Source organism: Hyperolius riggenbachi, chromosome 1 (genome assembly GCF_040937935.1).
Source record: "Hyperolius riggenbachi isolate aHypRig1 chromosome 1, aHypRig1.pri, whole genome shotgun sequence".
NCBI lineage: Eukaryota > Metazoa > Chordata > Amphibia > Anura > Hyperoliidae > Hyperolius > Hyperolius riggenbachi.
The window spans coordinates 400,762,145-400,834,233 of NC_090646.1; the positions used below are offsets into that span (position 1 = coordinate 400,762,145).

Genomic DNA, 72,089 nt, shown 5'->3' on the forward strand with positions numbered 1-72,089 from the left:
CAACACCGATCGCCTGGAGAAGATGGTCAAGGACTACATGTCAGATGGCGTAGCTGTGTTGAACAATCCATCTGCACCCTTCAACTATTGGGTATCGAAGCTAGACACCTGGCACAAACTGGCAATGTACGCAATAGAGGTGCTGGCTTGCCCGGCAGCCAGCGTTATGTCGGAACGCTGTTTCAGTGCTGCCGGAGGCATCGTCACAGATCGGCGGCGTATCCGCCTCTCCACAGAAAATGCAGACCGTCTGACTCAAATTAAAATGAATCAATCCTGGATTGGAAACGACTACGCAACACTCCCGGACCCCAACCAAGTAACATGAACAATGAACATCTGTGATGGGTTAGCGTTTCCGGTCCCTGTTTATTGAACCTCTCATCTGTATTAAATTTATGACTGCATGGCGACAAAATGCAAATTGCTATCCGCACGCTTCTTGTCCTCATGCAAGGCCTGGGTTGTTGTGTCTCAAAGCGTGGCCTTCTCCTCCTGCGCCACCCTCCTCCTGTTCCATCACGTGTGCTGCTGCTGGGTTAGCGTTACCGGTCCCTTTTCCTGGAACCTCTTATATGTATTGCATTTATGACTGCTTGCTGACAAAAAGCATGTTACCTGTGCAAAGAAAACAGACATTTCCCGCATTTGAAAGACAGTTTTCCCTTTGAAACTTTAAAATCGATTTTCTCAAAAACTATAAGCTCTTTTTGCTAAAAAATTTTTCCTCTTGTACCCACTCCCAAGGTGCACATACCCTGTAAATTTGGGGTATGTAGCATATAAGGAGGCTTTACAAAGCACGAAAGTTCGGGTCCCCATTGACTTGCATTATGTTCGGAGTTCGGCCATGTTCGGCCCGAACCCGAACATCTAGATGTTCGCCCAACACTACACGTGACCCGTTCGGGCCAATCACAGCGCTAGCCGAACGTTCGGGTAACGTTCGGCCATGCGCTCTTAGTTCGGCCATATGGCCGAACAGTTTGGCCGAACACCATCAGGTGTTCGGCCGAACCTGAACATCACCCGAACAGGGTGATGTTCTGCAGAACCCGAACAGTGGCGAACACTGTTCGCCCAACACTAGTTGTATATCCAGTGCCCACTGCTGTGCCCACTGCATCCTTCAGTGACCTTGTACTGTGGCCACTGCATCCTTCAGTGAACTTGTGCTGTGCCCACTGCATCCTTCAGTGACCTTGTACTGTGCCCACTGCATCCAGTGATTCATTACTAGCAACATGTCTGGCAGGGTTTCGCGGGGTGAGAGGAAAGGGAGTTCAATTGCCTCAGCCACTTCTGGGACTGCTCCACGTCCAGGGAGAGGACGCCCAGCTGTACGTGGTCGTGATGCAGCAGAAAAGGGGGCAGCAAAGCCTGGGCCGAGTCAGCGGACGCCTTTGTCCAAATATTTTAAAATTTCTGGTCCCCGTGTGGTGGTTGAGCAAATGGAACCTGACGTACTCATGGACATTATGACTTCCTCCCAGACCTCTACTGTGAGCACCACTCCAAGCAGTAGCAGCAGCAGCCAACATCCCACGCTTGTTGTGACATCCACCCCAGCACCCACTGGTCAGCAGCCCTCCCAGGATGACAGCGTTCTGTCCCTCAGTCCGGCATCTGGGAACCTGCTGATGCAAGAAGCACAGGACTTACTGGGGACTGATGTGGCAGAGATTGAGATCGGGCCACAATCACAAGCGTTGTTGAGTTCTGGTGATGAAGAAGAGGGGTCTGTGTCTGGGGATGTAGGGACAGAAGAGGAGGCGGGGGAGTCAGAGGAAGAGCTGGATTATGATGATGCTGCTGATGATGACGACGTTGTGGACCCTAACTATGTGCAGCCTGCTGAGTCCGTGGAAGAATGGTCAGAGCAGGATGACGAGTCACCTCGGCCTAGGCAAGGATATCGCCATATGTCAGGCAGGGGCAGGGGCATCGGCAGCAGTGGGCGTGGAGGAAGTAGACAGGACACTGCTTCAGCCGGCACCACCACCATGCAACCCCCGGCAACTACTACCACACATTGCTCCGCTGCACCCTCTGCTAGTGGGGGCCGCAGTAAATTAAAGTCACCAGTGTGGGATTGCTTTGAGGAATGTACTGATGACAAAAGGTATGCGGTGTGCAGGTTATGCAGCAAAAGATTGAGCCGTGGGAAAAGTCTGAGCAAGATGGGTACCTCATCCCTCCAGGGCCACCTGAGAAGCCGCCACTGCCGCGAGTATGCGGACTTTAAGAGGAAGCAGGCACTGCTGGCAGGGGTTCCTGAGAGCAGAAGGCCCACCAGCGCAGCAGCATCCTCCCTCCCTCAGGGTCGTGAATCCCCCACAGCAGCAGCAGTAGTAGCACGCAAGCGCTCTTCCACCTCGGCTGCTCAGGACACAGACATTGAGGCTGGCAGCCAGTGTTCGTCTCTCTCCTCTGTCTCCCCTGCATCCCAGTGTCGTCAGACCCTGCTGAGCGACACCTTTCAGGGTCTGACCAAGCCTCTGCCTCCAAGCCACAGGCGGATACGCAAACTAAATGGCTTGCTGGCCCGGGCCATGGCATCACAGCTGCTTCCCTACTCCCTGGTGCAGGAGGGGAGCGCCATGCGGACGCTGCTCCAATTTGGCATCCCCGAGTGGCAAGTCCCCAGTCGCCACTATTTCAGCAGGAGCGCGATCCCAGCACTCCACAAGTTTGCGGTGGAAAACGTGGCCCGTTCCCTGGACTACTTTGTGGGCAAGCGGGTCCACGTGACCATGGACTCGTGGAGTAGCAGATTTGGGACAGGTCGCTACCTGTCCTTTACGGCCCACTGGGTGACACTGATGGAAGGGAGGGAGGACAAGAGCGCATCAGCCCAGCTAGTGGTGCCACCACGCGGGATCAGGGGGGATGCAGAAGGGTCCTGTCAAGACACTCCCTCAGCACCCGGAAAGCAAGCCCGCCTCGGCAGCAGCAGCGCCAAGCCTCGGCACTGCCAAGCCCTTTTAAAATTGGTGACCCTGGGGAAGGAGAGGCTTACGGCCACCAATGTCCTGGCCACCCTCAGGAAGCAGGAGCGGAGGTGGCTGACCCCCAGAGGCCTGGAAGTGGGGTATGTGGCAGCCGATAACGGGGCCAACCTGGTGGCAGCAGTGCAGCAGGGAAACCTCTAGCACATCCCCTGCTTGGCCCACGTGCTCAATCTTGTGGTGCAGCGCTTCTTGCGCACCTACCAGGGGATGAGCGAGCTGCTGCAGGATGCCCGGGCGGTGGTACGCTTTTTCCGCCTGTCAGCCACTGACTCTGCACTCTTGTCCACCTTACAGCAGCAGTATGGAAGGCCACAACACCGGATGATCATCGACATGCCAGTTCGCTGGAATTCGACTCTGGCCATGTTGGAGCGGCTGTGTCAGCACAGGCTGGCTCTTAGGGCCTACATGCTAGACCCAAGTGTCCCCAGCAACCAGCAAGTCCCCATGATTACTGCCACTCAGTGGACACTGATGCAGCAAGTATGCCTGGTGCTGAGTCCCTTCCTGGAGGCAACCAAGATGGTCAGTGAGGAGCGGGCCTCTGTGTGCCAGTGGGTGCCCTTGGTTTGTCTACTGGAGCAGGCAATGGACAATTTAATTGAGCGTGGGGATGAAGCCCTGAGGCAGTTGGAAGAACAGGAGCAGATGGCAGCACAGTCCAGCTCAGAGGAGGGCTCACAGCAGGTAGTGGAAGAGTTGGAGGTCCCTAACCTGAATGAGGAGGAGGAGGAGGAGCAGAGTGCAGCAGGCGTTGTACGTGGATGGCGGTTTGAGGAGGACAACGACATGGCACAGGAAGAGGACAGGCATGCGTTATGGGACAATGGCGAGGACAAGGAAGATCTTGCTGGCAGGGCCCACTTGTTTCCCATGGCTGTGCACATGTTGCGCTGCCTTCGCAGGGACCCCCGGGTGATCCAGATGCGTTCAAGGGAGGACATCTGGATTACCTTGATGCTTGATCCCCGTCTGAAGGGGAAGCTGGGAGACTTAATGACGCCATCCACCACCGAGCAACGCACAAGGGAGTTGAAGGAGGCCCTTGTGCGCAGACTACTGGAAGCATTCCCCCAGCCTTCCACCCCCACTCTAACTGCTCTGCCAAGCCAGCAAGAGGTGCCTGCCATTGCCACTAGCAGCACAACAACAACCACCAGCAGCAGCAGCAGCAACTGGCGCCCCGGAGACCTGAAGAGCCTAAGCAAGAGCCTGTATGCAGTGCAGCAGCCCAGAACAGAGGTGCCCGCCACAGCATCCACCACCAACCAGCACAAGCAACGACTGACCACCATGGTGTCTGACTATATGGGGTCATCCAGCGGGCTCAATGACACCGACAGCCCCGTGGACCCCTTGGAGTACTGGGTCAAGAGACTGGACATCTGGAGCGAGCTTTCCCAGTACGCCCTGGAACTCCTATCCTGCCCTCCTTCCAGTGTCCTCTCAGAGAGATGCTTTAGTGCGGCCGGTGGCGTGGTCACAGAGAAGCGCTCTCGGCTCTCCCACGCCTCTGTGGACAAACTCACCTTCCTGAAAATCAACCAGGCTTGGGTGGAAGGTGAGTTCCTGGCCCCTATTGTCGGACACAGGGGGACATGAAGTGGCTGCTGCATGTGCTGTTGTTAACTATGCCTGCCTTTATAAAGACATTTACTACCTGCCTAGTGCCTACCTTGGTTAATTTTTTGGTGTTATGGTACTACTACCAGTAAGTTGCCATGGTCCTCCTTCTGAGCTGCTGAACTGACCGCCCGCTTTGTCCTCCTGACTCAGTCGCTACTACACTCTGCGTTCACACTGCCCGGGTCGCCGGGTGCATTTAATTTTTTGGCCAGCACTATGACGCTGTGCTACTACTACTGTGCTGCTGCTGCTGAACTGACCGCCCGCTTTGTCCTCCTGACTCAGTCGCTACTACACTCTGTGTTCACACTGCCCGGGTCGCCGGGTGCATTTAATTTTTTTGGCCAGCACTATGACGCTGTGCTACTACTACTGTGCTGCTGCTGCTGAACTAACCGCCCGCTTTGTCCTCCTGACTCAGTCGCTACTACACTCTGCGTTCACACTGCCCGGGTCGCCGGGTGCATTTAATTTTTTGGCCAGCACTATGACGCTGTGCTGCTACTACTACCACCAGTATGTTGCCGTGGTCCTTCTGTGCTGCTGAACTGACCGCTCGCATAGTCCTTCTCCTGACTCAGTCGCTACCACCACTGCACTCTGCGTTCACACTGCCCGTGTCCACTGACAACTCTGCTGCGATGTCATTGCTAATTGCTGCAAAAAAAAAAAAAAATTACAAAAACCTCTCTGGAGCCTTTTTGCCGTCAGCCACTCATCTCCTCCAGCGGTACCTTCGCCGCCAAGTGCCATTGGAACTCGCCTTCACCTCTTTGACTGCTTAACGCGTATATCCCTTTTTAAAACCACTTATTACCAATTAATAGCCCCATTTAAAGTGTTGATTTCACTTTAAAATCCATTTTCTCTAGAAAAAATTTTTGGGGGGAATTTTTTATGTTGAAGTTATGTTGCCCCTTATCACCTCGATAATCCATGCTATTTGGGGGACTGTAGCATGTATGGGGGCTTTGTTATTAACGTGAAAAGAAAATCCGCCTCCGGGCGTGAATCCGCGCGTGATTACGCCATTCACGGGAAAAAATCCGCGTGGTTGGGTGGACGCGGACGAAAATCCGCATGCGGCAGGGCCGAATGCGGATTTTTTTTTTCAACCACGCGGATTTCCGAATTCGTGGATGAGGCACATCCGAGCATCCCTGGTACGGGCATGGGCGGAGCGATCGCGTCATTCGTGACGCGATCCTCCGCCGGGGACTGGCTTCGCCCCCCTCGCGCTGTAACCCGCCGGCCGTTCGGAAGCGCCGGCGGGTTACTAGCACCCGGATCGCCGCATACAAAGTGTATTATACAGGCTGCCTCCTGCCCTGGTGGTCCCAGTGTCCGAGCGACCACCAGGGCAGGCTGCAGTCACCCTAGTCTGCACCCAAGCACACTGATTTTCCCCCCCCCCTGCCCCCTGATCGCCCACAGCACCCCTCAGACCCCCCCCGCCCACCCTGTTTGCACCCAATCACCCCCCTAATCACCCATCAATCACTCCCTGTCACTATCTGTAAACGCTATTTTTTTTTATTCCCTAAACTGCCCCCTGCTCCCTCCTGATCACCCCCCACACCCCTCAGATTCTCTCCAGACCCCCCCCCCCCCTGTGTACTGTATGCATCTATCCCCCTGATCACTTGTCAATTACCTGTACCAGCAATCTGATCACCCACCCACACCAATAGATCGCCCGCAGATCAGACGTCAGATCACCTCCCAAGTGCAGTGTTTACATCTGTTCTCTACCCTAAACACCCACTAATTACCCATCAATCACCCATCAATCACCCCCTATCACCACCTGTCACTGTTACCCATCAGATCAGACCCTAATCTGCCCCTTGCGGGCACCCAATCACCCGCCTACACGCTCAGATTGCCCTCAGACCCCCCCTTATCAATTCGCCAGTGCATTATTTACATCTGTTCTTCCCTGTAATAACCCACTGATTACCTGTCAATCACCCCCTGTCACTGCCACCCATCAATCACCCCCTGTCACTGCCACCCATCAATCAGCCCCTAACCTGCCCCTTGCGGGCAATCTGATCACCTACCCACACCAATAGATCGCCCGCAGATCCGACGCCAGATCACCTCACAAATGCATTGTTTACATATGTTCTCTACCCTAAACACCCACTAATTACCCATCAATCACCCCCTGTCACTGCTACCCATCAGATTAGACCCCTATCTGCCCCTAGGGCACTCAATCACCCGCCCACACCCTCAGAACGCCCTCAGACCCCAGCCCTGATCACCTCCCCAGTGCATTGCTTGCATCTATTCCCCCCTCTAATCACACCTTGAGACACCCATCAATCACCTCCTGTCACCCCCTAGCACACCTACCCATCAGATCAGGCCCTAATTTGCCCCGTGTTGGCTCCTGATCACTCGGCCAAACCCTCAGATCCCCCTCAGACCCCCATCCGATCACCTCCCCAGTGCATTGATTGCATCTATTTTCCCCTCTAACCACCCCCTGAAACACCCATCAATCACCTCCTGCCACCTCCCTAGCACTCCTATCCATCAGATCAGGCCCAATACAATCTGTCATCTAAAAGGCCACCCTGCTTATGACCGGTTCCACAAAATTCGCCCCCTCATAGACCACCTGACATCAAAATTTGCAGATGCTTATACCCCTGAACAGTCATTTTGAGACATTTGGTTTCCAGACTACTCACGGTTTTGGGCCCGTAAAATGCGAGGGCGGTAAAGGAACCCCACAAGTGACCCCATTTTAGAAAAAATACACCCCAAGGTATTCTGTTAGGTGTATGACCAGTTCATAGATTTTATTTTTTGTCAAAAGTTAGCGGAAATTGATTTTTATTGTTTTTTTTCACAAAGTGTCATTTTTCACTAACTTGTGACAAAAAATAAAATATTCTATGAACTCGCCATATACCTAACGGAATACCTTGGGGTGTCTTCTTTCTAAAATGGGGTCACTTGTGGGGTTCCTATACTGCCCTGGCATTTTAGGGGCCTTAAACCGTGTTGAGTAGTCTAGAAAACAAATGCCTCAAAATGACCCTTAGCGCACCTAGGCTGCAAAAAAGTGTCACATGTGGTATCGCCGTACTCAGGAGAAGTAGTATAATGTGTTTTGGGGTGTATTTTTACACATACCCATGCTGGGTGGGAGAAATATCTCTGTAAATGACAATTGTTTGATATTTTTTTTACAAACAATTGTCCATTTACAGAGATATTTCTCCCACTCAGCATGGGTATGTGTAAAAATACACCCCAAAACACATTATACTACTTCTCCTGAGTACGGCGATACCACATGTGTGGCACCTTTTTGCACCCTAACTGCGCTAAGGGGCCCAAAGTCCAATGAGTACCTTTAGGATTTCACAGGTCATTTTTGTTTCAAGACTACTCCTCACGGTTTAAGGCCCCTAAAACGCCATGGCAGTATAGGAACCCCACAAATGACCCCATTCTAGAAAGAAGACACCGAAAGGTATTACGTTAGGTGTATGGTGAGTTCATAGAAGTTTTTATTTTTTGTCACAAGTTAACGGAAAATGACACTTTGTGAAAAAAAAAACATTTAAAATCAATTTCCGCTAACTTGTGACAAAAAATAAAATCTTCTATGAACTCACCATACTCCTAACGGAATACCTTGGGGTGTCCTCTTTCTAGAATGGGGTCATTAGTGGGGTTCCTATACTGCCCTGGCATTTTAGGGGCCCTAAACCGTGAGGCGTAGTCTTGAAACAAAAATGACCTGTGAAATCCTAAAGGTACTCATTGGAGTTTGGGCCCCTTAGCGCAGTTAGGGTGCAAAAAAGTGCCACACATGTGGTACCGACGTACTCAGGAGAAGTAGTATAATGTGTTTTGGGGTGTATTTTTACACATACCCATGCTGAGTGGGAGAAATATCTCTGTAAATGGACAATTGTGTGTAAAAAAAAATCAAATAATTGTCATTTACAGAGATATTTCTCCTACCCAGCATGGGTATGTGTAAAAATACACCCCAAAACACATTATACTACTTCTCCTGAGTACGGCGGTACCACATGTGTGGCACTTTTTTACACCCTAAGTGCGCTAAGGGGCCCAAAGTCCAATGAGTACCTTTAGGATTTCACAGGTCATTTTGCGACATTTGGTTTCAAGACTACTCCTCACGGTTTAGGCCCCTAAAATGCCAGGGCAGTATAGGAAAATGACAGTACGGCGATACCACATGTGTGGCACTTTTTTGCAGCCTAACTCTGCTAAGGGGCCCAAAGTCCAATGAGCACCTTTAGGCTTTACAGGTGTGCTTACAAATTAGCACCCCCCAAAATGCCAGGACAGTAAACACACCCCACAAATGACCCCATTTTGGAAAGTAGACACTTCAAGGTATTCAGAGAGGGGCATGGTGAGTCCGTGGCAGATTTCATTTTTTTTTTTGTCACAAGTTAGCAGAAATGGAAACTTTTTTTTTTTCTTGTCACAAACTGTCATTTTCCGCTAACTTGTGACAAAAAATAATATCTTCTATGAACTCACTATGCCTCTCAGTGAATACTTTGGGATGTCTTCTTTCCAAAATGGGGTCACTTGTGGGGTATTTATACTATCCTGGAATTCTAGCCCCTCATGAAACATGACAGGTGGTCAGAAAGGTCATAGATGCTACAAAATGGGAAAATTCACTTGTTGCACCATAGTTTGTAAACGCTATAACTTTTACCCAAACCAATAAATATAGGCTGAATGGGTTTTTTTTATCAAAAACATGTTTGTCCACATTTTTCGTACTGCATGTATACAGAAATTTTACTTTATTTGAAAAATGTCAGCACAGAAAGTTAAAAAAATCATTTTTTTGACAAAATTCATGTCTTTTTTGATGAATATAATAAAAAGTAAAAATCGCAGCAGCAATCAAATAGCACCAAAAGAAAGCTTTATTAGTGACAAGAAAAGGAGCCAAAATTCATTTATGTGGTAGGTTGTATGAGGGAGCAATAAACTGTGAAAGCTGCAGTGGTCTGAATGGAAAAAAAAAGGGTCTGGTCCTTAAGGGGGGTAAAGCCCGCGGTCCTCAAGTGGTTAAAATAGACCACCCAAAAAATGTGGATTATCAGCTAGAGTCATTTTTTTTTAAATTACTTTATTGTTAGACACATCTTTATTAAAACAAGACACTTTGGCTTACAAAGCTTGTAAGTAAAACCAGCAGAAATGTATTTTAAATGTGTCAATCAGGACTTCTCTTCATTATTGATTACTCTAAGATCAATTATTTACAGGAAACAAAAATATGGATTTTACACACTACCAAGTGCAAATCATTAGTTTTTAATTTTTCATTATGATGTATTTTCACGATGGTGTTAATTATATATGGAAGGTTCTTCAAGGTTTTAAAGGGTATCTACAGTATTGACACCTAAAGAACTAAGTAGAATATTACATTGTTTTTCTGAAAGAATAAGGAACAGATTTTCTATTTTTTTTTGTTCTTTAGGGTATTTTGACACAAACTGTATTTTTAAAATCAGTAATTGGTAAAAAAAAAAAAAAAAAAAAGGCACCATATACAGCTGCTATTCTAATTTTTGGCTGGTAAGATGGGTGCTAGGAAATAGGATATCTGTAATTTTAAAGATATTCTACTGTCCCCAATCGCTGTCGCTGGTAGTAGAATATCTGTAATTATACTGATATTCTACCATCACTCACTATAACCTAATTTTCACATAAGCCCTCTCCATCTACACCTAAAACTAGCCTCCACCACCTACTCCTAACACTAATCTCCCCCATGTATACCTTACACTAACCTCCCACCACCTACTTCTAACACTAGCCTTCCCCCTGTATAAGCCTAACACTAACCTTCCCCCACCTACTCCTAACTCTAACCTTCCCTGGCATTAAAGCAACAATTTACCCAAGTGCCTTTAAGGCAGGGAACACACTTGTCTTTCAGTTTTTTGCCCGCATTTTTTTGCATGTGTTTTCTGCGCACCATGTGTGTTTGTATGAAAAAAAAATGTGCATTTTTTTTACAGCAGCTAATATAATTGATAGAGAAAATTGACAAGATGTGCAGAATTATCCTACAGAAATGTTTTTTTACCCCCGCAAAAAAATGCATTGAGTGTGAACTAGACTATTGATTAACATCAGTTCTCAGTTTTTCTGTGCTGAAAACACGCACGAAAACAGTCAAGTGTGTTCCCTGCCTAAAACCATTCTTTGAACTTTCCTGATTGTGTAGCGATTCGCGATTAGCGTTTTAAAGTCTGATTGGTCCTTTCAATTAATTTTAATTTTGTTACAGTGTGTGGTAACGTTAAAACGCTAGCAAAATCGCTCCATGCAGGTTTTGATGAGTGATTACGCCAGCGTTTATATACTTTACATTGAAGCGCTAACACTCCCAAAATGCTGCATGTCCTGTGTTTGCGATTTGAGGAATCGCAAACGCTCCAGTGGAAGTTGCCCCATCCATTTACATTAGCTGAGCGTTTTGGCAAAGCGCTAGCGTTCTGCAACGCTACAAAAATGCTCTCAAAATCACCCTTGTGCGTTCAAGCCCTAAGAGTAGGAACACACTAGGCAGAATTGCATATGCGGTTTCCATAGCATATAGTGAAAAATGCATATGCGATTCTGCCTAGTGTGTTCCTAGCCTCAATGGCTGTAGCTTGAGGTGCTTTGATGGCTAATTTACCAGCTCAAAGCTCTCACCCACGGCTGCACAAGCACCATCTTGTTAACATGTTTCATCACCTATTTCATCGAGAAATAATTACTGCAGCATCTACAGCCAGGAATGGCAAGCCCTGAGCAGATAGTTACAGTACTAATAATATCTTTACATGCATCTGTATTGTGCAAGTACAAATGTGCATATACAGTACGGTATAAGTGTACATACTCCTATTTAAAGTGTACCCAAGCTGAAGCTCAGTTACAAAATAAGATACTTACCTAAAGAGAGGGATACTTCAGGATCCTATTGAGGGCCCTTTCACAGTGGGGCGGTGCATCAAATTGATGCACTGCTACCACAGCCTAATGAAACTCTATTGGGAAGTTCATACTTCCCACGTTGTGGGTACACTGCACTGGAATTGCCGCATTTAACGCTAGCGCATACCTACATTACCATGCACCTCCTGTGGTGACAAGCGGTGATCTGTGTCTGCCCGATAGTCATGTTAGTCTATGGGGTTGCAGTTTTTTTTAACCATATTGGCATTGCGACATCATAGTATGCAAGCGCATAAAATGTATTTTTACAAAACACTTCCAGGCACCTTTGCATATCTGAAGCAGGAAGTGACCGCAATCACGTGTTGCTTCCTGCTTGGCTGAAAGCCAGACAGGGAATACCGTGTACTAACGCAGTACTCCATGAAGGCCTGTTTTTGGCAGTGCGATGCGGTGGATGCGACGTATCGCAACGCTAACACCAATATGCAGTGTGAAAACAGGCAGCCTGAGGCTTCCCTCAGTGCTCTGATGCCCCCCATTGCTGAGGCCCCCCCCCCCGTAAAGTTGTTGATAAGGCATTGTCAATCATATCAAGGTCGCGCACCTCCTCTTTCATCAGAGTGGCTGCATGTTAGCCTCACGAGCATGCCCACACATGTGCAATAAGCACAGAGCCACTCTTGTATGAGTGGCTCCATGCTACTGAACATGCATGGCCATGCTTGCGTGGCTACTGCACAGGAGAGGAGTGTGGGCCGTATTGTAGAGGGAGGCCACGCTGAGTAAAGGGTGACCTAGGAGCACAGAGGGAAGCCTCAAAAGAATCCTGAGGTTTCCCTCTCTGTAGGTAAATATCTCTTTTTGGACCAGAGCTTAGGCTCGGGTTTCCTTTAACCTCCCCCTCAGTCCGATTATTTTAGTATTTTTTAAATGTAAAGTAGTACATTCTTTATTGCTCTACATTTAGAAATACTGAAATTATCAGATTACCAGCGTAGGTAGACATTGAGGTCTCCTCCAGTATTGGAAGCCAGAGAGTGCCCCCCCCCCCCCCCGTATAGGTAGCCAGAGAGTGCCCTACCAGAATAGGTAGTCAGAGGTCACTTCCTCCTGTTATGGGTAGCCAGAGAGTGCCTCCCAGTATAGGTGGCCAGAGAGGCCGACATGCTATAGGTAGCTAGAGTGAACATAAAGATAGCCAGACAGTACCTCCAGTACAGGTAGCCAGAGAGTCCCCCCCCCCCTTGGAATATGTAGCCAGAGAGTGCCCCCTAGTATGGGTAGTTGGGGGAAGCTCCAAACCCCATGCAGTAGAGAGGTGTAGAGCTCAATTCTTAGGATCTGGCACTGGCAGACAGCTTCTCCTCCAAGTTGCTCTGTCTCTATGGTGGGCGTGCCGTCTGTCATTAAGTGACAGGCAGTGCTTGCTTCATGGTGAAGATGGAGTACCTAGAATGAGAGGATGCAGACAGGTTGCAAGTGGCACCTGGGTAGGTGAGTTGTACACCCTTCAGCTGCACTCTGCAGATAGCCCCACCCATCAGTTTCTCAAAGTGTGGCTCAAGTTTACTGCTTTTGGGACTTTTATCTAACCCTGAGCCACACTCGGTAATACTGCCGGGAAGGTTAATAATACATTTTTCTTTTTAGCACAGCAGTTGTGAATGTTCGAAAGCTTTTAGCACTAGGCTGGAGGCAGATCACCTCACGATTTCTAGTCCTGGAAAGATTCATGCTTTTCCCTAGCATAACTTGTTACAGGATTCTGTCACTCACTATCCTGGTGCCCAAGCTATGCAATTTTAGAGAGTGTTTTCATAATTCGTTTCAATGCATCTTGAACTTGTATAAAACAAAGCTGAGGCCATTTATTTAAATTTGTTTGACAAGGCCTTTGTTCAATTTAAAAGTTTCATGCAGTCAGAGCATACTTTCAAGTCCATAGACACACACAAACACCCTGACTCAAGCCATTAGAATATGGGGGTGTCTTCCTGAGGCTGGAGAACAGTGGAAAACACAAGTGATATAACAATCCTGGACTACATTGTTTTAAAATATATTTGCCACAAAGAAGAAATACCAAAGGTCTGTCTGCCTCACCTGAGATATATCAGAACTCAACGGAGATTGCTGAAATATCACAAAACTAGAGTGTGTGCTATTGCAGTCACAGGTATGTCCTACAGCAAGAACGTATCTGTAGAAAAAGAGCAACCCTACTTAGGTGAAACGACAGCAGTCTCTTAACTAATTATTACATTTTTAACCTCACCATGTGATATATTCAAGAAAATGCACAAAGCATTTTTTCTGATGCTTACACAAGTAAAAATGTGTCCATAACACAAGAAGAGCAACATGGGTTGTATACACAAAACGTGCACATTACTAGTATAACACACATTATGAAAATGGCACAATGTACATTAATTAGCAAATAATGCTTTGTGTACATACCTGAGCTGTGCTATTTGTGCAAAGTGCACTACATTACTTGTGTAAGTACCGGCAAACTTGTACTGTGCAGATTTGTGAATACACCCCTATGATATTACGGGATTGATGGGTAAAAAAACCCTTCTCATGAGTTACTTTACTTATATTTAAATTCAGCTATAAGGTGAGTTAATTCTTAATGAAAACACATACTAATTCACAGGTTTTGTGAATCAATCCCTACTGAACAAAAGATTGCATCTCTGATCTGAACCATATCAAACAAATGGGTAAAAGATAATGAAGACATCTAGGTTTGCTGGACTACTTATCTTTTCCATTGTTCCCCAAATTTAGCATCTATTGCTTGAAAGCTATTCAGCAGCACACAAGTAATTCTACATAACTCCACAGAATTACAATTATATAACAGTTGCTGTTATCAGCACTGCTACAAAGGCATTTTAAGTGGGGAAGAAAAGTCTGTATGCATTGGGAACATCACACTGATTGAGTGCTTTCCTTGTCTTCAGCATAACGTGGATAGGATTCACCAAGGAGGGGCTGTAGTGCTTCATTTTTCTTGTTTCTGCGGTGAAGAGCACATGTGGTGCCAGCAAAGATTATAGCCACAAGACCCAAAGCGGCTATAACTGTAATGGTGATAATCTCAGTACTTTGCAAAGGACGACCTAAAGAAATAGAAGGCATATTAGATCAATAGATATACCCATGCTTTTCACAAAATCAACACTTCACCTTGATATGACCAATGCTGTATGACACAAAAACTTGAAATCGCTGTTAGCAGATGCATAGTTCACTACTGAAGAGAGTTGGGCCCTTATCAATTATTTCTTTCTCCTAAGTAATCTACTAGGAGATAATTGTTCCTCTTCTGTTAACTTTTCAGCACTCTACAACAGAAAAAGTACCAAAAGTAAGTAAAAAATTACTAGAAAAATTATTCTGAGTATTTTCTTACTTGCTCTGGTTTAACTTCCCTGGCGTTCAATTTCCCCAGGTTTTTGTAAAAAAATAAAAAGTGATCCAAATAATTATCATAACCATTTTTTTCCTGTAACTTGCCAAATGTGTCGAGTAGAGAAGGCCCGAACCTCCGATTTTAGGTTCGCAAACCTCCGCAAACGTTTGTGAACTTGCAAACGTTCGCGAACCGCCATAGACTTCAATGGGGAGGTGAACTTGAAAATTTAGAAAAAATTATGCTGGCCAGAAAAGTGATGGAAAAGATCTTTCAGGTCATCTAACACCTGGAGGGAGACATGGTTGAGTGGGATAGATGTCAAGTCAAATTTTTTTTAATTTTCATGCTAAGCAGCGTTTTAAAGGCAGAAGTCACATTCAATGCTAAATTGCAGGCCTAAACTACTGCATGTGTAATTCCTCCCTTCCTCCCTCGCTCCCTCTGATTTTGTCTTCCAGGGATTTGAAGGCTGTCAAAAGCAAGCTCACATACATTAGCCAGAATTCGAACCCAGGTCAACTGCTTGGAAGGAAGCTATGCTCACCACTATACCACCATTGGCCAGGAATCGAGCCAAGGTCAACTAACATTACAGGCTGAAGCCAGCCATTTCACTCATCTCTTCAACTACAAGAAAGGCCCAGGAGGAGTCTTAGCTACCGTAATATCTAAGTTACGGCAGGGCCCTTATTACACTTTCTCTTACAGAGCTATGGAAATCGTAAAGCGAGGTGCAAAAATTAAATCATGCCTAGCAGGGGATGGTTTCAATCCATCAACCTCTGGGTTATGGGCCCAGCACACTGCCGCTGCACCACTCTGCTGCCACACAGTGAATGCTTCGTTGTAGGAAAAAGTGATGGTAAACTTCTTGGACCAGACTTACTTCCTCCTTCCAAAAGACACACATACATCCCCATAAAATCATTTAGCACCAACTGCATACACAGTGTCTGTGGCACAATTGGTTAGTGCATTTGGCTGTTAACCAAAAGGTTGGTGGTTCAAGCCCACCCAGGGATGGCCTTGACTTTTGTGTTCAACAGTTGTCCGAAGAGAACCCCAGATAGCCATTTAGCAGCAACTACATACACAGTGTCTGTGGCACAATCGGTTAGTGCATTTGGCTGGTAACTGAAAGGTTGGTGGTTCCAGCCCACGCAGGGACGGTTTTGTGTTTTGTGAAGGGAACTAATGTACCCTTCTTAAACTCTAAGATTGTATACAAATGTAAGCAGACTGCAGAGTGGCACAGCGGAAGTGTGCTGGGCCCATAACCCAGATGTTGATGGATTGAAACCATCCCCTACTAGGCATGATTTAATTTTTGCACCTCGCTTTATCGCATGGGCAAAACGGTTTCCATAGCTCTGTCAGAGAAAGTGTAATAAGGGCCCTGCCGTAACTTAGATATTACAGTAGCTAAGACTCCTCCTGGGCCTTAGTGGTGAGCATAGCTTCCTTCCAAGCAGTTGACCTGGATTTGAATTCTGGCCAATGTATGTGAGCTTGCTTTTCACAGCCTACAAATCCCTGAAAGACAAAATCAGAGAGAGAGAGAGAGAGAGAGGGAGAGGGGGAGGGAAAAAACCCCACAAGAACAAGATTACTCGCAAGCAAGCCGACCCGCATATAAGCCGACTCCCCAACTTTTACCTGAAAAACCAGGGAAAAATGATTGACCCTCATATAAGACGGGGGTAGGAAATGCTGTCCGTGTGATTCCCCCCAGTGTGTCCCGGTATAGCTAGTATAGTGCCCAGTAGGGGTAGGTAGTGCCTCAGTATAGCTAGTATAGTGCCCAGTATGGGTAGGTAGTGCCCCAGTATAGCTAGTATAGTGCCCAGTATGTGTAAGTAGTGCCCCAGTATATCTAGTAAAGTGCCCAGTATAGCTAGTAAAGTGCCCAGTATGGGTAGGTAGTGCCCCAGTATAGCTAGTATAGTGCCCAGTATAGCTAGTATCGTGCCCAGCATAGCTAGTAAAGTGCCCAGTATGGGTAGGTAGTGCCCCAGTATAGCTAGTATAGTGCCCAGTATAGCTAGTATAGTGCCCAGTATAGCTAATATAGTGCCCAGTATAGCTAGTATCGTGCCCAGTATAGCTAGTAAAGTGCCCAGTATGGGTAGGTAGTGCCCTAGTATAGTGCCCAGTATAGGTAGGTAGTGCACCCCCCGCTCCCCCCACAGCCGCCGCTGGTATTACCTTAGCTCGGCGCCGCTTCTTCTATTCCCATGTCCTGCTCGTAGTAACTAATTCACAGCAGAGCGCCCCACGGTGGCTGCTGTGATGAGGGAGGAAGCCGTAGAGAGAGCGGCTTCCTGTGTCGCTGTTACTATGGGAACCGCTCTCTCTATGGCTTCTTCCCTCATCACAGCAGCCGCCGTGGGGTGCGCTGCTGTGAATTAGTTAGTGGGGGGGATTTCTATCACGGACCACATGACTCGCAAGAAAGCTGACCCCCCAACTTTTGACCCACTTTTTGGGGGTCAAAATTCTGCTTGCTTGCCAGTATATACGGTAGTTCTCAAAAGAGCAGTTGTGGGGTGCTATTTTAGGAATAACAATCAGCCAGGAGCAAGCTAACAAGCTTAGAAGAGCCTAACTAATCTTACCCTATGACAGTCTGCCAGCATGCTTGCACTTCACTAATTACTACAGGGACACGAACGACTATAATGGCCGGCGCTGCCTGCCTTATATAAGGGGGGGTGGGTGGTGGCTCCTGGAGATAGTGCAGCCTGATTGGCTACAACGGGCCTGCTGTCTGTGATGTATAGGGTCAAAGTTGACCCTAATGGTGCACTGTGGGGGCGAATCAAACTTCCGGAAAAGTTTGTATGCGAACGCGAACCACCCAAAGTTCGCCTGGAACCATTCGCGGGCGAACTGCTCGGGCCATCTCTAGTGTCGAGCAAGGGTCTAGTATACAGTGCAGGAGAGTATTAACGTGTATGCATGTCAATAGTGTTCACAGCATGTTTTGTATTGACGTGTATATCTGTCAATACTGCTAGGGCGGTTAAAAGACATTTTATTGATAAGGTGTGAAAATGTCACCTAGGAGAAAACGTAGTTAATTGAATAAGGGGCTGTGAGTTGTTAAGAGCATGGGAGATATTAAAATGCCTAGGAGTGCTATTATTTATACTAGTCACCCTCTAGAAGGACTTTCTAACCACCATCTATTACCAGATATTACACAGAATGCAGCATTGGCATCATATTAGCACCAAGCTAAAGTAACTTGAGGCTTGATACATTAACTTCTGCACAGTGCACATAAATGTTACTAGTATTTACACAAGCAATTTAGTAGGTGCAAATGGCTCATTGGCCCATATGAAATTAACTTTTTTCCCTGAATTATATCGCATACGGGCTATTATGCATTATGTACACAGCTATTAACATGTGTTTTGTATACTGAACTCAAGCTGTGCTATTTGTACAATGAAAGCTTGTGTAAATAAATGTTTTGGAAATTGTAACTTTTATGTGAGATTGATGAATTAGACCATTAGTTTCAGAAGCCTCTTCTGTGTGTTCCACCAGACAACCCATGTAGCCAATTATTGGGGGACTGGTATGTTCATATTCCTAGTACAGAAAAATCAAATTCTGTGTGTTTACATCTGTCTTTGGCCTGAAGAATGTAGCTTAGTTCTATATTTAACTGATGCCCTACCCTCCTCCAGAAGTCTCTTTTGGCAAGAAACCCCAGTCTGTTATTAATAAAGCATTGATGGATCTTTTGGGTTTCAGGGTTTGGAGATATTGGGGTTGGACAATCTTCCTTCATGTTAGGTGAGGGAAGGGGAGGATCCCGTGTATAGAATTTATATTACAGTGATTATTGGGTAAGATACTGAATCCCTACTCTACTCTCTCAGTAGTAAGGTATTCAGTCTGGCACAGCTAACTGTCCATTCCTTGCTGTTTTAGAAACAGGACTCAGCACTCTGTCATGCCCTGAGGGGGTTGTGTGAGCTTCATGAAGTGATCAATAACAGGCAATCTATCACACATAAAAGTTGTTTGTTAGGAATTCATGTCAAAATAACTATAGGGTGTTCTATATGTGAGCAAGAATCAGAAGCAGTTTTATAGTGGAGAGTACAGAATATTTGTTTCCATTTGCAACTGATTTTCTTTAGCCAATCTTGCCTATCGCCTAAATTAAAGAGTCAGCAGTCTATTAGCTACAGTAATAGTTGTTTAGCATTACAGCTCATCCGCTTTAGGGCTTATTTGAAATAGCATACCAGGGCCCTTATTAAATTCTCTTTTTCTCCTAAGTTTCCTCCTGTGGTATTTTCACAACTTATTTTTTTAGTACTTTTTAACCTATCTTTTGGTACTTTATCAATTGCAAAATGCTGAAAAGTTATTTTAAACAAAATATGAAAATCTCCTTGCAGAAAAGTTAGGAGAAAAAGTGAATTGAATAAAGGTGCAATTGTTCTTTCAGAGTGTGCAGTGGTGGGTGGGGTTTATAGCTCAACTCTGCAGGATCCGTCAGGCACATGTGACCCATATTCATCCTCTCCTCCAAGGTGTTCTGTCTCTATGGTGGGAGCGCCATCTGTCATTACATGACAGGCAGTGCTTGTGGCATAGAGATAGAGTGCCTAGAAGGAGACGATGAAAATGGGTTGCATGGGGCTCCTGGGTAGGTGAGTTTTACACCCCTTAGCTGCATTCTCTGTATATAGCCCCGCCTACCTGGTTCTTCAAGTGTGGCTCAAGTTTACTGCTTTTGGCACTTTTAATCAACCCCGAGCCACACTCGGGAATATTGCCAAGGAGGTAAATACATTTTTCTATTTAGCGCAGTAATTGTGAATGTCGGAAAGCTTTTCACACTAGGCTGGAGGCAGATCACCTCACCCTTTCTAGTCCTGGAAAGACCCATGCTTTTTCCCTAGCATAACTTGTTACAGGTGCTGAACAAATAATCAGGAGGCATTGTGGAATGTCTAATTTTGTTTTATTGTAGAAAGCATGCAAGGGATTTCAGGACATATATTTCTGCATAAGGTAAGATCATCGTTGCTGCAGAAATTAAGACTATGACAAAAAATGTTTTAAAAAGAAAAAACACTCCAAACCTAGTAAGACAAGAACAGGATCTGGTTGTCCATTTTCTCATAGGAGTACAAACCAAGTTTTTAGTGCTTTAAAAACCAACAATTAGGTTAGTTTCTGCAGCCTTAATACTTACTAGGCCACTGAATATCATATGAATATCCCAGATTATCTGGTGCAGTTAAAAACATTTCATCATTTCTCAATGGAGGCCAAAAAGGAACCATGTTGTATTGTCTGTTGTGGCCTATTGGGGCATTTTCCAGTGGATATTCAGAAATATCTGGAAGACAAAAGAAAGGTTTTATACATCACCATCACCATATATCTCTAGGATATACACAGAATAGTCATCCCCCACCCACTGTAGGCATTACATTAAAGTGAACCTCCAGACTAAAAATTGACTCAGGAGCACTGGAAAGGCCTGGTGTTTCTTTAACAGTTTCACACCGTCAGAACTTTTTTTTCTCTTACACAAGCCTCATTTTTAGCTGCACAGAAGAAAACTGCCCGGGCATTTTTCCCCTAATGCTGTGCAAAGCATGATGGGATTTCTGATGTAATTGTTCTCGTTCTGCTGTTTTGGTGCAATTTTTTTTTTACATTTTGAATTTGACATTTGAAGCCTAGCGCATGCAGCTGGGAGGGGTTATCAGGACAATGGACAGTTGGAACTGTGTCTCCTGCTCCCTGTCACCTCCTTTCAACCAAAAAGATGGCTGCCCCATGACAAAGATGGCAGCCCCCATGAATCACAAACATTTGACTGTTCTTTTAAAACGGGGTGGGTAAGAGATTATATTACCTATCTATTCTAATTAACATAACTAATGTAACTTAATAACAGTATGTTTGTTTAGGCTGAAGTTCCCCTTTAAATAAAGCTGGAAAGTGGTGATTTGATGTATTAGTGACTGGACAAAAAAGCCCAAAACCTACATGCATATGATGATGCTGCCTGGTTATTATGAAGTTAAAAATGTATGATAGCAACACAAAGACAAAATACAAAGCTGTTATGCATAATAGAGAGGTGCTGGATGCTGGGGTAACACATGGGACTTCTGGAAAGCTAGGGCAGTGTTGGGAGGAGTTAAAACATAGGGTGCTCTACAAAACTGAAATTGTGGGGGTCAGCGGAAAGTTTTTATTCCTTGAATCGCTACTCCCTCCCCTCCCCCACCCATTATTTAACCACATAAAAAGCACAACATAAAATTTGAAGGGAAATGTTTTTTTATATCAGATATTGTGTTTTGATACTTTTGATTCATTTTTTTTATAGTGTAATTGTTTGTTCCATAACAATAAAACTGTGACAGATGCAAGGGGTTGGTGAAATTTGCCTTCTTAAAACAGAAGGAAATTTGCAATAATTCAGCTATAAGTGAACATTTGTGGCTACCCACAATGCACCACTACTGAATATGCATATTATCTCTTTTTGCCCCTGTAAGCCAGGCAAACATCCAGAACCGCTGGTGTATAGCAAGCCTATAGCTTTAAATATTACACAGCCACACCAACCCCACATGTAGACAGCCTGTTTCAGGCTTTTGACCCTAATCAGTACATGGCAGGGATTGATATGACTGTATGGGATAGGGCTTGGACAAGTACAACAGAGTAACCCAGCAGCTCGGGGTGACCCAAACTAGAGATGGCCCGAACCTCTGATTTTCGGTTCGCGAACCGCGAATGCGAACTTCTGCAAAAGTTCGGTTTGTGCGAACTTTTGCGAACCGCAATAGACTTCAATGGGGAGGCGAATCTTGAAAACTAGAAACACTTTTGCTGGGCAGAAAAGTGATGGAAAACATGTTTCAAGGGGTCTAACATCTGAGTTTTTTTGGAATGCCAAGATCTGGGTGGATAACCTTTCATTTACGCTCTCATCGGGACTCTGCATAGAGAAGAAGGGAGGCGCTCAGGCAGGGGAGTGAGCCGCCTTTCCATTATCAGGCGCCTATAGGCGCATGCCTGCAGTGCCTTATGGTAAATCTGGTCCTGGGTGCAGGTATCTTTACTGCTGATAAGTGACTCAGTGTAGAATGTTTTTCCCCCCAATGTGAAGTGAACAGGTATATCATCTGATCTCCAGAGAGCTCTGAGGCAGAAGGCTGCAAGACATCATAGACTAGGCTAAGCATCACAGGAAATGAGGGTTTACCGTACATACTAATATGCAGCAATATGTAAATATAAGAAGCATTTATGATGCTGAAACCAGAATAATTAAGGTAAAAAAAATGGGTATTTTGAATAATGTATTAAGTTTTGCTATAAATCATCACAGTACTTCTTTAAATGATATAGATTCCATTCATTAGTGGCCACGAGCCAAACTGGAGACAACGAGACAAGTCTTCAATATGCCGCAGTTGAAGGCGACAGACAACGCCAGGTATAAGAAATAGTATTCATGTCTGGTAAAGCTGTAAAGCACTACTACAGTTTCTTCAGGAGTCAGCCTCTCCTGTCCCCATCACTCATATGCTTTACCATGCTGCAGTTATTTTTGGGTTTACCTAAAGGCATATTTTTTTCTTTGTCATAGAAAAATGTGTTTGGAACATGTTTATTTTTTGTATTTAATGTAATATTTGTAAATGTTGTTATATGTTAGTACTTTTAATTTCAAGATAGATAGCAGAAAAGATTGATGGAGAAATTGTAAATAGTGTTAATGGTGCACTCCAGTTCTCTCTGTTACTTGGACAGTAAGTGAGGGCAGGATATGGCTGCTCCCTGATGCTTTGGACACTCCCTTTAGGGGGAGGGGGGTAGGTCACAAACATTTTGGACTTCAAACACTCTTTACCATGTAGTTGCTTTAAAACTTCCTCCATATCCCCTTTTGCATGTCATAGTGATAGGTCATGCCTTATATATGTTACAGGCAAAGTACGAAATCAGGCATTCTATAGAATGCCTGAAGCGATTAGGCAAAGTACGAAATGTCTGTTTCGTTACGTACTTTGCCTAGGCATTCTATAGAATGCCTGAAGTCGTTCAGGCAAAGTGTAGAATACTCGGTTCTATATAGAATGACTGCTTTTTTTCCCCACACCTTGACTGCAACAGCTGCATACCTGTGCTGTCAGTGAGGCTAGTAATGATGATGATAGGTGTGCATGCATGCTGATATTTCACTGTTTGTGGGAAAGTGCTGCTGTGAAGAAGGAGCCTTCAGGTGCTGCCACCAAGGGGGAGCCCATGAGCAGAGGAAAGTGGAGAGTAAAAGCTGGACATGTGAGGGGGGTGGGGGGGAATGGCAGTTAGGTTTTGGCAGTTGAAGGCTAGTAAGGGGGAAGGAGTCTGAAAAGCCCATGATGCAGCAAAAAAATAAAAAATAAGTTTAGGACCTTTCACACTAGAGGCAGCGGTAGAAAAGTCCAAACCGTTGCCTTTGGCTGTCAGCGTTTTGGTGCGATCTGAAGGTGTTTTAACGCCAATGCATTATATCGATAAAATGAGAAACGCCGCAGTCAGCCCTAAAAAAGCGCCGGGGAGCTTCAAAACGCAACGCTCAAAAACGCGGCGTTAAGTGTGAAAGGTAAAATGAAAGTCTATGGACTTTCATTTTACCATGGAAAATGCCAACTATGGCCGTTGTGGTAAAACACCGCAAAAAAGCCTCTAGTGTGAAATAGCCCTTAGAGTCCTGATACAATGCTCTACATGGCAGCAAGAAATAAGCATGATTTTTTTTTGTGAGAAAATAGAGGCAGAGAGACTAAAGAAGAAACCAGCCATTGGTGAGACTGACAAAGCAAAGCAGAGGCACAGACAACAAGAGAGCACTACTGAAAAAAAAAACTAAAGTAAGGAAGAGAAAGAGAGCTGCAGACATAACAGGAGAGGAGAGAGACCACTCACATTTACAGGCGGGTCGGTTGTACATTCACTTTATAGATGTTACAGGAAAAGTACGAAATCCAGGCATTCTGTAGAATGCCTAGGCAAAGTACGTAACAAAAACAGACATTTCGTACTTTGCCGAACCTGTCGTAGGCATTCTGTAGAATGCCTAGGCAAAGTACATAACAAAAACAGACATTTGCCTAAAATGAATTTTGTACTTTGCCTGTAACATATATGTTTCAGCTGCATTGTCATTTACCACTATTTATTATAAAAATTTAATGATAACAATATACTTGTTTCATTATCCACTTGAGGATGCGGCATCTCTGGTTTTTTAAATACCAGACACTTTTGTAAGAAACTATATGTTTCTATCGACAACAACACACCTTTATTCCGGATTATTATTTCTAAAAATTAGCTGTGATTGACTCACAGTGATCACGGGGTCAGGAACCAATGAAATTGGCATAACAGTAAGGCGAGTAAACTGCAGTATTGCAGTATCAAAGCAAACAAAAGGAGCGCATGAACGCATATGTTGAAATCTACACCTTGGCAGGAATAACGAGCCATAAACAGGGCATAGATTTGAACTATAGCCATCCGGAAGAGGTTAAATTACATCTTTATATTTTGCTTTGGACAGTAATAAGACAGATACACCGCAAGCAATGTCACTGGGTCCATTTGCAACAAACTTAATGAAAAAAAGGAAAGGCAAATGCTTAGCTTTGGTTTAGAACAATTGTAAAAACTCAGAGCACTTTTCTTTAACCACTTGCCGACCGCCCACTACCTATTGGTGGCGGCAAGGTGGCACCCCCAGGACCGCGTGGGCGGCCCCTGGGGGACTGATTAGCTGGGGATTGCATGCAGGGATGCGCGCGCATCCGCCGGCATTAGGCTCCGCCTACTCGTGACATCAACCCGCCAGCCAATTAGCAGCGCCGGCGGGTTGTTAACCCTCCGATCTCCAGTGCAAAAGTGTATAATACACTTTATGTATACAAAGTGTATTATACATCCTGCCTCCTCCCCTGGTGGTCCCAGTGGTCAAGCGACCGCCAGGGGAGGAGGCATCCCTAGTTGTTATCACACACGCACACTGATCCTGCCCTCCCCTGCCCCCTGATCGCCCACAGCACCCCTCAGACCCCCCTGATCACCCCCTCAGACCACTGTTTGCACCCAATCACCCCCCTAATCACCCATCAATCACCCCCTGTCACTATCTGTCAATGCTATATTTTAGATTAGGTCCTAATCTGTCCCCTGGGGGCTCCTGATCACCCCCACTCCCTCAGATCCTCCCAAACATCTATTCTTCCCTGTAATCACCCACTGATCACCTGTCAATCGCCCATCAATCACCCCCTGTCACCACCTGTCACTGCCACCCATCGGATCAGACCCTAACCTGCACCTGATCACTCGCCCACACCCTCAGATCGCCCACAGACCCACCCTCAGATCACCTCCCAAGTGCATTGTGTAACGATTGTGGGCTATCTCCGTGGCCAGCGCACAAGATGTGCGCTGACACCGCGGAAGTCCTCCACAAGCGTGTCAAAATAATAGAACCCAGCTTTTGGTGCAAGCACCAGTAGAGGGGAATTCCCACCGGCAGATGCAGCTGTGGAGTGCAGAGGAACAAACCCTCTGCGCTGCCACAAATGCCAGATGGAAATTGTACGAGAGAAGCAACACAAGGCAAGATAGCCCCCAAAGAGAGAGAGCATAGAGACAGAATCAATGTGTGTCCACCAAACTAGTCGCCACCCAGCGACGGTGAACACACAACGGTGGAAACGAAGTGGGAACGCAATCGCAAGAATGGCGATTGCCAAATAGTGACACCAGACTAAGCAGGACAGAGCACGAGAGTAGCAAAGGCACAGCAAACAACAATAAAAGATAAGGAAAATAATAAACGCTAGCTAAACACGAACACCGCACTCATTCGCAACAGCGAACGCGTTTACAGCGCGGTCTCCGCACGAAAAGCACAACAGAGACAAGCACGCCACCCTAACTAGCCACAAGTAACACAAATGAGCACAAACAGACAAGACAGACAAATGAGGTAGCCAGTAGCAACCGCTGCTCCAGCTTACACTCCAGGAACTCAGATCAGAAGGATCCACAGCCGCTACTGCTAGAGGCTAGCGCGATCCAGACAGACAGATGAGGTAGCCAGTAGCAACCGCTGCTCCAGCTTACACTCCAGGAACTCAGATCAGAAGGATCCACAGCTGCTACCACTAGAGGCTAGCGCGATCCACACAAGACAGAGCGATTCGCTATCAACCGCTGCTGGCGACAGCGCAATTGCGACAGACAAGACAGGATAGAATAGGCAGTACAAATTATACACAAACTGACTGCACTAACTAGGAATGCAAGGAGCACTCCCCAAGAATTAACTATACTGAGATAGCAGTGGCTGACACTCCAGGTGAGTCCAGCAGGAACAAACCTCTATGAGCAGCAAAGGACTCTGGGATCACATGGTATTTATACTGCAAGCCTTCAAAGGAGGCAGCTAGGCCGTTTGCATGACAAGTGTATGCAAATTGCTCAGCAGCAGAACAGGTCTGATACTTGCAAAGCACAGGCAGGTCTCTGTTCCAGAGACCTGCAGCCCTCAGACTTAAGGAATGGACAAACAGCTGTCTGCCCATGCAGACCGCTGAGCAGATCGTTACACATTGTTTATATCTGTTCTCCCCTCTAATCACCCACTTATCACCCATCAATCAACCATCAATCACCCACTGTCACCACCTGTCACTGCTACCCATCAGATCAGACCGTAATCTGCCCCTTGCGGGCATCCAATCACAAGCCCACACCTTCAGATCACCCTCAGACCCCCTCTGATCAACTCGCCAGTGCATTGCTTGCATATATTCTCCCCTGTAATCACCTACTGATCACCTATCAATCACCCCGTCACCCCCTGACACTGCTACCCATCAGATCAGACCCTAATCTGCACTTGCGTTCAGCCTGACCCACCGCAGTGACAGAATTTTTTTTCTGATCACTGCAAAAAACACTGTACATTAGCTGTGGCGCTGTAAAGATCAGTTTTGATTTTTTTTATCAAAACTCAGTGACCACAGCTTTCTACTTCACAAGTACTCCCTTTTACTAGGTAGGTGCTCTTTTTCCTGGGTAGTCTCAGAGGAATACCCCCTAAATTTAGCAGTCCACCATGGCAAAAAAGGCGTATTCCGCTGAAGTGGCCGCTGAGATTCTGGCCCCGTGGGGAGAGTACGATTTGAAAGCCTCATCCGACGAATCATCTGGGTCAGAATACGAACCGGTGAACAGCAGTGGCTCTCTGACCGATAGCAATGACGAGGTTGAGGTCCCGGCTAGAGCCAGGCGTACCACACCCCATGTCACTGGACCGCAGGATCAGACTCAAGGGTAGCAGAGTGGTGCTAGCGCTGATACGAGTTTTCTTGGTGAGGCATGCACCAGCAGCATAGCATCTCCTGGACCTAGCAGCAGTACTACCATAGACCCTGGTGAAGTGACGAGCACCAACATGGTGGTAGAAACTGGTTCATTGGCACGTGCATTAAGACCCGAGTTGCAGCCACCAGCAAAACGGGCCCGTACTACCCATAGTCTCACAGAGGTGCTGGCAAATCCCAGTTGGCAATCCCCTGGTTCCGCCACACCCGTACTGCCCCCTTTCACCGCCCAGTCTGGAGTCCAGGTGGAGACATATAATCTAGGATTGGCCCTAGACTTTTTTCATCTGTTCTGCACCGTGGATCTCTACGACTTAATTGTGGCTGAGACCAACCGTTATGCCACACAATACACAACCGCCAATCCGAGAAGCTACCATGCCCAGCCTTTTTGGTGGAAACCACTCCAAGTTTCCAAACTTAACATTTTTTTGGGCCTTCTCCTTAACATGGGTCTAGTCAAAAAGAATGTATTGTGGTCTTATTGGTCTACGCACCCAATACATCACATGCCCATGTTCTCTGCTGCCATGTCCAGGTCACGATTTGAGAACATCCTGCGCTTCCTGCACTTCAGTGCCAATACAGCCTGTCATCTAAGAGGCCACCCTGCTTATGACCGGTTCCACAAAATTCGGCCCCTCATAGACCACCTGTCATCAAAATTTGCAGATGCTTATACCCCTGAACAGTCATTTTGAGGCACTTGGTTTCCAGACTACTCCTTACGGTTTTGGGCCCCTAAAATGCAAGGGAAGTATAGGAACCCCACAAGTGACCCCATTTACAAAGAAGCCACCCCAAGGTATTCCATTAGGTGCATGATGAGTTCATAGAAGATTTCATTTTTTGTCACAAGTTAGTGCAAAATGACACTTGAAAAAAACAATAAAAATCAATTTACGCTAATTTGTGACAAAAAATTAAATCTTCTATGAACTCACCATACTCCTAACGGAATACTTTGGGGGTGTTGTCTTTCTAAAATGGGGTCACTTGTGGAGTTCCTAAACTGCCCTGGCATTTTAGGGGCCCTAAACTGTAAGGAGTAGTCTGGAAACCAAATGCCTCAAAATGACCTGTGAAAACCTAAAGGTACTCATAGGACTTTGGGCCCCTTAGCGCACCTAGGCTGCAAAAAAGTGTCACACATGTGGTATGGCCGTACTCAGGAGAAGTAGTATAATGTCTTTTGGGGCGTATTTTTACACGTACCCATGCTGGGTGAGAGAAATATCTCTGTAAATGACAATTGTGTGTAAAAAAAAATCAAAATATTGGGGTTTTAAGTCTGCAGTAGTGGTTAAAAACCAGCTATGCACAATAATAGTGGTGTGGGTGAGTGGGGCGGCAATTCCATAAAACCTGTAGCAAGACCACTCCCCCTTTGGATTAAATGTAGTTAAATAAGTCTTATAATACTTTTTTTTAAAAAACACAGCCAGGACAGCAACCTTAGAAACCACCCCAGAAAACTGTAAGGATGATTTGTATGGTCCAGTATAGTATAGCATGGACCCATACATAGGGATGCTTATTTGGATTTCGCCAAAATGCAATTTCCGCATTTCCAATGAGAAATTTCATTTCTGCATCGGAATTTGGAAATTGGTAATAGAAGTGCAGTAGGCGGATTTGAGCGGAACTTTTCGTGGAAATTTCTGCCGATTTTAACATTAATTTTCTCAAAAAGTACAAGGTCTTTTTGAAAGATTTTTCCTTGTTTCCACTCTTCTGCTTAACATACTCTGAAAATTTGGTGTTTCTAGTGCCTATGGAGGCTTTGCTATTAACCTCTAAAGTCAGCGGCCATTGACTGTAATGTAAAATGCAGAAAATCTGCATTACCGATATACGGTATGCCGCCAACTTTATAGGTTAATAGCAAAGCCCCCGTAGGTGATGGAAACACAACATGTTCAGGGTATGTTAAGCAGAAGAGTGCAAACAAGAGGAAAAACCTTTCAAAAAGACCTTGTACTTTTTGAGAAAATCAAAGTTAAAGTTGGCGGAAATTTCCATGAAAATCTGCATCGAAATACAGAAATTGGTAGTGGAAAGTGGTAGTGGTAATTGGCAATAGCAGAACGCGGATTTTCCACGTAAGCTGAAATTGGCAATTCCGCCCATCTCTGATACAGCAATGACATGGTGACCACAGTTGAATAAATCTGTACAAATTAGAAATAGCCAGTCTTTCCGTGCCTGGTCTAATATAATGTGTGCAGTATAACAATCAATTTTGTTTGTGTAATGCATGTGTTTATGGCAGTCATAACAAAAATGTATTCAAAAATTCCAGGATAGCCTAAATTAATTATGGAAGCAGAAAAAAATGACTGTGGCATGCACAGAGAATGTTCTAGCCTTTAAAGAAAACCCTTTATGGTCTAGTGACCCAGAAAACAGTTGCAAGCTTACCAATTGCTCAATTTGTATTAAAAATAAATCAAAAACGAATATATTTGGTTTTCTGAGTTACTTATATTATCCAGCTTAATTGCTACTTGACAGTGCTAGAGTTCCAGGTTGTGACTAGGACACTGTCTGCATAGAGTTGCAATGATTTCATGTTTGCATTGATTTTCTCAGAGTACATTTTTTCTCCTACAAACAAATACATATTGCTAGATGAAATGCCTTCCTAAAAGTTTATGCCATTTTTATGCAAATGTTTGTAGCTTGAAAATGGACTTATCAAATGCAGAAGTTGCTTAATTTGATTGGTCCATTTCAAGTTGCATTACATTGCCATAGCATTTGCATCAACTCAGAATTATTCGCATCTCATTAACCATTCTTGTGAGTAGTTACAAAGATAACGAAAAGCTCTCCAAAGGCAACTGAAATCGGATTGTAAAATAGACAGCCTCACAATTCTGTAATGTACAGCATATACATGCTCCAGGATGATACAATATCATATTCAGATCATAGCAATTGCCATTGCTGGGTTAGGTCTCTTTAAATGACCCCACCAATGTGTGTACTGTCTGTATCTTTTTTTTAAGATGACACAAAGCCGTTTGGTTTTGGTGGTAACAAACATTGACGTGCGTAAATGAAGATTACATATTGAGTAGAAAGTCTATCAATCATCAATATGTCCTTTGACCTTTGGGTGAGCTTCTTAGACCAGGGGCGGACTGACAACTCATGGGGCCCTCAGGAAATAGGAGATTATGGGGCCCCGTACACCCGCAAGCCACACCCGCGTGTACGGTGGAGGCATAGCTGCCTCCAATATTGGTAGCCATTACAGTTGCCCGCAGTATAGGTTAGATAGGTAGGTTCCTCCAGTATAGGTTAGATAGGTAGGTGCCCGCAGTATAGGTTAGATAGGTAGGATCCCGCTGTATAGGTTAGATAGGTAGGTGTACGCAGTATGGGTTAGATAGGTCAGTGCCCCCAGTATAGGTTAGATAGGTAGGTGCCCTGAGTATAGGTTAGATAGGAAAGGTGACCCGCATATAGGTTTGAAAGGTAGGTGCCCCATATAGGTTAGATAGGTAGGTGCCTGCAGTATAGGTTAGATAGGCAGGTGCCTGCAGTATAGGTTAGATAGGTAGGGGCCCGTAGTATAGGTTAGATAGGTAGATGCCTCCAGTATAGGTTAAATAGGTTGGTGCCCTCAGTATAGGTTAGATAGGTAGGCTCCCCCAGTAAAGGTTAGATAGGTAGGAGCCCCCAGTATAGGTTAGATAGGTAGGTGCCCGCAGTATAGGTTAGCTAGGTAGGTGACCCGCATATAGGTTTGAAAGGTAGGTGCCCCATATAGGTTAGATAGGTAGGTGTCTGCAGTATAGGTTAGATAGGTAGGTGCCCCCAGTATAGGTTAGATAGGTAAGTGCCCCAGTATAGGTAAGATAGGTAGGTGCCCGCAGTATAGGTTACATAGGTAGGTGCTCCAAATATAGGTTAGAAAGGTAGGTTCCCCCAGTATAGGTTAGATAGGTAGGTGCCTCCAGTATAGGCTAGATAGGTAGGTTCCTGCAGTATAGGTTAGATAAGTATGTGCCCGCAGTATAGGTTAGATAGGTAGGTGCCCCGCAGCGGTGGGGGAGCGGGCATAGTAGTTAAAATCACCTTACGCCGCCGATCCCCCACAGCCTCTATCTCCTTCCTCTCCCGGCATCTATCGCATTGGCAACAGCGCCCAATGTGATGACATGCGGTCACGACATCACAGGAAGGTGCTGTTACCAACGCAATGGACGCCTGGTAGAGAGGAAGGAGATAGAGGCTGCGGGGAGACCAGCGGTCGCCCCCTCTCCCTGCCTCTCAATCTTGCCAGGGGTGGGCACCCTACTGACCACAGGCCCTCGGTCCATGCCCAAGTGCCTTAATGGTCATTCCGCCCCATGTCTGAGATATGTGAATGTTGCAGTAAGATTGTAATTTAAAGAGAAATTCCATCTTTGCTGATAAACAATTACTTTGTCGTTCAGCTCAAGAAATGTCTATGACTAATGCCACAAGTCCTTCTTTCAGACTGGATACCTTTTTGTATATTTAAATTGAAATGCTGCGCAGCTCCATGTTCACCAGAACAGAGTGTATTCAGGACTGTCAGCGTCTTCCTGCCTATCAGTTTGTGCAGGTGTGGAAAAAGGGCAACAATTGTTGCTGGTCAGTGCAATTAATTACTTATGCAGGAAGGAGACTGTAGCTAGGTTGTTTGTGCTAAAAAGTAGCTCAAATACATATTTCAGACTGGAAATGTAATTAAATGTGGGCTGTTGGAAAAAAAACCAGCCAGCTACAAACTGAAATGGAAAGTTAAATTTTAAAAACAATCAACTATAAAATATATACTGTATATACACACACACACCCTGTACATTGCATGTAAAATGCACAATATGCAGTACATTTATTCATGCATTGTGCTATACATGTATATTTGTGAATATATTCCTTGCCACTGAGTTTTAAGATAATTATAAACCTTACCTGGTTTATGCCTTATCAGCCATTCATCAAATACTGCATCAGTGAAGGTATGAAGAAGCACAAAAATTGGATCATTTGGAGACAAATGGGTCTGACCTCCTGTGCCGTTCAGGAATAAGTGAGCTAGATTATGAAGGCTTCGAACTATAGGATTGTATTGGCCGTTAGGTTCACTATAGCCTGAATAAGATAGTAAAAAAAATATATTATTGCTCAGCATGTTAAGGTATCAGTGTTGCGGTTCTAATTATGGCAATTTGTTGTAGAACAAACACACACCTTCAATTGTATTTCGGAAACTGTCAGAAGAGTTTGAAAAGAATGGCGGAGTGTCAAACAAATTTACTTCCAAGCTGAGCAAGACATCTTCCATCTCAGGGAGTCTCTGCACCATGGGTCGGTCAACGTTCCCTGCTGGATTCCTCCTTATTGGGCCACCAGATGTAACTATAGATTTATTAATGTAGTCAAAAAAATATCCAAGTTGCAGGTGGAAGAACAAATGTATACACTGAATAGATAGCCCAACTTTATGAGGAGCAGATAACTGTTTACATTTTCTTAAAATCTCAAAGCAATATTTCCTTGAGTCCAGTACATGTAGCCAGTAGAGGTAGCCATTTAATCTCATTTGACCTCATTCGATCTGCCACCACATTAACCATTAAATAGATCTCTCTCTGATCAAATCTGATTAGAAAGGGATCTATTGCCTCCTCACACAATGCACACCAATTTCCAATAGATTTCAGCATGATCTGATGCAATTATCAAATCAAAAAGTCGATTGGCCTGCTAAATTTAAAGACCTCTTGGAGTTCACAAGAACTACTCAGATTTTGTTTGTGATGCATTTATTTTCTGCTCTCAAACTGAAATGATAAACATTAGGATGTCCAGGTCAGTTTTTATCTGTTTTGCAATGCTAATCATTGTTTAGTTTACATACTGCTGAACATCCTCTGAAGGTTTATTCACAACTGTGATGGCTTTTACTAGCACAGCTGAAGGATTAAAAGATCACCTAATAATGCTGTCACATATATTCTAACATGACAAGTAACTTAGGTAGGGCTTAATAAACTAAAATATGGTATTATTGCTGTACACTCACTCAGGTAACACACATTACGTAATGTAATTAGTGTAATGTGTGTTACAGTAGGAATCCTGACAATACCCATGTGTTAGGGCTGCGTTTATTGCTCAAAGTACTCTGCTGGCATACCTGCCCATAAAATTGCCATGTGCTTTCTGTGCATGGCAATATTACCAGCTTTTAGTGCATTAGGCCCATACTATAATAGCTTCTAAGTAGCTAAAAGACAATCTGTACTCTAAAATTCTTACAATAAAAAGCATACTATTCCATTCATTATGTTCTCCTGGGCCCCTCTGTGCTGTTTTTGCCACTCCCTGCTGCAATCCTGGCTTGTAATTGCCAGTTTTAGGCAGTGTTTACAAACAAAAAACATGGCTGCTAACCAGCATGTGACAGGCTCAGAGAAGCTCAGTGACTCATACAGAGCCTGGAGGGGCGTGGAGAGGGTGTGTATAACTTCTCCCTATCACAAGCAGAGCAGCACATTCCAGCCTGAGCCGACAAAGCTGACAAAGGAAAGATTAGATAACAGAGATATTACAGCGACTGTGCAACTAGGAAAGGCTGCAGTAACGACCACATTAGAGCAGGTATAGGAACTTATAGGATAGCAGAAATAAGGCTGAAAGTTTTGTTACAGAGTCTCTTTAACACCAGTGACCCTCAGAGATTTTCCGATGAGATGTAATATCAAGCCACACAGGGGAAGCTATTTTCCGAACCTCATTACTATTAAAACATTTTACATTTAAAATGTTGCATTTTGTAACTTACTGTTACAGATGGTTCCCAGGCTCTCATAGTCTTCTACAGATTCACATATAACTCGCCATCGGGAGAATACAGAGTTTGGACTTAAGAAGTTTGGGTCAAAATTACTCCTAGCACCCATAAGGTCATCAGTGCAAATGTCACACTCATTTCCACCAATACCAAAATTCCAATAAGGAAGAGCAAACGAAGGATCCCTCAGAAGGTTCTGGAAGTAGGAAAAATAATAAAAAACAATAGAGTTAGGAACAAATAGAGTTAAAATAAATATAATAAGTAATTAGTTCTGCATGCATGTAATTTAATCTTTGGAGTTATCATGTTAACCTCCAATGTAGCCCTGTGCAGTAGAAGTGTGTGTGTAGATAAATTAGCACAGATGTAATCAGTGGACAGAGAATACTAGCTCTCAGACAGAGGTCATCAGGAGGCTCTGTGTGGCTGATATTGTGCTGAAACCCCTCCTACAGTGTGATGTCAGTACCTAGGTCCTGACATCACACTGTGGGAGCCTTGTTGCATTGTGGGAAATAACAGCTGTTTCCAACTGCCAAAAAAGCAGCATCTCCTTCCACAGAAATCACCTGCCAGCAGAAAAAAATGTCGCCATGTGATATAAAAATGTAAATCATTAAGAGGAAAAATTTTACAATGGGCAAACACTGACCAAATAATTTATAAATAATTATTGTAAAATTTAAGCACCTTTTTTATTATATTATTTTAACTGCCGTTCCTCTTTAACTTCTAAGCTAAAAAAGTTAACATAACCTCTGCAGGGAACACTGAAATATGCAGAGTGCATTGGAAGTAGCATTAGTATAATACATAAACAAGGTTCTGCTTTAGTGATACCTATAACTAGGAGTGGATGCCCCCTCCTGCCACCCTTACCCCCAAAAATAATGCTTTTGGTTCCCATTTGTCCCAGCCCATCTGCAGTGCATATGTATGATTGCTGTAATGGCTATACAAGGCAAACATTATTTTTTATTTGTACACAAACATAGTCCTCCCTATTGCTAATGCCTCAACTTTAGCATGCGGGGTAACTCCTCCATTTTTAGCAAAGCACTGAATGGATAAGCATCATGAGGAGAAAAACCTGTCAAAGGAATGCAATATTATCCATTTAAGCCTCCTGGACATAGAAGCTACGTCCAGGAAGCCATGTGCGCTCCCGCACCCGATCGCGCGCGTGCACGCACTCCCAGCCGCAGATCGATAGCCCAGGAATCAATCAATGGGGACATGGTGCCCGATGAGTGATTCCTCTCCCCTGCAGAAAAAGCGTCCGCTTCTCTCGGAAGCCTCGCTTTTTCTGCCTCTTGCGTCCCCCTACGTCCCTCTAAGCGTACACGTTACACTTAGAGTGACGTCATGTAAACGAACTCATGGCTGCCATCTTGTGGACAAAAAGTAAAACTACATCTAAATGTAAAAATAAATAAAAATACACATATTTACATTAAAAAAAATACTATTTACATCCCACCCTCCCAAAAATACCCACATAAAATGTTTGATAAAAAAAAAAAAAAAAAAGCATTACAATAAAAAAAAAACAACACGTAAATATTTACCTAAGGGTCTAAACTTTTTAAATATTAATGTAAAGATTAAATATTTCTATTTTTTTTTTAAATTATAAGCTTGTAAATAGTGATGGATGCAAAACGGAAAAAATGCACTTTTATTTCCAAATAAAATATTGTCGCCATACATTGTGATAGGGACATAATTTAAATGGTGTAATAACCGGGACAAATGGGCAAATACAATACGTGGGTTTTAATTATGGAGGCATGTATTATTTTAAAACTATAATGGCCGAAAACTGAGAAATAATGAATTTTTTTTCAATTTTTTTCTTATTCTTACTGTTAAAATGCATTTACAGTAAAGTGGCTCTTAGCAAAATGTACCCCCCCAAAGAAAGCCTAATTGGTGGTGGAAAAAACAAGATATAGATCAGATCATTGTGATAAATAGTGATAAAGTTATAGGCTAATGAATGAGAGGTGAACATTGCTCGGATGCATAAAGTGAAAACGACTGAGGGCTGAGGTGGTTAAGCATGGTCCTCTAATACCAATTCAATGGGCCATGATGAGGCAGTTAAAAAGGTCTGAATGTGCCTGTTTTTGAAAGTTGAAACTTCAACATTTTTTCCCCTTCAGAACCTATTTTAACAAATGTTAATTAAGAATAAACCATGAATATTCTGCAAGTTTATTGGCAGCAATGTTGAAAGGATTACCCATCATTTCACTTAAGGTGCGTACACACGCATTACTAAAGAGAACGACGGGTCTGTCAGACCCTCCCCCTGGGCAGTCGTTCTTCCGACAGTAGTGCATGTGTACAGTCTGTCTGCAGACTGATAAGGCTGTTTCTGAATGATCCGCTCAGCTTTATCAGTCTGCAGACAGACTGTACACATGCGCTACTGTCGGGAGAACGACCGCCCAGCGGAAGGGGTCTGGTGGACCCGCCATTCTCTGTAGTAGTGCGTGTGTACGCTCCTTTAGTATGCTCAAAAGTACTGCTTTTCTGCATGTTCCGACCTACTGATAAAGTAATAGACTTTGAGCATACAGTCAACCATCCCTCTTAAAGGACCCCTGATGTGAGAGGAATATGCAGGCTGCCATATTTATTTCCTAATAAACAATACCAGTTGCCTAGCTGTCCTGCTGCCCCAGTAGTGTCTGAATCACACACAAGCATGCAGCAAATTCAGTCAAACTACAGTTAAACAATAAACGTCTGATCTGCATGCTTGTTCAGGGTCCTTGGCTAAAAGTTTTATGCTAGGAATACACAATGAGATTTTTCAGTCGATTTACTGTCCGATCTTATTTTCGATCGATTTTCTTATCTTTTCTTATCAATTTCCATTCACTTCTGTGAGAAATTGACCAGAAAAACTATCTAAAATAAGATCAAACATTTCGAAAATAATATATCGAACCATCTATCTAACACAAAATCTAATGATGTATTCCCAGCATTATGCTGGGAATACACGCAGGGCCGGCCCTAGACTTTTTGCCGCCTGAGGCAAATTTTTTAAAAATTGTCACCGCCGCCCCTCCCCCCCCTCGGGGGGGGGGGGGGCCTCTGGGGGGCCGCCGAGCTGGAGGGGTAGCTGGCAGGACGGGGGTATTGGGCCAGTGGCGGGGAGGGGGGTCGGACCCCCCCCTCCCTCGCCTGGGTCCCCCGTCCTCTGCTCCCCTCCAGCCTAAATAGAAGCAGCCGTATGTGTAAGAGGCACGGGCGGGGAGGACACTCACCTCTTCCCAGTGTGCGTTCCACTGATGTCACTTCCTGCAGCGTTGCAGGAAGTGATGTCAGTGGAGCGCACGCTGGAGCGAGGAGGAGGTGAGTGTCTCCCCGCCCGTGCCTCTTACACATACGGCTGCTTCTATTTAGGCTGGAGGGGAGCGGAGGACGGGGGACCCAGGCGAGGGAGGGGGGGGTCTGACCCCCCTCCCCGCCGCTGGCCCAATACCCCCGTCCTGCCAGCTACCCCTCCAGCTCGGCGGGCCGGCTCCCCGCACCCACGGATGGGCGGGTGCCGCCCCTGGAAATTTGCCGCCTGAGGCAAAAGTTTCACCCCGCCTCATGAGCGGGCCGGCCCTGAATACACGGGTCGATTCTGGTGCTCGATTCTGCACCCGATCGTTTTGCCCTCTCGAGTCTCTTATCTTCCGCTCGTTTTTTTTATCTTTATTCAATCCAATGAGAAATCAAGCGGAAAAATGATCAAATGGTGATCGGACATGTCAGAAATTATCTGACCATCTTATCAGCTCAGAATTGAGGTTCGGCAAGACTGCCAGGCAATCTGCATTGTTGAAAAGGAAATAAATATGGCATCCTTCATATCCCTCTCAATTCTTTAACCCTAATCAAACATAACTGTGATGAAAAAAAAAATCATGCTTAGCCACAAAATACTATTTTTGTTGTGTTAAAGCATTGGCCTTATTTACTTGCATTGCTTTTTAAAAAGCCGTGCTCAGGTCATTCTGCCTCTAAGCTATGCAGTGCTTCAGTGAATGATCAAGCAAGCACATTTTACAAGGCAAATCTTTTAAACATGTAAGTGGCACTATATAGTAAATTATCTTAAAAAGTTCTATCCATATATTAGTTACAGATTTGAGAAAAGTATTTATTTAAATCACTATACTACTATGGATAAAGCTGTATAAAAATAAACTCCAAGGGACCGGGAAAAATGGTTTACTATATCAGAAATAGTCCTAGAAATGGCCCATTATGCCCTGGCAAAAGAGCAACTCTGTCCTCCCATTGGAGGTACAGTACAAGTATTTGCACATTTGGTGGACTACCAGGTTAAGTATACCTTAGGGCTACATAGCCAGGATGGACAAATTAGAACAGTATCCAGGGCTCCTTAAAAATTGCAGCTGTGACGCAATAGAGGCAGCCCCTCACTTCCTGTGAGTGGCTCCGATATATCTGCTGGTGGGACTTAAAGCATGTGCCTTGCAGCATAAGCCTGAGGAGAGCAGCTGACCATTGGTTTTACACTGACATATGACGCATGCACCGCCCACTTTTTACTATATCCAGAGGCAGCGTCATGAAGGGGCTAAAAACATGTTTACTGTAACAGAAGTTTTATTATATCCAGGTTTACTATACCAGGCGTTGCTCCCATAGACTTATAATGGAGATTGGCCAGGACCTGGAGAGATAGTTTACTATACCCGAATATTTACTATACCTAAGTTTATTATAACAAGCTTATACTGTGTTAGTCATGCTATGAGGTTCTAGGTTTTAGTACTTATACTAAGGATACCTTACCTGCATGTCCCTTTCTAGTTGAATCAAGTGGAATCTGTGCCATGATAGAAACCCAGGGCCTTCATGAGAAAAGTCTATATCACCAATACTACCCAGGCCTGGTCCCAGGAAGGTTTTGCTGACACTGTAGTAGTGAGTCCAGACAAAGAAGTCATAGATTGAAATATTTTCAAAGTTAGTAGTGTTTCTTTCTTGATCTATTAACTCGTTGTAGTGCCTTGTAGCAATGACAAAGTCCGGATGCACAGTGTTTTTTGCAAGATCCAGTGCATTAATAAAATGTTGTCGCTCCTCAGGACGCAAATCCAAGATATTTTTTCTTACTGTAATAAGGACATTGAGGTATTAGAACAAGTATAATGAGAATCTGAATTTATAGCCTTTCAATTTAATGCACTGAACCATTATAAAGCAGCAATGACAATCTTTTGAGATTCAGATCAGACAAGATGGTATCCTTTGTTTGCTTAAAGAAAACCTGTACTGAAAATAAAATTCAAAATAGGCATACACAAGTCATACTTACCTTCCATGTAGTCTACGCCTCAGTGTCTTTCTCGTGTCCTGCGTCCTATTTGTTCACTATGATCAAGGGAATTTTCCGTCCTCCATTTTGAAAATAGCCATTACCCATAACAGCTTTCTGGTCAGCACACAGTTAAACTGTAACATCGCCCACTTGAGCCATAGGGGAACATGGACATTGCCTGGTACATCCGTTTTCCTCTCAGCTATAACTGACAGCAACTGATATTTTACTGACAGCAACTGATATATTTCAGATCTGACAAAATATTGTCAGAACTGGATGGGATTATTGTCAGAAGAAAATGGTGAGCTTCTGGGAGGAACTGATGTCAAGGTAACTCTGTAATTTTCATTTGAAGTTACCTCATGTGTTTATTTTAAATATTTTTACTCAGTACAGGTTCTCTTTAAACTTAAAGTGGGTTAAAAGTGCAATTACAAAGCTCTTGTACCTATTGTGGCGTACATCAAAAAAGGGCGTCAGGAAAAAAGGGCGCGTGGTGTAAACGATAAGCAGTATTATCGTTTATAAAAATATTGTGTAGAATTTCGTTTACAAATAGTGTTTTAAGAATTTATAAATCATTAAATAATGTGTATGAAATTGGCAATTCTTAAAACGTTAATCTTCCCTGTCTGTAAACTGAAACTTATAATTACGTTTGTTAAAAAAACAGTACAACAAACAATATTTGTTTAAACATTGTAATTATATATTGTTATGAATAATCTTGATTTATCGTTTATTATTATAATAAAATGTGAAAATACTGTTTATAACAATGATATTAATATAAATACATTCATAATAACTGTTGATAAGTATTATTAAAATTGTACTAAAACTATACCTAACCCTACTCTCACACAGAACCCTCCCTGTACCTATCCCTAACCCCTAGACCCCCTGGTGGTGCCTAAACCTAAGACCCCCCCTGGTGGTGCCTAAACCTAAGACCCCCCTGGTGGTGCCTAAACCTAAGACCCCCTGGTGGTACCTAAACCTAAGACCCCCTATGGATAATAATGTTTTACAAACATTAATAAATAAAACATTTAAATAAAAAAAATTAAATCATTTTTTTGGGTGGAAAATAATGTTTTAGAAATGTTTTACAAATAGTAATTGTAAAAAATATATTTCAATTTACGTTACATACTGATCGCTTTATTTTGTGAATAATAATGTTTTACAAACAGTAAGGGTTAAAATGTTAAATAATGTTTTAATTAAACAGGATAAATATGTTTAGTATTTTTATAAACGTTATTCGTCACGGATGCATTCTCTAAACATAAATCATCACAAGCACAGTTATAAAACATTAAAAATCTCCGTTTGTAAAACGTTAATCTCCGGCGCCCTTTTTTCCCTGTTCGGCACCCATTACACGATATTTATAATGGGAGTGAATGGGGCGCCCTTTTTGTCCACTTGTGTCATGCGCCCAAATCTCCTGCTTCCCCTATTGTGAGGTACAAGAGCAGCTAGTGTAAGATGCAAGAGTGCAAGTTTTGCAATTTTTGTATTAAACCGCTAAATTCATACTTTACATCTCACCCTACAGTGCTTGTAATATGGAGTCTGTGCCGAACTATTCAAATGCCTGATTCCACTAAAAGGTCACTCCCCCAAACCCTCCTTGCCATGGGAACGGCTGACGGATCATTTAAAATGGCTTTGCACTGGCCTGATACCACTATCGGTCTGTGTTTCAACCCAGTTGAAAGAGAATCTGTGCTCTAAAATTCTTGCAATAAAAACCATACCATTCTATTCATTATATTCTCCTGGGCCCCTCTGTGCTGTTTCTGCCAATCCTGGCTTGAAATTGCCATTTTTATGCAGTGTTTACAAACAAAAGACAGGCTGAGAGTAGGTCAGTATGTGACTCAAACAGAGCTTTCAGGGGGCCTGGAGAGGGTGTGTATAGCTTATATCCAATCACAAGCAGCACAGCACATTCCAGCCTGACTGCCTCGGCCCGACAGAGCCGACAGAGGAGAGAAGATTAGATCATATAACAGAGATAACACAGCCGCTGTGCAACAAGAAAAGGCTGCAGTTAGACATTGCACATTAGAACAGGTATAGGAACTTATAGGATAGAAGAAATAAGAATGGAAATTTTGTTAAAGAGTCTCTTGAAGGTGGTCATTCATAATATGAGCTTATAAATTGAAAGTGAACCTGGAGACTGCCATCTTCACTCCCTTATAAACAAGTCCAGTTACCTGGATGTCACATTGAGGTTTAGGCCAGTAATGTCACAAGGACGGTGTGGAGGGTTGCAGGCCACACCGTTTGTCTCTGCAGAAGGATTTCACCTGGGTAGAGGGCAGGTAGGGTGGTTTTTCATGGCCTGGGGCAGAGCAATGCATGAAGGGGCGAGGCAATGGGCAAAGATTCAGAGCATCTGGCAGATGGGGGCGGAGCAATGGGCGGGTGGGCCAATGTGGAGAGTCCACACCAGAGAAGTGCAGGTCATCTGAGCGCCGGGCAGGCCGAATGACGGCTCTCCCTACTGCCGCTAAACTCTGGGGTGGCATTAAATATTTTTCCCCCTTGTCACAACTAAGAGAGAGGTGTAATTCAGGGTCTGGCAACCACCAGAGCCCAGAATTACTGCTGCTGGGTGCGTGCAGCATAGCATTGCTGCTATGACGGCGCAAAATGACCTGCTTCGCACCAGAGAGTTAACTCATTTCTCCAAGATCCGTCTTCATTCTACTATGATGAAAAAAGTAATCATCCAGGCACATCACCTCAAGTTAGGACATTTAAATAAGTAATAAGGAGCTAAAGGGTGTGTGGCCAACAAAAAAGTTGTGTTGGCCACACGTCCTTTAGCACCTCCCTTATAACTTATTTAAATGTCCTAACTTGAGGAGATGTGCCTGGATTTTTGTGCTTTTTCTTGTACCTTACCCTTGGAGTCAGGGTTTAATCCAGTGCACTCCCTGTTTGCAGGGCAGCCATCAGAAATTTTGAGGCCCCTCACACATCATCAGGCCCGGGCCTCCCCCCCCCCTCCCTGGGCCCACCCACTGGTTGCTGTGCTCGCCCACTAAAAAAAAAAAAATGACCATAACCATGGCATGTTGTGGGTTGAGCCAAATACTAGCAAAATTCTCCTTTCTTCCTGTGCCTCTTTCGTCTCCACCTGTCTCACCTCAGTTTGTGCCTCTTTTGTGTCCCTCTGTGTGACCTCTTGTTCCCGTCTCATCTCTTTTCTCCCTGTGGCTCTTTTGTCCGCCTCTGTTCCCCCTGTGCCTTTTTTATCCCCGTGTTACCTCTTTTCCCCCTCTGTCTCAGCTCATCCCCTTGCCCTAGCCAGGTATAGGCATCCAGGCAAAGGTGTCCCCAGTATAGGCAGTCAGGTATAGGTACCCCCAGTATAAGTTTCCAGCTGTAGGTGGTGCCCCAGTATAGGTAGCCTGGTATAGATGCCCCCAGTATAGGTAGTCTGGTATAGCTGGTGCCCCAGTATAGGCCAGCAAGATACAGGTGCCCCAGTATATGTATTCAATTATAGGTGGTGCCATGGTATAGGTAGCCTGGTATAGTTGCCCCCAGTATAGGTAGCCTGGTATGGGTGGTGCACCAGTATAGGTTAGCCAGGTACAGGTGCCCCCATAATAGATAGCAAGCTATAGGCACCCCAGTATAAGAAGCCAAGTATAGGTGGTGCCCCAGTATAGGTAGCCAGGTGTAGGTGGTGCCCCAGTATAGGTAGCCAGGTGTAGGTGGTGCCCCAGTACAGGTGGCCAGGTAAGGGTGGTGACCCAGTATAGGTAGCCTGTAGCCAGATATAGGTAGTGCCCCAGTATAGAAAGTCTGCTGTAGCAGGATCACTCATCTGCTCCCCACATTCAAGGGCTGATGTCACTCTTCTCTCAGTGCTGGAACGTGGTGTGCTGGTTAGTGAGCCACAGACCCACAGCCAGCACATGCGGTTCTTCCAGTGCTTTGGGGGGGGCCCAGGGCCCCTAGAAGCCCTGGGCCCCTCACTGCAGTGTCAGTTGCCCCCCCCCCTGATGGCTGCCCTGCCTGTTTGTGATCATTCTCAGCATGCACACAGCTTATGCTGGTGTGTGCATGGTGCACATGAATCTATTTTGTTAGCTCCTTTGTGGGATTAGTCTCTGTTCCAAGAGAGAACCTTACGATATGTGCTCCTAATCCTTAGATACTTTTGATGCACTGAATGCTTTCATGTTTGCACTAAGCATTTTGCAAGGCCAGAGCTGGAACACATACTAACACTGGGGGACCTCTGCACTGTGTATGTGGCTACGCAAGAGAATGTAGTCATTTGTAACAAAGACCCTGGCTTTTAACCTAGCTGAAGGGATAGCTGAAGGGCTTTTAACCTAGCTGAAGGGATAGCAGTGATTTTAATGAAAGAATTTGCTGAACCATTTGCATGCGAGTGTGCAAAGGGTTAATTGACTTTCCTTCTTTATGATACACATCACATGATAACAGGTGGCACTTGCACCAAAGCGAAAGTGCAACTAATTTGCATGAAGACAGATACTGCACACTCTGTATAAAGATGAGGTCACCCTCTTTAGCCTCCTATACTGGGGGGATCATGTGGCTCCCTATACTGGGGGGTTATCTGGCTACCTATACTTGGTGGGTCATGTGGCTACCTATATTAGGAGGGAGGGGGTTTCTTGTGGCTACAATACTGGGGGGGAGGTGTTATAAGGCTATTGATACTGGGGGCTCATCTGGCTACCTAAACTCAGGGAAGGTGTTGTCTACATATATTAGGGGGAGGGGTGTGTCATCTGTCTAACTATAATGGGGAAGGGTTATGGGACTACCTATACTGGGGAGTCATCTTTCTATCTATACTGGGGGGTCATCTGGCTACCTATACTCAAGACACATCTGGCTGCCTATACTGGGGGGACATCTGACTATCTATACTGTGGCAGACATCTCTGCAGAGCCTAGCGCAGCCTTACCGTCTCCTGCGCTGTGTGTCCTATGTTCTGACTGTCTTCCACTGCGACTATCCATTCTTTACCGTCTGCTTCTAGTTTACTGTATATTGTGTCACACGACGTTCAGTAGAAGCAGAAGGTAGCCAAAAAGTGAAGGATGGACTGGACTCAGGAGACAGGGCACTGGAGATGGTGAAAATCTAGCACATTTGCTGCACTAGTCTCTGTTTTGTAGAGCAAAGTAGAGGGCCCAAAAGAGGGATGGAGGAATGAAGTCAGTCCCCCCTCCTCGCCACCAGAGATTAAGCTTAAGTTGGTGGAGAGGAGTTGGGGATGTGGCCGGTAACAAGATTTAAGAGGGAGTTGATGCTTGGGGAGGGGGTGACACCATGAGTTTTCACACTAGGTGACACCAACCCTAGTGATACCTCTGCTTTACGCTTTAGTTGTTTTTAATACACTAAAAATGGTAGTCGCTCATTCAGGTTAATAACCACCATATGAGGAGCTCACAAGGCTGGCCAAATACACAGAGCAAAATTTAAAGAGGCCTGGGCTCAAAATTTACAGCAGGCATGTAGGTTAAGCCCCTCTGCTGGTGTCAATGACAATCTCCTAGAGGGGTCCCAATGCTAACGGTGCCACTAAAGTATAGTTATACAGTATTAAACAGATACCATAACACTATATTTTTGTGATTTTTCTCTGTACCTCAGCATTGAGTTTTAATGAAAAGGCTTTGGCTTAACAATCCAATCAAGAATTCCTAAGGATTCATACACACATCAAACTTTGACTGGCCAATTGTACCTTATCCATGTATTTTGAGGGCTACCTAACCTACACAATCTGCTTGTAGTATTTAAAATCTCTTGGCCTTCATATTACATCAAATTAAAATTTGTCAATTAAAATTGCAAACACAAGCTACATTACAGTATCAGATGAAATTTGCTTTTCCACGCCATTAAATTGCCATAAAGATTATAGACCCATTTCATTAGGTCTGGATCTATGATACTTCACACTTTAAGGGCATATTCACAGTGGGACGTTGCGTTGTAATGCGACGTTAAAGTCGCAACGCAGCACTACAACGCAACGCAAAAAAAGGTGGTAACGCACATTAACACTACGTTACCATGGCATACAGTAGATTCAGTGGAGCATACAGTCAATGAAAAGTATGCCTCTCTGTATCTGGTAACGTCTGCGTTTAGAGGTAATGCACTACAAGCAGTGAGTTACCATAATGCAACATTTACAACGCGACTTTAATGTCGCACTGTGAATGTCGTATAGGATTAATGTTACAGTGTGTTAGTTATCTTGCGCTATAATTACTTTATTACAAGGCAGGACAATAATGTCCCACTGTGAATGCGACCTTACACTATCATTCAATAGAAGCTAATGTCAACCACATTGCAAGCATTTCTATTATATTGTGCCTCAGTCTCAACCTATAGGCTGTCAAGTATTAACACTTTATAGATGGTCAATGAGATGCTTATACATTTAAAGAAAGCTTCAAGCGTTCTGGATTTGGGCCAAATGCACTTCTTGTCAGTTTTGGCTCAATACCAAGTTGCATTCAAGATGGAATTATTGGAATCTAGTTGACCATCTCTATAGTTGAGCTTCTGCCTACAGTATATATTAAATTTTAGTGTTGAAGCCCTTTTGTATTGATTATAAGTTAATTAAATTACTCAGCAGCTTCTGCAGAGTCCGTCCGCTTTTGGAGAGTGCATAAGTCTTCCAGACAACAACATTTCCCAGCTTAGTTACCAGATATTAAACAAGAGCAAAGCTACTGAAATATTTACAAGCATGCCATTTTAATTTCATAAATAAACAGTCAGGTTCTGAAACATTTGAAAGGCAATGTTTTAGAGTTAGCTTTAAGTTAATCAGAAAGATAAATGTTGCAGTTCAGCCCTAACATATTTCAAGTCCCTTAGTAAATGCAGATGTGACTAAAAACAGACTTTTGTAAAATTAACCTGAGGTGAGAGAGACATGGCTGCCATATTTATTTCCTTTTAAGCAATATCAGTTGCCTGGCAGTCCTGATTCTGTGTCTCTGAGGGTAGGAACATACTAGGCAGAATCGCATACGCGTTTTCTATAGCATATAGTGGAAAATGCATATGTGATTCTGCCTAGTGTGTTCCTACCCTAATACTTTTAGCCATAGACCCTGGAACAACAGCAGATCAGGTACTCTGACTCAGGTTTTACCGTATTAGCAATGTTCCAAGGTATTGATAAATATGGCAGCCTCCTTATCTCTTTCAGCCTGGGTTACTTTAATGGTCAGGGCTTGTGAAATTTCATAAATCATAGTTGCTAAAGGGTAATTGTCAGGATTGAATTTTGAAATCACTTACCAACTACAAGTGGTTGATCACAGTCATCACCAGTCCATCCAGGTCTGCAGCTGCCACAGTTGTAACCATAGAACCTTCCATTACACAAACACGTCCTGTTAAAGAAGCGAATGGGCCACTGTTCACGGTCATCCACACCATCATGTTGATACTGGGGTCCATGAGGTCTGGTGTCTACAGTGACTGGTACACACAGACCACGGCCTACAGTGAAGCCACATTGGTCATTAGGATCTGGAGACAGCTGGGGGAAGACACCTGGACAACACTCTCCACTAGCTAAGACTTCTGGAGTGGCACACTGACGAGGAAACTGGGCAGATACTAGGTCATCATAAAGAAGTGTAAAAACCAGTGCCACCGAAAATGTACGACAAAACCTGTCGCACATCATAATTGTTTTGTGTACAGTCAGCTGTAGAAAAACATAAATAAGGTTAGACATCTGGTGTGTCAGTGTTATAATAACTAAGTAGGTCATACACTTCTGAAATACAAAACAGTAATGCACAAATATTATGAATGCTTTGATGAGGAGTCCCTTCTTTATGACTCTTAGTAACAGACTAATGGCTATTTGACATTCTATGCTGCTTGGACAGTCCATAATTTTAACTAGTCCGACCTCCCTCTTATTAAATGAAAAAAATAAAAATAAATTACACACATTTTTTTTCTCCCCCCCACACAGGTAAAACATGTCTGAGAACACAGAAGGCATTTAAGAGAAATGCTTTCAACTTACCGTCACAGAAGAGAGAGGCGAGACTTCTGACTTAGTTGTAGTTAGACTAGCTTTATGAATTATGTGCAATTAAACATCCAGACAGACTCCCACACCTCATTTCCTTTAGGCTTATAAAATATACCATGCATGCATACAATCCCCTCTAGTAAACTTGCATGGGCGTGACCCAGGTCTTCTGTTTGCCACTCTGATACAAGGGTATCTATCTATCTATCTATCTATCTATCTAACTATCTATCTATATCAGATACTGAAATTATTACTCCCTCACAGAAGCCTTTCATCTAACAGTGTAGTAGTGTATTTTCCCAAATCACAGAAAAGTTTTAGTACATTCTTTAGACAACAGCTGACCTTTTTCTCAAAACAAGTTTACAAATGTCTTATTCACTTTCCCAGTATAATGGACAAGCGTATGTAACACATTATTATGTGAAAGCAAAGCACAAAAACAAAACGCTTATAGACTGTTCCAACTTACAGTTATCAGCAATAAGATGTAAAAACATAACAGAAGAAAATACATACAAGTCCGCATAGCTACTTTAAAGTTATATCGACATGAATTATTCACTTTCCTAACATAATGGAAAAGGCTATGTAACAAATTATTATGAGAAAGCTAAGCAAAAAAACAAAACAAAACAAAAAAAAACACTTATGGATTGTTCAAACCTACAGTTATCAGCAAAAAGTTGTAAAAACATAACAGACAAAAATACATACAAGTCTGGATAGCTACTTTAAAGTTATATCGACATAGATAAAATAAATTAGTCACCTTGATATAGTGATACATGTTCTCTTATGATTGTCCGTGTCAATTTTTAATTAATTATTATTGGTAACAACACTACATCCCCTCCTTCCACATACCTGCAAGTAGCAGACCAATGTATTGTTTCACCACTTGAAGGTCTGATGCACTAAGATGGGTTTTAGTTTGTTTTAAGGTCCATTTGTTGTTAATCCCTTTGATGCTGTCAGGAGAGTTTCCCTGCCCAGTCTAATCCTTTTATATCACAGAAGTTTACCCAGCACATGACCACTTTCATGCTGATTGCCTTGTGACCACACGGCACTCTGAGCACGGGTCAGAGACAAGCATTTTGAGACACTCAGACAGACATTCCTTAAACCTAATGTTTTCATTTAGATGATTGCCCATGAAGGATTTCTTTCCACTGCAATTATTGAGCCACTCTGCCTTTTTCACAGCACATCTTAAGAGCAGGGAATTATCTCTCAAGTGAATACAGCATCACACGCTTTTTAAAGAGCTGTCTATAAAGCTACCAGTTAAAAATTATACCAGCTATTTAAGATCTCAGTATTCACATACTCCTAGAGCTAGAGACACTCACCTACATAGGCTGCAAATCCACCTGCATCAGTACCTGCACAGGCTCCTATTTATCACACCCAGGCATTACTGAGCATAATCACACTGTCTATTTGCTTATTAACTATTACTATGCTTATCATCACATCAAGAAAGCCTTTCTTTACACTAGAGAAGTTCAGAGCAACCAGGAAGCTCATGGAGACCCAGAACAACTAGGAAAGTATAAGTATACCTCTTACTAAGCAAAGCTTTACTAAACATAAATTTGCCTTGGTAAAATGATAATAATTCAGCTTTATGCTGGGAACACATGATGCAATTTCCTGTCAGATCGATGGGTGATTGGACAGTGATTGGACAGGAAGATGTACATGTCCAAACTGCTTCCGATCGATAAAAGGATCGATTTTCCAAGGATAACTTCTCAAAATCGATCCCTTTCTCGATCGAAAATGGATCAGACATGTTGGAAATAATCACTCGATTCCCACCGATTGTGCAGAAAATTGCATCACGTGTTTCCAGCATTAAGAGGACAAGAAAGATCTTGCATGATACATTGCTGCTGAATATGCAAATCATTTCTTTATGCCCCTAAAAGTCAGACACATATCCAGAACCGTTATTGCACAGTGTGTCTATACTCTATACATTACATAGTCATACTAATTTAACACGCATACGGATATTTTGAAGCTGTTGCTTCTCATTGGTGTACGTTTTGGATTCATTAATAAGGCTGTATGAGACACGGGTTGGACCAAATGGTACCCAGATAGCTCATGGTGACGTAGAACCTTTAAAAAAGTATAAGTGGCTTATAGACACCAACATGCCCTCTTATATTTTCCTAGTGATCTGGGAGCTATCTGGGTTCTCTGTACTATTAAATCCAAATGCTATCTCGTAGAGCCATTCTACTAGATTGCCATGCATTGATGAGGAGAAAAAACTATGAAGCAGCTGTGTGCATGTTGGATTAGTATGGCTCTGTAACATTTATCGGCTATAGACACACTATACACCAGCCATTCTGGATGTGTGCCTTTTAGGGAGATAAAGAGAAGATCTGCATATTTGAAAGTGATGCATCATCGTCCTCACTTAGGGATGAACTTTTGCAATTTTTTTTATGGCAAGGAGCTGCTTCCTCAGAGGCACACACAAAATCGAAAATCAACCGTGGACCATAGAGTGTAAAACCAGTTCTGTAATACCATAGAAATGTACACTCCCCGCCAAGTGCGTGCTCCAGCAATGGAGAAAAGACATGGGTTTGCCTCAGAGGAAGTGGCTTCTCACCATGAAACGTGTTAAGCTGTTTTGCTGTTACTGAATATTCTGCATGTCAAACCTGAATGTTGTTTCACATCTTGTCCTGAAATGAAATAAAGATGTAACGATTGGGTGCTGCAACTCAGACGTCTGATTATTTGTGATCTGCAGAATAGAGATGTCGCGAACCTCCGATTTTCGGTTCGCGAACTTCCGCAGAAGGTTCGGTTCGCGGAAAAATTCGCGAACCGCAATAGACTTCAATGGGGAGGCGAACTTTGAAAAATAGAAAAAATTATGCTGGCCACAAAAGTGATGGAAAAGATGTTTCAAGGGGTCTAACACCTGGAGGGGGGCATGGCGGAGTGGGATACATGACAAAAGTCCTGGTGAAAAATCTGGATGTGACGCAAAGCAGCGTTTTAAGGGCAGAAATCACATTGAATGCTAAATTGGAGGCATAAAGTGCTTTACAACATCTTGCATGTGTATACATCAAACAGGGAGTGTAATTAGAGTACTGCTTCACACTGACACACCAAACTCACTGTGTAACGCACCGCAAACAGCTGTTTGTGTAGTGACGGCCATGCTGGACTACTGCGCAACATGGCGTGATTGCTCTTCCTCACTCAGTGATGTCAGGTAATGTGTGACTGCCTTCTCAACTTTCCATGGCATTGTTAAAAAGCTTACGTTTTGTTTTTAATTTACATTTTCTACTTGCTGTGTACTTGTTCAGTACCGCTACAATGAGAATCCTGTGGAGGCGGGCAAGTCTGCCATTGTGACCCCGGGTAATGGCCGGGGAATGAAAGGTTTGAATCAGGTGTGGAGCCTGAGCAACGGCTACCACTACACATCCAAGGAGGGCAGCGGGCAGGCATGCACGCCCGCCCGCCCCGAGGTAGTGACCAAAAATAACAATACAGGAGGAGGACTTTCGAGGCCCTGCTGTGTATTTGAAATGAATGTACTTTAAATCCTTTAACGAGAACCAGTTATGGCGGGCAAAGATGACACCACATTCCTTTCACGAGAATCATATGGAGGCGGGCAAGTCTGTCATTTGTGACCCCGGGTAATGGCCGGGGAATGAGGGATGGAATCCGGTGTGGAGCCTGAGAAACGGCTACCACCACACATCCAAGGAGGGCAGCAGGTAGGCATGCACGCCCGCTCCGAGGTAGTGACCAAAAATAACAATACAGGAGGCGGACTTTCGAGGCCCTGCTGTGTATTTGAAATGAATGTACTTTAAATCCTTTAACGAGAACCAGTTATGGCGGGCAAAGATGACACCACATTCCTTTCACGAGAATCATATGGAGGCGGGCAAGTCTGTCATTTGTGACCCCGGGTAATAGCCGGGAAATGAGAGATGGAATCCGGTGTGGAGCCTGAGAAACGGCTACCACTACACATCCAAGGAGGGCAGCAGGTAGGCATGCACGCCCGCCCCGAGGTAGTGATCAAAAATAACAATACAGGAGGCGGACTTTTGAGGCCCTGCTGTGTATTTGAAATGAATTAACTTTAAATCCTTTAATGGGAATCCGTTATGGAGGGCAAGTCTGCCATTGTCACCGCGGGGAATGAAGGTTGGATTGCGGCCCGAAGTGGGAGCCTGCTGAGACCCATGCTGTAGCTGCCCTGACCGTGCTTTGCAGACCAGGCATCTGTGGTAAGATGGACCCTTGAGCCAGCGGTAGACAAACCAAGTCGAAAGCATTTGCCAAGAATGTTTTACGGAGGGCAAGTTTTTTTGCCCTTTTTTTAAATTTTTTGAAAATGATAGATGGTTGTATTTTTAAATTGTTTGAAAGTTTAGATGGTTGTATTTTTAAATTGTTTGAAAGTTTAGATGGTTGTATTTTTAAATTGTTTAAAAGTGTATCCATTCTTCCTCCCCCCCAGCCACGAACAATACCATGGGAACGTGGAGCAGCAGAAGCCCCCTGTGACGGCTGCCACGGTTGTTCTCCGCTGCTTGTCTTTTGAGGGGTGCTTCTTTTCCTCAGGTGTTCTTGCCATAGCTGTTTGTGCCTTCTCTCCAGGTGCCTTCGTAAAGCACTTGTCCCTACGTGACAGTTGGCCTTTCCACGGCTCAATTTTTGCTGGCAGAGACAACAGATGGCTTTGCTCCGATCTGAGACACACACGTGAAAAAATTTCCAAACCGCTGAGCCCCCCTGGGCTGATGGCGCTACGGTGGCATCAGCAGCTGACGTTGAAGGGCATGTTGGCTGTCTGGCCATAGCTGGCGATACATGGCGCCGGACACTGCCCCCAGCTGATTCTGAGGCCGAGCTCCCTCTTGTATTGCGTTCCGGAGTTGGAGCCTGATCAACGTCTACCACCACACATCCAGGCAAGGAGGGAAGCAGGCAGGCATGCACGCCCGCCCCGAGGTAGTGACCAAAAATAACAATACAGGACTCAGGAGGACCTTTTGCGGCCCTAATTGAAATGAACTAACTTTAAATCCTTTAACGGGAATCCGTTATGGAGGGCAAGTCTGCCATTGTCACTGCGGGGAATGAAGGTTGGATTCCGGCCAGAAGTGGGAGCCTGCTGAGACCCATGCTGTAGCTGCCCTGACCGTGCTTTGCCGACCAGGCATCTGTGGTCAGATGGACCCTTGAGCCAGCGGAAGACAAACCAAGTCGAAAGCATTTGCCAGGAATGTTTTACGGAGGGCAAGTTTTTTTGCCCTTTTTTTAAATTTTTTGAAAATGATAGATGGTTGTATTTTTAAATTGTTTGAAAGTTTAGATGGTTGTATTTTTAAATTGTTTGAAAGTTTAGATGGTTGTATTTTTAAATTGTTTGAAAGTGTATCCATTCAAGTGCAAGTTATGCACTGACTGCCAGGTATAATGTGCAGTCACAGATGCAGTGAAAGGTATGCAGTGACTGCAAACAGCCGTTTGTGTAGTGACGGCCGTGCTGGACTGGTGCGCACCGTGACGAGAGTGCAGGTGATGGTGGCTTTTCAGCCCATATGCTTGCCCGGCTGATGTAGCTGAATGACAGAACAGTGACTTTCCAGCTGATCAAATTTGGTCTGACCACAATGAAGCAACGACCTTAATATCTTTTGTGTGCCACCCCCACCCGAGACACTCAAATAGCCGGCGGTCATTGCTTCATTGTGATGCGCAAGCCCCTTCACCGCGGCAAGGTAATGATCACGAAGGGGGATGGGCACATGTACACGCACCAGAAAAATTAGTGTAGCGGCCGCTGCTAGCAGCGGCCTTAAAAATTCAGGAATCCGCCTAGAGTCCTGGACCCTGTTGGTAGTGGCGGAGAAGGCAGTCAAGCGGCCTGCAGGCAGAGATGCTGTGTGTGGGGAGTGGACTGACTTAGTCTTCGGTCGTGCAGTAGCCCTCCGTGATCCATTCCTCATTCATTTTGATAAAGGTCAGGTACTGAACACTGTCGTGACTTAGGCGACTTCTCTTCTCAGTAACTATGCCTCCAGCTGCACTGAAGGTCCTTTCTGACAGGACGCTTGCGGCAGGGCAAGAGAGGAGTTGTATGGCAAATTGGGACAGCTCTGGCCACAGGTCAAGCCTGCGCAACCAGTAGTCCAAGGGTTCATCGTCGCTTTTCGCAGAGTCTACATCCACACTCAAGGCCAGGTAGTCGGCTACCTGCCGGTCCAGGCGTTGGTGGAGGGTGGATCCGGAAGGACTATGGCGAGGAGTTGGACTAAAGAACGTCCGCATGTCCGACATCACCCTGAGATCGCTGGAGCGTCCTGTTCTTGCCTGCGTGGACTTGGGAGGAGGAGGGTTACTGCCAGTGGTACCTTGATTGCGTTGTGCAGCCACATCACCCTTAAACGCATTGTAAAGCATCATCGACAGCTTGTTCTGCAAGTGCTGCATCCTTTCCGCCTTTTGTTGAGTTGGTAAGAGGTCCGCCACTTTGTGCCTGTACCGAGGGTCTAGTAGCGTGGCCACCCAGTACAGGTCATTCGTCTTGAGTTTTTTGATACGGGGGTCCCTCAACAGGCTGGACAACATGAAAGAGGACATCTGCACAAAGCTGGATGCAGAGGTACTCTCCATCTCCTCATGCTCTTCCTCAGTGACGGGACGCAACTCCTCTTCCTCCCCCCAGCCACGAACAATACCACGGAAACGTGGAGCAGCAGAAGCCCCCTGTGATGGCTGCGCGGTTGTTCTCCTTCCGCCGCCTCTTCCTCCTCCACAGAAACACCTTCCTCATCATCACCATCATTAGAGTCTGACTCCTCTCCTTCCCCACACGACTCCTCTTCTTCCTCCTCCTCCCCCCTCTGTGCTGCCGCCGGTGTTGTGGAAACATCGGGTTCGTGTGTAAATGGCTCCAATGAATCCTGCTGCCCTAACTCTTCTTGTTCACGCTCCTCCACAGCTGTATCCACCACTCTACGCACGGCACGCTCCAGGAAGTAGGCGTAGGGGATCAAGTCGCTGATGGTGCCCTCATCGCGACTCACCAGTTTGGTCACCTCCTCAAAGGGCTCCATGACCCTGCATGCATTTCGCATCAGTGTCCAGTTGTTGGGCCACAACATCCCCATCCTCCCAGATTGTGTCCTTGTACTGTAATGATACAGGTAGTGGGTGACGGCTTTCTCCTGGTCTAGCAGGCGAGAGAACATCAGCAGGGTGGAATTCCAGCGAGTCGGGCTATCGCAAATCAGGCGTCTCACCGGCAAGTTGTTTCTACGCTGAATCTCTGCAAAGCGTGCCATGGCCTTGTAAGAGCGCCTGAAATGCCCACACAACTTCCTGGCCTGCTTCAGGACGTCCTCTAAGCCTGGGTACTTGGACACAAATCTTTGCACGACCAGATTAAGCACATGTGCCATGCAGGGTATGTGTGTCAGCTTTCCCAAATTCAATGCAGCAATGAGATTGCTGCCGTTGTCACACACCACGTTGCCGATCTCAAGCTTGTGCGGGGTCAGCCATTGCTCCACCTGTTTGTTAAGAGCAGCCAGGAGAGCTGCTCCAGTGTGACTCTCCGCTTTCAGGCAAGACATGTCTAACACTGCATGACACCGTCGCACCTGGCATGCAGCATAGGCCCTGGGGTGCTGGGGCTGTGTAGCTGGGGAGGAGATGGCGGCACCAGCCAAGGAGGAGGAGGATGACGACAGCGAAGCGGTGATAGCAGGTGGAGAGGAGGTGGCTGGAGGCCTGCCTGCAAGCCGTGGAGGTGTGACAAGTCGGTCCTCTGCGCAGCCACGTACTCCCTGCTTGCTGCCATCGGTCACCAGGTTGACCCAATGGGCTGTGTATGTAATGTAGTGGCCCTGCCCGTGCTTGGCAGACCAGGCATCCGTGGTCAGGTGGACCCTTGACCCAACGCTGTGTGCCAGAGATGACACCACTTGCCTCTCAACTGCACGGTACAGTTTGGGTATGGCCTTTTGAGAAAAATAATTGCGGCCTGGTATCTTCCACTGCGGTGTACCAATGGCCACAAACTTACGGAAAGCCTCCGACTCCACCAGCTTGTATGGTAATAGCTGGCGAGCTAATAGTTCCGCCACGCCAGCTGTCAGACGCCGGGCAAGAGGGTGACTGGCAGACATTTGCTTCTTCTGCTCAAATACTTCCTTCACGGACAGCTGGGTACTGCTGTGGGCAGAGGAGAAGGAACCGCTCAAGGGAAGAGGCGGTGTGGAGGAGGGTGGCTGTGAAGGTGCAAGGGAGAAAGTGGATGAAGACGATGCACCTGAAGGAGGAAGAGGAGAAGGAGTTTGGCTTGTCTTTTGAGGAGTGCTGCTTTTACTCAGGTGTTCTTGCCATAGCTGTTTGTGCCTTCTCTCCAGGTGCCTTCGTAAGGCACTTGTCCCTACGTGAGAGTTGGCCTTTCCACGGCTCAATTTTTGCTGGCAGAGACAACAGATGGCTTTGCTCCGATCTGAGACACACACGTGAAAAAAATTCCAAACCGCTGAGGCCCCCTGGGGTGATGGCGCTACGGTGGCATCAGCAGCAGCTAACGTTGAAGGGCATGTGTGCTCCCTGGCCATAGCTGGCGATACATGGCACCGGACACTGCCCCCAGCTGTTTCTGAGGACGAGCTCCCTCTGCTTCTATCATGGAGTCGTCTCCTCCTACTCCTCTCTGACTCCTCCTCTGAACTGTCCCCCTGGTCATCTCCTCTACCGGGAACATATGTGCTATCCGTATAATCGTCATCATAATCCTCCTGGCCAGCTGCGCTTTCCTCAGACACCTCCTCAAGTGCACCAACTTCAGGTGGTCCACCATCATCCCCATCCACACACGTTACGTCCATACAATCGCCACCTAACTCAGACGTATGAGGTGGTGTACCTGCGCCTTCTTGTTGTTGTTGCAGTAGTGGCTGGGAATCAGTGATTTCACCACCACCACCAAATAACTCCTGCGAAGTGTCAAATGCAGCGGATGTGGTGCTTGTTGTAGCGCTGGTGGCTGCGGGAGATGAGGTGTTCTGTGTTAAATACTCAATCACCTCCTCACGATTTTGGGAAGTGATGGCACGTGCCTTCTTCTGAGCACTGTATTTTGGGGCAGGTCCGCATGAAATCACAGCAACACCACCTCGCACAGCCACAGACCTGCCGGTGCCTGGTGGCCTTCCTCTGGGTCTGCCTCTACCTCTTCCTCTACCTGGTTTGTCCATTTTGTCCATCTCGGGGGTATGCTAGCTATATGCAGTGAGGTGGGTTCTCACTCAACACAACAGGTAGTTAGATGCAGTGAGCTGGGTTCACTCAACAGTAAAGGTACTTAAGATGCAGTGAGGTGGGTTCTCACTCAACACAACAGGTAGTTAGATGCAGTGAGGTGGCCAGGTGGGTTCACACTCAACACAACAGGTAGTTAGATGCAGTGAGCTGGGTTCACTCAACAGTAAAGGTACTTAAGATGCAGTGAGGTGGGTTCTCACTCAACACAACAGGTAGTTAGATGCAGTGAGGTGGCCAGGTGGGTTCACACTCAACACAACAGGTAATTAGATGCAGTGAGCTGGGTTCACTCAACACAAGGCTAGGTATATGCAGTGATGAGGTGGGTTAAGTAAACACAACAGGTACTGGGTAGTTAGATGCAGTGAGCTGGGTTCACTCAACAGCAAAGGTACTTAAGATGCAGTGAGGTGGGTTCTCACTCAACACAACAGGTAGTTAGATGCAGTGAGGTGGCCAGGTGGGTTCTCACTCAACACAACAGGTAGTTAGATGCAGTGAGCTGGGTTCACTCAACAGTAAAGGTACTTAAGATGCAGTGAGGTGGGTTCTCACTCAACACAACAGGTAGTTAGATGCAGTGAGGTGGCCAGGTGGGTTCTCACTCAACACAACAGGTAGTTAGATGCAGTGAGCTGGGTTCACTCAACAGTAAAGGTACTTAAGATGCAGTGAGGTGGGTTCTCACTCAACACAACAGGTAGTTAGATGCAGTGAGGTGGCCAGGTGGGTTCACACTCAACACAACAGGTAATTAGATGCAGTGAGCTGGGTTCACTCAACACAAGGCTAGGTATATGCAGTGATGAGGTGGGTTAAGTAAACACAACAGGTACTGGGTAGTTAGATGCAGTGAGCTGGGTTCACTCAACAGTAAAGGTACTTAAGATGCAGTGAGGTGGGTTCTCACTCAACACAACAGGTAGTTAGATGCAGTGAGGTGGCCAGGTGGGTTCACACTCAACACAACAGGTAGTTAGATGCAGTGAGCTGGGTTCACTTAACAGTAAAGGTACTTAAGATGCAGTGAGGTGGGTTCTCATTCAACACAACAGGTAGTTAGATGCAGTGAGGTGGCCAGGTGGGTTCTCACTCAACACAACAGGTAGTTAGATGCAGTGAGCTGGGTTCACTCAACAGTAAAGGTACTTAAGATGCAGTGAGGTGGGTTCTTACTCAACACAACAGGTAGTTAGATGCAGTGAGGTGGCCAGGTGGGTTCACACTCAACACAACAGGTAATTAGATGCAGTGAGCTGGGTTCACTCAACACAAGGCTAGGTATATGCAGTGATGAGGTGGGTTAAGTAAACACAACAGGTACTGGGTAGTTAGATGCAGTGAGCTGGGTTCACTCAACAGTAAAGGTACTTAAGATGCAGTGAGGTGGGTTCTCACTCAACACAACAGGTAGTTAGATGCAGTGAGGTGGCCAGGTGGGTTCACACTCAACACAACAGGTAGTTAGATGCAGTGAGCTGGGTTCACTCAACAGTAAAGGTACTTAAGATGCAGTGAGGTGGGTTCTCACTCAACACAACAGGTAGTTAGATGCAGTGAGGTGGCCAGGTGGGTTCACACTCAACACAACAGGTAATTAGATGCAGTGAGCTGGGTTCACTCAACACAAGGCTAGGTATATGCAGTGATGAGGTGGGTTAAGTAAACACAACAGGTACTGGGTAGTTAGATGCAGTGAGCTGGGTTCACTCAACAGTAAAGGTACTTAAGATGCAGTGAGGTGGGTTCTCACTCAACACAACAGGTAGTTAGATGCAGTGAGGTGGCCAGGTGGGTTCTCACTCAACACAACAGGTAGTTAGATGCAGTGAGCTGGGTTCACTCAACAGTAAAGGTACTTAAGATGCAGTGAGGTGGGTTCTCACTCAACACAACAGGTAGTTAGATGCAGTGAGGTGGCCAGGTGGGTTCACACTCAACACAACAGGTAATTAGATGCAGTGAGCTGGGTTCACTCAACACAAGGCTAGGTATATGCAGTGATGAGGTGGGTTAAGTAAACACAACAGGTACTGGGTAGTTAGATGCAGTGAGCTGGGTTCACTCAACAGTAAAGGTACTTAAGATGCAGTGAGGTGGGTTCTCACTCAACACAACAGGTAGTTAGATGCAGTGAGGTGGCCAGGTGGGTTCACACTCAACACAACAGGTAGTTAGATGCAGTGAGCTGGGTTCACTCAAGAGTAAAGGTACTTAAGATGCAGTGAGGTGGGTTCTCACTCAACACAACAGGTAGTTAGATGCAGTGAGGTGGCCAGGTGGGTTCACACTCAACACAACAGGTAATTAGATGCAGTGAGCTGGGTTCACTCAACACAAGGCTAGGTATATGCAGTGATGAGGTGGGTTAAGTAAACACAACAGGTACTGGGTAGTTAGATGCAGTGAGCTGGGTTCACTCAACAGTAAAGGTACTTAAGATGCAGTGAGGTGGGTTCTCACTCAACACAACAGGTAGTTAGATGCAGTGAGGTGGCCAGGTGGGTTCACACTCAACACAACAGGTAGTTAGATGCAGTGAGCTGGGTTCACTCAACAGTAAAGGTACCTAAGATGCAGTGAGGTGGGTTCTCACTCAACACAACAGGTAGTTAGATGCAGTGAGGTGGCCAGGTGGGTTCACACTCAACACAACAGGTAGTTAGATGCAGTGAGCTGGGTTCACTCAACACCACGCTAGGTATATGCAGTGATGATGTGGGTTAAGTAAACACAACAGGTACTGGGTAGTTAGATGCAGTGAGCTGGGTTCACTCAACAGTAAAGGTACTTAAGATGCAGTGAGGTGGGTTCTCACTCAACACAACAGGTAGTTAGATGCAGTGAGGTGGCCAGGTGGGTTCACACTCAACACAACAGGTAGTTAGATGCAGTGAGCTGGGTTCACTCAACAGTAAAGGTACCTAAGATGCAGTGAGGTGGGTTCTCACTCAACACAACAGGTAGTTAGATGCAGTGAGGTGGCCAGGTGGGTTCACACTCAACACAACAGGTAATTAGATGCAGTGAGCTGGGTTCACTCAACACAAGGCTAGGTATATGCAGTGATGAGGTGGGTTAAGTAAACACAACAGGTACTGGGTAGTTAGATGCAGTGAGCTGGGTTCACTCAACAGTAAAGGTACTTAAGATGCAGTGAGGTGGGTTCTCACTCAACACAACAGGTAGTTAGATGCAGTGAGGTGGCCAGGTGGGTTCACACTCAACACAACAGGTAGTTAGATGCAGTGAGCTGGGTTCACTCAAGAGTAAAGGTACTTAAGATGCAGTGAGGTGGGTTCTCACTCAACACAACAGGTAGTTAGATGCAGTGAGGTGGCCAGGTGGGTTCACACTCAACACAACAGGTAATTAGATGCAGTGAGCTGGGTTCACTCAACACAAGGCTAGGTATATGCAGTGATGAGGTGGGTTAAGTAAACACAACAGGTACTGGGTAGTTAGATGCAGTGAGCTGGGTTCACTCAACAGTAAAGGTACTTAAGATGCAGTGAGGTGGGTTCTCACTCAACACAACAGGTAGTTAGATGCAGTGAGGTGGCCAGGTGGGTTCACACTCAACACAACAGGTAGTTAGATGCAGTGAGCTGGGTTCACTCAACAGTAAAGGTACCTAAGATGCAGTGAGGTGGGTTCTCACTCAACACAACAGGTAGTTAGATGCAGTGAGGTGGCCAGGTGGGTTCACACTCAACACAACAGGTAGTTAGATGCAGTGAGCTGGGTTCACTCAACACCACGCTAGGTATATGCAGTGATGATGTGGGTTAAGTAAACACAACAGGTACTGGGTAGTTAGATGCAGTGAGCTGGGTTCACTGAACAGTATACAGTAAAGGTACTTAAGATGCAGTGAGGTGGGTTCTCACTCAACACAACAGGTAGTTAGACTTAGATGCAGTGAGCTGGGTTCACTCAACACAACGCTAGGTATATGCAGTGATGAGGTGGGTTAAGTAAACACAACAGGTACTGGGTAGTTAGATGCAGTGAGCTGGGTTCACTCAACAGTAAAGGTACTTAAGATGCAGTGAGGTGGGTTCACTCAACACAAGGCTAGGTATATGCAGTGATGAGGTGGGTTAAGTAAACACAACAGGTACTGGGTAGTTAGATGCAGTGAGCTGGGTTCACTCAACAGTAAAGGTACTTAAGATGCAGTGAGGTGGGTTCTCACTCAACACAACAGGTAGTTAGATGCAGTGAGGTGGCCAGGTGGGTTCACACTCAACACAACAGGTAGTTAGATGCAGTGAGCTGGGTTCACTCAACAGTAAAGGTACTTAAGATGCAGTGAGGTGGGTTCTCACTCAACACAACAGGTAGTTAGATGCAGTGAGGTGGCCAGGTGGGTTCACACTCAACACAACAGGTAGTTAGATGCAGTGAGCTGGGTTCACTCAACACCACGCTAGGTATATGCAGTGATGATGTGGGTTAAGTAAACACAACAGGTACTGGGTAGTTAGATGCAGTGAGCTGGGTTCACTGAACAGTATACAGTAAAGGTACTTAAGATGCAGTGAGGTGGGTTCTCACTCAACACAACAGGTAGTTAGACTTAGATGCAGTGAGCTGGGTTCACTCAACACAACGCTAGGTATATGCAGTGATGAGGTGGGTTAAGTAAACACAACAGGTACTGGGTAGTTAGATGCAGTGAGCTGGGTTCACTCAACACAAAGCTAGGTATATGCAGTGATGAGGTGGGTTAAGTAAACACAACAGGTACTGGGGTATATGCAGTACTGGGTAGTACAATGTGCAGCTCCCTGTCACACACACAGGCAGTCAGTCACTGAATGTGCTGGGCTGCTGGCAGTGGCACACACACTATCAATTAGCAAGGCTGTGCATGCAACAAAAGTGTCAGAAAAAAAAAATGTACAGGTTGAGCTCTGAAAAGAGCTGTTGCTGGGTGCTTTAAAAGCAATATTAATCAGTCAGGAACAAGCAAAGCAGCCTAGAACCTAACTAATCTGTCCCTAAGAGAAAAAGTCTGCAGCAGCTGTCCCTTTCCTCTCTCTAGCAGGCACACGAGTGACTGTAATGGCCGCCGGAGGCTGCCTTATATAAGGGGGGGTGGGGCTCCAGGGCTTACTGTAGCCTAAATGGCTACAATGTGCCTGCTGACTGTGATGCAGAGGGTCAAAGTTGACCCTCATAGTGCATTATGGGGCGAATCGAACTTCCGGAAAAGTTCGCCTGGCGCAGGCGAACGCGAACCCCCAATGTTCGCCTGGAACCGTTCGCCGGCGAACCGTTCGGTACACCTCTACTGCAGAATCACCTATAATACAGACGCCATACCTTATTATGTGGTGATCTGCAGTATCACCAATAATACTAGTATATCTAGCTGAGAGTAAGGTGTGGTGTTTGGTGCAACAGTATAGACTTCTCCAGAGGAGCTGGAGGGTCTACCAACACAAATAACAATACCTTTACCAGAGGAGCTGGCAAAGTACTTATAATGAAAGAATTAACGAAGTTTGGCTAAACCTTACCAGAGGAGCTGGTAAGGTACTAACAGCACAAATAAGTGAATAGTTTAACTAGACCTTGCCAGAGGAGCTGGTAAGGTACTAATAGCACAAATGACTGAATAGTTTAACTAGACCTTGCCAGAGGAGCTGGTAAGGTACTAGCAGCACAAATGACGGAATAGTTTAACTAGACCTTGCCAGAGGAGCTGGTAAGGTACTAGCAGCACAAATGACTGAATAGTTTAACTAGACCTTGCCAGAGGAGCTGGCAAGGTACTAACAGCACAAATGACTGAATAGTTTAACTAGACCTAGAGTAGCCAGAATCATACACAAACACTGCATATACATCTATCATCAACAGGAACCTCACTAGGTCTGAGTGCTAACACGAGTGTATTAGCAACAGCAGACAAGTTGCCAATGATCTGTGAAGGCTTAAGAAGCCGAGGAGAGCCCAGTGCCACGCCCCCGAGCAATCAGCCAATCCGAGCGGCGCGAGTCACTCCTGACGTGAGCCGACCAGCAGGTCAGCTGACGCGCCTTCTTCCAGCATAAAGGTCCTGTCTCTGAGCGCTCCCGCGCGATACAGAGACCCTATGAGCAAGAGACAATGCCGTTCCCGGCGTGCTGGATGCCGCCGGGATGGATAAGGCCTGCGAACAGGGAACAAAGGTGGCTGCGAGCGGGCATAGCCTGCGTATCCGCCACCGCCATAGTTTCAGACGTTACAAAAGACTATGCAAGAATAAAGTGATACCTATTGTAAGGACTCTGTATTGTGTTAGCTCATATGAACTCATTTTCAAATATGCTTGTGCTATATTTACTATTCCAGGGGGTGGAGTAGATTGTTCATTTTATTTGGGTTTATGTATTAAAATATTCACTATGAGTCCAAATAAGATCCAAGTCTGAGTGTTCAAGATTTTTGTGAGGAATTAAGATCAATTCCCCTTGATTAAGCTTTAACCAACAAAAAAAATCTAATTAAAAAATTAAATGGTGTGGTTAAACTCCTTCTTCCATTCTAGCCTACGAAGAAGAGATAAATCCTGATATTAGCTGCTATGAGTTTAGAATGCGGTATTGTGCAATCAAGGGAGAGCATTTATTCAATCCATGACAACAAATGTCTTGTGTAGCAGCAGCCCTCAATAAAAAATATAATACGTACAACTAAATTGATCTTTTTAGTTTCGTAGTTGAGAGGCTTAAAGGGGCACTACAGCGAAAAACTGTAAAATGTAAAATATGTGCAGACATATACAAATAAGAAGTACATTTTTTCCAGAGTAAAATGAGCCATAAATGACTTTTGTGCTATAATGCTATCACTTACAGTAGGCAGTAGAAATCTAAGAGAAGTGACAGGCTTTGGACTAGTCCATCTCCATAGGCTCTCTGTCTCTCCATAGGCTCTCTGTCTCTCTCTCTCTCTCCATCTTTCCATAGTTACATTGTATTATACAGGGCAACTTTTTCCTAAAGTCAGCAGCTCCATTCTGCTTAATGGAGCTGCTGACTTTGAGAAAAAGTTGCCCTATGTAATACAATGTAACTATAGAAAGATGGATATCATTTTAAAGCTCTCTTTCCCCTCTTTCTGGTGACACCTAAATCGTCACCCTACGCCTTTTACTTTTCTCTATTTTTGCAATCGAAATCACGGTCGCGGCAATTTCAATCGCGAAAATAGCGAAAACTAAAAGGAGTAGGGCGGTGCATTATATATCATTGGAAAGAGGAGAAAGAGAGCTTTAAAATGATATGCATCTTTCCATAGTTTTTGCACTGCTCGGAGTCCCTTTAAACAATAATGCTGGCCAGCTTCCCTGCTTGCTACACAGTTTTTTTGGCAGTTGGACAGAGCAACTGCCATTCATTAAGTGCTTTTGAAAATAAATATATCAATGAAAATCGCCTATAAAGATGTGGACTAGTCCAAAACCTGTCACTTCTGTCAGATTTCTACTACCTACTGTAAGTGACAGAAACATAGGAGAAAAGTAATTTATGGCTCATTTTACTCTGGAAAAAAAATGTACTTTTTATTTGTATACGTTTGCACATATTTTAAATTTTACAGTTTTTCGCTGTAGCGCCCCTTTAAATTGTGCATATTGTACTTGCCTTGGAGGAAATCCAATTTATTATGTCAAAAACTCTAACCTCAGTCCTTACCTGAGAGCTGCTGATTGCTTGGTGCACACCGTCGTGTCTCATAATAATGTAAAAACAATTTGGACCATGGCTTTGGAATTATAAGGTATTAGACTTTCTGTCTGATTTTGGATCATATACTCCAAGCTTTTGGGGAAAGTGATACAAAGCTTGCACAAACTACTAGAAAAGAGACAAACGTATGAAGACACTGAGAAGCTTGAACACATGGCAAGTTCTGCAATAGTCCCAGTCCAGCTGTTTGGCCTTGTGAGGAGGCAATGTGGAGTATTAACCAAATGGAATAGAGGTTTTTGTGCAGTGGGCAGGATAAAAGGAAGGAAGTAAGCTTGAATTGTTCTTTAAATGGAAATAACTGACATAGCTTGATAATTTGCCAGTATGTAGTTTACAGACGCTTTTTTTGTTAGTTGGACACTTTTGTGTGCACAGCTTTCTCTAGGGCCACTTCTCTTGCACACAAATGGATACTAGAGACCTCAGTGCCATGTCTGGTCAAGTGACCACTTGTCACCAAAATTACAGTGATTGGCTAACTATGATGATGTGATCAAAGTAAAAATCAGTTGTAATAAACAAAGTTTCCCTTGCGACGTAGATTTTCAGCATGCATGGCAGGAAGGGGGTGGAGAACAACTATACTTATGAAGTATATCATAAAGTGAAGAAATTCTAGGTGCACAAATTTCTTCCCCAAGACCACTCCATTCAAATGAATGGAATCCCAATCCTGGACCAAAAAGTGACAGACACTGAAAAGATCAGAAGAAGACCATATGTACTTCCCAGTGCCCTTTAACAAGTGTGCATATTTGACTGTGTAATTTAGTTTTTTATCCTCATAAAGTAGATCGGTTCAGTATGATGCTTCTGTCCTTCTGTGCATTATTGGTCTTCTGGATGAGAGTATTGTGGGAGGTTATAATGTGGTTTCTAAAGCTAGAGTTAATGTTAGGCTAGGCACTAATTTGGACTGGGAAAGGCATGTGACATTGAAAAATGGGAAGGGGGGGAAAGGCCGTTAAGTTTGGCAGGAGAAAGTAGTAATTAGCACCAGAAATATTATGCTAGATTGGAAGTGGAGTAACATTTACAACAAGGGTGAGCTATGCTTGGTTTTGAGTGCAATTATGGTTTTTGCACTATGGACATATTATCAGATTTGTGGGGGAAAGAAAATGAATACCATTGTCATGGCTCAGTTGTACAAGCATCCCATAGAGAACAGTGGATTCAGGTTCTATCACTTCCAATTACATGGGACATAATTATTTGGATTTGCCTGAGTGGTAGGACTCAGAAAACCAGCATTTTTTCCTGGATTGCACTGTTCCATGTTCCTATGTAAACAAAAGCATAAATATGACCCTGGGCATGACATACTGATTTGTAGGCTGCTATTCAAGCTTATGTAAACATGGATACTTTATTTAGTTCTCTTCTTACAGTGTGTTATTATTTAGTGTTGGCATAGCTTACTAGTCCTGGAGCTAATAGGCCTGTTAGAGCCTAAATTCTCATTCTTTGTATACCCTAGTGTGATGGGTGAACTGAGGTCATGAACTGAAAAAAATGCTTTTCTAGAAAATCCATGCTTTTAGATATCATATACTGTAGTTATTTATTTACATTAAAAGCTTGCAAGGGCAGGTATCTCTTACCTTTTTGTGTATTGGAATTCAGTGCTTCTCAGGGCTTCTCAGTGTGTAGGTTCTGCACACTCACTATAGCAGCAATGCTATAGTCCGTGGCCTGCGCATGGGTAATTCTGGGATCTGGTGAATGACGGACCTCCAATTACTTCTCCCTCTGAGTTGCTACAACTCAGAAGTGGAATAGTAATTAACGCCACCCAGAATTTCACCGGCAAGAGGGTGAGTCATCATCCTGCGTTAAAGTGCCACGCAAGCCTGTTTGTTTCTTACTTTGTACAATAGAGATGTTGCGAACATAGAGTTTTCTATTCGCGAACAGCTTCGCAGAGTTTCCCCAAAAATTTGCAAACCGACTGTTCATGGTGAGCTCCATAGACTTACATGCCAGAAGCACAAAATTAGGAGGGGATGTGGACAGGGACAATGGGTACAAGACAACATTTTTTTTTTCAAAAAGACCTTATAGTTTTTGAGAAAATCAATTTTAAAAGTTTCAAAGAAAAAAAAAAGTGTACATTTAAATGCGGTAAATGACAGATAATGTAGCAAACCTAACGGTAGTGTAAATTTAGTTATTTAAAAAAAAAAGAACTATGAATTTCCTGATGGGGTTTCCCTCCGAAGCCGCAATGCTTTGGCCAGGGATCGCTTTACAGCCACAATATGGCTGTATAAAGATCCCTGGCATATTTTCCTATATTTTTTAACTTTTTTTATGTTCAGAGGGTGGGAAATAGCCTTTCCCTCCCCCCAGGAGCCCTTGTCCAATCCATGGACAAGGGGCTCTTCCCCACCTCCGGTGCCGCAGGAGGAGGTGGAGGCGACGACTCCCGGGGGGGGGGGGGAGTCGGGTTCATGGTGGCGTCCGGGAGTATACTTTAAGAAGGGGACTTCCAGATGCCTGCCCCACTCCCAGTAGAAAAGAGTATAGGTTTACAAAATAACCCTTGCCCATTTCCACAAAGGGTTAAAAGAAATAAAGACACAACAAATAAAGTCCTTTATTAACGCATTGCCGCCACACAAGCTGCTTCCCTACGCCACTCCCCCACACGCTACTCTCAGCTATAGTATAGCTGAGAGCAAAAGCATCTTTAAATTTTCCTCCAAGGCTCCCCATTGGTTCCTTATTAACAGACCAATGGGTATCAGGCGTTTTTAGCATGTAAGGGGGCTTTGCTATTAACCATTAAAGTCAGCGGGTGCACACCTTCCATTAAAGTCTATGGGAAAAATGCGAACGTGAATTTGTTTTTTTCTTAAATTGCGTTCTATGTGAACAGCGAGCAGGCCTTTGTTCACAGAATACTGCTCGCCGGCAATTGTTCAGGCCGTCTCTACTGTACAACACCATGGAATATGTTGGTGCTTTGTAAATCAATAAAGATAATAATATTCCCAGGACTAGAACACGGAGGCAGATTCACTAAGATAATATTTACATGCACAGTCAGCACATACATTTTACTGCCATTTACACAAAGTACGTAATGGTCATTGACAACATAGCACATTCCGATATGAAAACAATGTGCGTATTGCTTGTATAATTTATGGTAAGCTACTTGCATAAAATGTGTTATACGGGCAACACATGCATTACATAGATAAGGGAGCTTCACTATTTTCACAATGCCTATTATGCACATTCTTGTGCCTTATACAATCAGCATGCACATTATGTACACAATGCAAGTTGTGCTATTTGCGCGACACATATTATATACTTTACGTAAACATACACATACTTTTCTCACGCAGTTAGTGGATCTGCCCCAATGAATGTTAGTGGTTAGAGGTCAGCAAGTGTTCCCTAGATTTTCACAATAAAAGAGAGTGGATGCTTGAAGTGAGATTGTAGATGGGATAGGAACCTGCATGTGTTGGCTCTATTATAAGAGCATTGAGGGATCTCTAGATCATGTGACTGACTTTCAAAAATCATTTCTTTCCAAAAGCTTTTTTTTTCCAGGTAGAAATGATGTTAGTAATGGCATAGATCCACATTCATTTTTACTACAATAAAGTGTCTGCAAAGCGAAACTTGCATACAAGTTATGCTACTAACATACTAAATAATGACTGTGTGTGGAGAAGGAGAAGTTTTACAGCATGAGAAATTTGTGTTATATATTTGTGTGTGTGTGTGTGTGTGTGTGTGTGTGTAGGAGGAGGAGGAGGAGGAGGAGAAGTTTTACAGCATTATATATATATATATATATATATATATATATATATATATATATTATTTTTTTTTTTTTTTAAATAAGATCTTTGGGTTAGCCATTGAGATTGCTACTAAAGAGTCATAAAAGGCTCTCACACACTCTCTATTCTAGAAAAACACAACAACTAGATTTCTATGTGGATTAACAAGTGTACAGTTTGACACAGATGGAAGAGCTGTCAGTTTTCCTTGATTGCTGGAGAGTGAAATTTTGTTTCTGAAATCCTACTCAGCACAACTTTTCATTCACTTGCTTTAACTGTGTAGAGGAAGCTCCCCTGATGACGCAAGATTGCGAAACCGGTTGGGAAGGCGACCATTTTATTTGAGGTCTTCTATTGACCATTTTATGCGCGCTACTTTTTCGGGGTTCCCAGTGCACGGGCCCGTATGTGAGTTTCTTTTATCCTTATTTTTAAATTTTTACTTGTTATGTAATAAAGACGGTTTACACTTAGATGTGCCGTACATCTCTTTCATGTCACTATCCTACTGGACTCCCCTTTGGTGAGTCTCTGTGACCTCAGGATATCTACTATATTCCAGAGGCATTTGTGGTGTGCAACATCGCTGGTGAAACGACACCATTTGAAAGTTCTGCGGACCATCTATCAAACTCGTTTACAACCTTATAATGTGGGTTGTTGGAATCTGGCAAGCCTTGCTTCTTTACCTTTTTGTTTAAAGATCCTGTATACCAGAAAATGACGAAAGCTGTATTACTATAGACCTGCGCTGACTTTATATATTCATTGCTTGTGTGGACTTTTGGACATTGTCCTTCTCGGCTGCGGTCGCCTTCTGCCTTGGCGCAGACACTTGGTGTGCCCTAAATACACTGTAAAGAACATATTTATATTGCCTTTGATCTTTTCAAGCTAAATAAGCCCAGTTAATCTTTCTTTGTAAACAAGATCTTCAGTCCCCAAAGGCCTGTACCCACCTCGCGATTCTTCCGACAAGATCGGTCGTTAACGTGATCTTGCAACGTGGGTACAGACGCACGTTAACGCGACTATCGCATAGCTTCGTGCCTTCATGTAAAATCCCGATGACCCGCGGGCCGGAAGATGAAAGAAGATGGATCGCTGGAGCACTCGTCATCAGGGATATGTTGCTGGATCCATCTCCCTGCATCACAAGGTGAGTACTTAGCTTTAGATTAACTCAGTTGTCCATTTCCTTTCTAAAGCTCCAATATCTTTCCTGTAGTGTGGTATCTAAAACTGAAGTCCATATTCCAAATGTAGCCTTGCAAGGGATTTATACAGGGGTAATAATGATATACAATAGTAGCATCACATGTTTTTATTCGATCCTCAGATGTGTTACGTTTTTGCTGCTACTGCTTGATGATGAATAAGATCCCCGAAGCAATATATTGCTTAGTATAAAGCATGTTATGATACTTGCATTCTTTTCCCCCAAAACAAAACTATTTGTGCAATGCACATTATTACATATACACCCGTAAAATTGTTTTGCTAGCCTTTTGTGACCCAGGACCATGGTGTCTGAATTTGCTGTCAGCCATTTTGGACCAAGTCTGTTGTCCCAACCGGAATCTTATTTAGTTTATATGATGCAATGCCATTAGCACACCTCGGATCCATTGTTTTACATTTAGGCAGGAGTCACACTTGTCTCACAGTTTTCTGCACGTGTTTTTTCTGCACATGTGTTCTGCTCACCAGGTTTCTTTATATGCAGAAACCGCACACCTTTTTTCACAACAGATAATACAATGATAGAGAAAACTGTCAAAATGTGCAGTATTGTGCTGTAGGATGTCAGTTTTCATTTTTTTTTTTCTGTGAATAAAAAAGGCATTCAAGTGTGAAAAGCAAAAGCGCACACGAAGCCCTACAAGTGTGTCCCTGCCTTGTTGAACATACCTTTCAGCTGCCATCTATCTACTCACATCATAGTCAATTCTTCTATTGTATATTACTCTCTGTGGATGTCTCTACATGATTGTGTGTGGTCTAAACAAAAACAAAATGTCAACATTCAATTGTATTTCATCTGCTAGATGAGTTATAAATAAACTGAACAGAGCAGTATTGACTGTTGTAGGTCCTCACTGCTAACAGGTTCTTCTGTCCTTTAGGCAAGGAAAAATGGGCCTTTTTGCTTTGCAGTGTGCACCAAGCCTTAGTCTCTGCATCCTAAACTTCTGTACAAAGTTGTAGTGGAGAATACTATAAAAAGCATTTGCAAAGTCCAAATGCCTGTAGCATTCCCAATATTTCATTGTGTATTGACCACTTGATAAAAGCTGAGCATGTTTATCTTTTGTAAATCAAAGCTGATTAAATTATTCCCTGCTGTATAACTTTCTGTGTCACAATCTCACCTTAGCCTTATTTCTTGGTCTCCCCGGGAGCCGACACAGACAGGTGCTTGGCTCTTGGTGTGCAGATTGGGTTAGATGCCCGGCATATGCTATCCGGCGTCATCAATGAACCAGGAAGTGATTCACTAGCGCAGAGTCCAACACTAGAGACAGGCTTTGTGCCCCATTGGCTGGCTGACTGAGTGTTGCTTCCTGATTGGCTGATGTCAGTATGTAAACCAGGATGGCCCATTCGTTAGTTGCAGGTGATAGCTTTAAGTCTTGTTTAAGACTAGCTGTTGGGTGTATTTTTGTATCTAATGCTTCTTACCTTGCCTAAAACCCTGCAAGCTGACTATCCTTTGGATTTCAGCCTGGAGCAACCTTCTTCTAGTATTGACCTCTCTTTGTCTCTTCCCTTGTACCTGATACTGTCTCATGTGTATGACCTCAGCTTGCTGACTATGAGATTACCTAATCCTCTGTCTGACTGTCATCAGAAAACTATGTATGATCTTGGACTGTTTTTGAGTACGGTATTGCCTGTTTCACAGCTCAGTGAGTTCTGTTGGTAATCGAGTCTTCCCACCCTCACTTCTTATACTTTGCATGTTAAAGTCCTGTGGGTAACTTTAGTCAGGTAGGTGTAATTTGTCTTCTGTTCATGTGGGGCTTGGCTTTAGGTGAAGAGTGTGGTGTTACATTGGCGCATAGGGACTGAAGACGGGAGATCTGCCGATCCTTGCACCATGCTTTGGAAAACCATCAGATAGTTTACACAGAGCTGGTGTTATGCTAACAGATATATGGTTTCCCACCCAGCTCTTAATTCTTCCTACCTTAAATAATGGGGAACTATATGGGGTATATGACTGTATCCCAGTCATATGACAATGGGTGTCACAAAAAAAGATAAATGATCTATCATCAACTTACCTCAACTCCTTTAATACCAAAGGATGAATTCCATCTGGAACAGTGGCCTGAGTTTAATTTAGTTATACCTGGCCTGCACTTCTTTCTGC

The 72,089-nt window shown here is 44.5% G+C and overlaps 1 protein-coding gene across 1 annotated transcript; it reads right to left on the reverse strand.

The window, feature by feature from the left end:
• Positions 1-9,556: 9,556 nt before the first annotated feature.
• On the reverse strand, positions 9,557-48,783 carry TYRP1 (tyrosinase related protein 1). The gene is made up of 8 exons (XM_068234998.1): positions 48,667-48,783; positions 47,043-47,457; positions 39,163-39,485; positions 34,324-34,528; positions 32,727-32,894; positions 32,448-32,627; positions 20,273-20,419; positions 9,557-14,752 (listed from the first exon to the last, which is right to left on the reverse strand). The coding sequence occupies exons 2-8, from the start codon at positions 47,434-47,436 to the stop codon at positions 14,562-14,564; spliced, it is 1,608 nt and encodes a 535-aa protein (XP_068091099.1). The 5' UTR covers positions 47,437-47,457; positions 48,667-48,783; the 3' UTR covers positions 9,557-14,561.
• Positions 48,784-72,089: the final 23,306 nt, after the last annotated feature.

Bases quoted from the DNA above. Each gene is read 5' to 3' on its own strand.
- TYRP1 (XM_068234998.1), bottom strand. From the start codon at position 47,436: ATGATGTGCGACAGGTTTTGTCGTACATTTTCGGTGGCACTGGTTTTT. The intron at 32,628-32,726 runs GTGTGTGTTTGT...TATCTTATTCAG, and splicing joins TTTCCGAAATACAATTGAAG to GCTATAGTGAACCTAACGGC. The intron at 20,420-32,447 runs GTAAGGTTTATA...TTTGTCTTCCAG, and splicing joins GCTGATAAGGCATAAACCAG to ATATTTCTGAATATCCACTG.